The sequence below is a fragment of the Salvelinus namaycush genome, chromosome 26 (assembly GCF_016432855.1).
Source record: "Salvelinus namaycush isolate Seneca chromosome 26, SaNama_1.0, whole genome shotgun sequence".
Lineage (NCBI taxonomy): Eukaryota > Metazoa > Chordata > Actinopteri > Salmoniformes > Salmonidae > Salvelinus > Salvelinus namaycush.
The window spans coordinates 13,277,449-13,337,414 of NC_052332.1; the positions used below are offsets into that span (position 1 = coordinate 13,277,449).

At 41.8% G+C, this 59,966-nt stretch overlaps 1 protein-coding gene across 1 annotated transcript; it reads right to left on the minus strand.

The window, feature by feature from the left end:
* Positions 1-1,852: 1,852 nt before the first annotated feature.
* Positions 1,853-44,617, minus strand: LOC120020968 (microtubule-associated serine/threonine-protein kinase 4-like). The gene is made up of 3 exons (XM_038964639.1): positions 43,829-44,617; positions 10,479-10,632; positions 1,853-2,967 (listed from the first exon to the last, which is right to left on the minus strand). Exons 1-3 carry the CDS (start codon positions 44,081-44,083, stop codon positions 2,822-2,824), a joined length of 555 nt encoding a protein of 184 aa, XP_038820567.1. The 5' UTR covers positions 44,084-44,617; the 3' UTR covers positions 1,853-2,821.
* Between the last annotated feature and the right edge of the window lie 15,349 nt (positions 44,618-59,966).

Below are 59,966 nucleotides of genomic sequence, written 5' to 3' on the forward strand. Positions count from 1 at the left end.
ATGGGTGAGTTTGGGTGAAGCCCTAGCTGTCATTCAAGTCCCCAAAACTCAAGATGCCTTCCATCTGGGAACGCACATTCTAATCTACCTCGTACTGATCCAGGTAAATCCTTGAGCACATATTTTATATCCCAAAAATAACCTGGTTAACAACATTTCTTACTTTTCCAATTTTGTGATCTGGAATTCTGTAGCAATGATCCACAATCATCTGCCCCCCCCAAGAAATCCACCTCTGGTGCAGCAAGTTGTGCATGGTCCCTGACAAACAAAGACCAACCAAAGAAACAAAAACAAAGAAACCGTCCCTAGCAACAAACCAACAGTAGCGTATACAGAGCCTAGCAACTGTTATGTTTGTCTCTCTCAATATACTGTAGACTGTTTTCCCAAGGTCAAATATGTACCACAACTCTAGAAATGGTGTTCCCCTGAAAATGTTCAGATACACCACTATCCGCTCCAAAATATGCTATTAGGATGTGGTCATGCATCAGCGAGTCGACGTATGTCCACGCCCGACTGTGCGTAAGCGGTGGCGAGCAGCATTGAATTTCTTCAGGGAGGCTAGGTAGACATGGAGGCATTTCCAACAGACCGAAAAAGGATCAACGTTACCATCCATCGTGCCCTGGACTGATACCAAGCTACACACAAATCAGACAACACACACAAATACTCTCACACAAACATATAAAGATGCCCACGTAAACATGCGCATACAAACACATATACTCTCACATGCCTGCACAAACACACAGAAAATGTGCAACCCATGAGAGACAATAGATGAAAATGCTGTGCCTCTCTCGGCCCAGTGTAATGACTGTTTGTGCTGCATTGACCCTGGCCTCTGCAATAATTAATTTCAATCAGCCCTCGCTATATGGGGTCTAGGCTCCTGTTTACAGGGTCTGAGGAGAATCTAATAAGATGTGGCAGTCTCCAAAGAGGCTCTCCACCCACCTCTTCACACTCACCTTAGGGGATGAGGGCCTGACCTTATGGGGACTTTCTGAAGACCAGACGTTATGGGGACGTGACACTATGGGGACCTGATAATACAGGGTTCAGACTTTCTGGAGACTAGACTTTATATATTTTTTTTATTTAACCTTTATTTAACTAGGCAAGTCAGTTAAGAACAAATTCTTATTTTCAATGAAATAAAGGTGTAAAAAAATAAATAATAATAAATCGGCCAAATCGGTGTCCAAAAAAACATATTTCCAATTGTTATGAAAACTTGAAATCGTCCCTAATTAATCAGCCATTCCGATTAATCGGTCGACCTCTAGAACCAACACACCTGATCGACTGATGATTAAGCCGTTGGGGCCCCAGTAACCAGGATTGGGAAACTATATTAATGAGGGCCAAACATTCCGATCTGAAATGAAGACCTCACTCTGATCTTATGGATTCCATGTCTTTGGGTAAAGTCCTGTTGAACTTTTACTCAATATCATAATTTTTGTCATTGATTGGAGATTGTGTCTGGGGCAAGGTAAGGCATGTGCAAAGGTTTTTAGTATGTCCCTGTGTCAAATACATTATCTCATCATATGTTGACATAAACAGCAGTGGGAAGAAAGTTCATTCCTAAAGATGAGGTATCCTGTGAGTATGATCATGAATATAAATACAAATATAGGGACGTGTGAAAATCTCAAATACTCTATGAATACTCTTTCAATTCATATACATTGAGAATACTATATTTGTTTTTTTCCCCACAATACATTGTACATTGAAGAAGCCCATTGATTCTGATTCACAAATACTAATGTGTCCACCCCACCGTAAGACAATGTGGATCAAACTCAAAACAGCACAGTGGCTCCCTCCAGTGTAGAGAAATATTCAGCACGTTTAATATTGTCTCCGCTGTCTGTAATGCTGTACTGTAAATTGTTTTCGCTAACAGAAACATCCACACATATTAGATAGGATTTGCTCAATCAAGCCTTCTCTGAATCTCCACGTCCAGATGACAGCAAATCTGATTACATGATTTGGGATTTGTAAAAAAAAAACTATAAAAAATAACGACTGAAAACTGTATTCCAAATGTCTGGTTTTCTCCCTTGTTTATGCACTTTGATTGGAAAGTAAGGTAGAGACAGTACACACCTTTTCATTTGTCCAGGTAAATAAACAGAAAAATATAAAACCTCTGAACTGGAATGAGATCTCATAGATGGACATAATTGGCTTAGCTTCAACTTTCAATTACGTTTCACTCGTTTGAAATGGGATGGGACGATATCATTTCCCCATTAAAAGGAAATCTGGGCTTGCTATCGCTTTTGTTATCTGAAAGGATACAGGAGAGATGGGTGATGTCTGACTTAAAGGCTCTTTGATGCTCAAGGTCAAAGTGAGACTAGTCACTGGTGACTGACATCATTTCAGACTGAGGGATTAGACTATCTCTGCTCCAATCAAGATCTCAGACAGATCTCCATCACAGAATCATCTTATTTTTCTATTTTCCTGAAATCATCATAGATTGCGTATTGTTTGTTTATGATCAAGGACCTGAACATTACGGCTCTGACGAAATATTAATCAATTCTACATTGAGATAAAAGGTAAAATACATTTTGTTTACCATTTTTACTGGTTGACGTTTCTTTGCTGTGTATTCACTGTACTGTCATGAAAAATGTCTTGCTATGCAAAAAATATGGCTTAAAATATGGCAATAAATAGAAATGTCTGATTAATACGCCAATCAAATATCTGATTAACAATATCCTGGTCTCAACATCAAAGCAGGAGGGTACAAATAATGTGGCAGTGGAATCATGGGAGGTCATTAACAGGATGTACTTCTCACCAGACTAGAGGTGAGAGAGGGGGCTGACTTCCCCAAGGTGGTGGAGCGCATCCGCACCAGGTTGGAGTTCTCCGAGGGGGTCTGCCATGCTTGGTGGGGGGACACATAGGGCAGCAGGTACTTTCCTATAGGACAAGACACAATGGTAGTTACATTATAGAGAGCAGATCATTTCCTGTACAAGACAAACAGTAGTTTACCTGCTCCTGTACGCCTGTCTGTAGTTTCAGTAATATATGTATATTATGAGAAAAGTACAAAGAGAAAAAGAACGCTGTTGATATTGTGCTTTATCTTTATTTTAAATATTGACTGATTAATTGACTGATTTTATTTTGGGTGTTAAAAAGACCAGGGATACATTCACACCATGAGGATACCTATTGCCTACTCACACCATTTGCACAGATAAATGGATATCAATGCAAATTCATACCATAACAAATGACATCGAGTGCTTCACAGAATTGAACTAATCCTGTCCTCCTCCTCTGCTTAGAGAAACAGAGCTGAAGCCCCTAAGATGGCATGGGCTCACACGGGGTATAAGAGGCAAAAGTTAATACACTTATAAGACCAGAGACGCTACAGTACAGGGCATGTTGATGAGACGTTTCCTACGTTGAATCCTAAGATTAACAAGCTCTGAACAAATACATATTTTTCAGGGCAAATATTTCCCCAAGAGTTGTATCCCAGTAAAAGTTCGCTGCATGGTCATTCTGACCTCTGCATTGGGTGCATGCAGCATTTACGGTGATATGGCCTCCGCAGAAGTCAGGGCATTCATACTTCCTGCGCGTCGCCAAGCAGCGCAGAGCTGTTGTGAAGGAAGTTGTCAAGGAAGTCAGTTTGTGTTTATACAGGACCTCCCGCCCCCACCTACCGTCAACCAATCATATAAGTGCTGAGCTATAGGGAGTCCTCTGCATTTTTACAACATTTGAAAGGAGCACGGCGATGCGGTACGGAGCTCAATTCGGCCTCTGCGTACCTCCGGCGCCACCGACCACATTTTCGGATTAAGCATGAATTTGCTCCAACAGTCTCTAGATGGCAGTAGGTCCACAGGTGCTACGATTACAATCAACCACATTTTTTTCAGTTATGAAATCGGCTATGCAATTTAGAGTCCCAAAGTGGAGGTGTCATAATATCCATAAAACATAGAGGTCAAACAGGGAAATGGTTCCAATAGTTTTTCCACCATTCATTTTTGCCATAGGGAATTTTAGAAACATAAAATAAGGGCTGTGTTTCGTGTAGGATTACAATGGTGTGACGTTTTAATAACCATGTAAATCTCTCTCGGACAAGGTGACTTATCAATATAGTCGGCTATATTTACTTTCGAAAATGCTAATTAGCATCAAAGTAGACATCATGCAAGACTACAAATCCCTGCAAGCTGCTGCACGTCATCGCTAGCTGACACCTTTGCAAACAGTTTTAAATTGTCTTGTGCAAACTTGCACAAGACAGTTCACAGAAATGTCAATTTAAAGAAATGTTGCCCATGGGTATTATGACTCAATGTGGTACTCTATAGAGTCCAAATAATGTTGTGTGTGTGCGTGCAGTCTGGATTATCGTGTCACATTGTGGCATTGAGGCTCCTAGCAGTAATTTAAAATATATATAATTCTCCCTAAAATCGTGTCACCCTCTTCTCATCATCCCTCTTATCCCCTCTAGACTTTCATGTGTGTGTATATATTTCCATTTCCTGTTGAAGGAAGCACGGCAAGTCAGCAGTCAATATGAGAGAATTAACTGCCTTGGCGGAGACGATGAGTGAAAAGGAGGAGCGGAGGAAGAGAGACATTCCTCTCACCTCGATATGACCTAATGTGTTTAGTAGCAAAAGTCTGGTCCTGAGGGGCTGCCGTGTCAGCTGGTTTTGGTCCTTGATCTTTCCTTTTGATCAGAGACTGATTGAGACCTTGGTACTATGGTGTGTGGACTCTGGTAAAGCAATAACAGCTGATTAATCAAATGCCAGGGGGACAAGAATGTCAGCATGTCTCGCTGAACGGGAGTCTGTTGGATGACTGGTATGATGTAGTTGTTGAGCGGCTTCACTGCAAGTGTATTGTATGTTTCAGATATTCAATTTTAAAAAATGAAATAAGAATGTCAGCATGTGTTGCCTTCAAGGGACTGGAGTTCGATGAGACCTTGTGATTTGTAATGTACAGTGCCTTCAGAAAGTATTCACACCCCTTGACTTTTTCCACATTGTTGTGTTTCAGCCTGAATTTAAAATGGATTAAATTGAAATTTGTCGTCACTGGCTTGCACACAATACTCCATAATGTGGAATTATGTTTTTCTAAAGTTTTACAAATTAATTACAAATGAAAAGCTGAAATGTTTTGAGTCGATAGGTATTCACAACCCCTTTGTTATGGCAAGCCTAAACAAGTTCAGGATTATTTATTTTTTTGCATAAGTCACATAAGTTGCATGGACTCACTCTGGTTGCAATAATAGTGTTTAATGTGGTTTTTTTAATATGACTACCTCATCTCTGTACACCACACATACAGATAATTGTAAGGTCCCTCAGCCGAGCAGTGCATTTCTAACACAGATTCTACCACAAAGACCAGGGAGGTTTTGTGGTAGTTCCATTCCATGTTCCATACACACATAAAAATGTATTTCTCTCAAATTTTGAGTTCAAATCTGTTTACATCCCTATTAGTGAGCATTTCTCTTTTGCCAAGATAATCCATCCACCTGACAGGTGTGGCATATCAAGAAGCTAATCAGCATGATGATTACACAGGCGCACCTTATACTGAGGACAATAAAAGGCCACTAAGATGTGCAGTTTTGTCACAACACGTTGTGAACAGTGCCCCATGGTGGCACTTGAGTTATAGTATGGACAGGCATAAAATACATACAATGAACACAATTGCCTTTTATCGATGGCAATTTGAATGCACAGAGAGACACCGTGATGAGATCCTGAGGCCCATTGTCGTGCCATTCATCCACCTCCATCACCTCATGTTTCAGCATGATAATGCAAAGCCCCATGTCACAAGGACCTGTACACAATTCCAGGAAGCTGAAAATGTCCCAGTTCTTCCATGGCCTGCATACTCACTAGACGTGTACGATGAATGGCACGACAACGGGCCTCATGATCTCATCACGGTATTGCTGTGCATTCAAATTGCCATTGATAAAATGCAAATTGTGTTTGTTGTCCGTAGCTTATGCCTGCCCATACCATAATCCCACCGCCACCATGGGGCACTCAACGTTGACATCAGCAAACAGCTCGCCCACACGACGCCATACACGTGGTCTGCAGTTATGGGGCCGGTTGAACGTACTGCCAAATTCTTTAAAATGATGTTGGAGGTGACTTCCAGTTCCCGCCAACATCCAGCAACTTTGCACAGCCATTGAAGAGTGGGACAACATTCCACAGGTCACAATCAACAGCCTGATCAACTATATGTGACGGAGATGTGCTGCACTGCATGAGGCAAGAGGTCACACAAGATACTGACTGGTTTTCTGATCCATGCCCCTACTTTTTTTTTAAAGATTTGTGACCAACAGATGCATAGCTGTATTCCCAGTCATGTGAAATCCATAGATGAGGGCCTAATGAATATATTTAAATTGACTGATTTCCTTTTATGAACTGTAACTCAGTAAAATCAATAAAATTGTTGCATGTTGCATTTATATTTTTTGTATTTACACTTTGGATGGTGTATCAATACACCCAGTCACTACAAAGATATAGGCGTACTTTCTAACAGAGTTGCCGGAGAGGAAGGACACCACTCAGGGATTTCACCATGAGGTCAATGGTGACTTTAAAACAGTTAGAGTTTAAAGGCTGTGATAGAGAACACTGAAGATGGATCAACAACATTGTAGTTACTCCACAATACTAACGGAATTGAGTGTGAAAAGAAGGAAGCCTTTACAGAATAAAAATATTCCAAAAACATGCACCCTATTTGCAACAAGGCACTAAAGTAATGCTGCAAAACATGTGGCAAAGCAATTCACTTTTTGTCCTGAACACAAAGTGTTATGTTGTTTGGGGCAACTCTAAAGCAACACGTTACTGAGTACTACTCTCCATATTTTCAAGCATAGTGGTGGCTGCGTCATGTTATGGGTATGCTTGTAATCGTTAAGGACTGGTGAGTTTTTCAGGATGAAAAAAGAAACGCACAGGCCAAATCCTAGAGGTAAACCTGGTTCAGTCTGCTTTCCACTAGACACAGAGATTAATTCACCTTTCAGCAGGACATTAACCTAAAACACAAGGCCAAATCTACACTTGGAGTTGCTTACCAAGAAGATGGTGAATGTTGTAGAGTGGCCGAGTTACAGTTTTGACTTAAATCTGCTTGAAATCTATGGCAAGACTTGAAAATGGTTGTCTACTAATGATCAACTAATTTGACAGAACTTGAAGAATAATGGGCAAATATTGTACAATCCAGGTGTGCAAAGCTCTTAAAGACTTACCCAGAAAGACTCACAGCTGTAATTGCTGCCAAAAGGTGATTCTAACATGTATTGACTCAGGGATTTGAATACTTAAATTAAATATGTGTATTTCATTTAAAAGAAATTTGCTAACATTTCTAAAAACATGTTTTCACTTTGTCATTATGGAGTTTTGTGTGTAGATGGGTGAGAATACAAATACATTTTGAATTCAGGCTGCAACAACAAAATGTGGAATAAGTCAAGGGGTATGAATACTTTCTGAAGGCACTGTATATGGGTGGCTGCAAAATGTACATGAATGGCTGCAAAATGCACATGAATGGCTGCAAAATGCACATGAACGTCTGCAAAATGTAGCCTATATGGGTGGCTGCAAAATGCACATGAACGGCTGCAAAATGTAGCCTATATGGGTGGCTGCAAAAGACAAATCAAAACATGCTCAACAAAGTTCCATGTCGACCAACGTATAGTTCTGACCATTAGACCCAGACAGACAGCGAGAGAGCATAGTCTTCTTTCACACTCACTGCATTAAGATTTTCTTGGTAAACACCTCACCTGATCTGCTCTAGTCTACAGCACTAGGAAGACTTAGCCCAACATGAACACTGACAAATCGCGCAAAACTCAGACAGCTAACTAGCTATAAAGTCTGATTGTCCCTTTGAGTAGGATGCAAAATAAGACGGGTGAGACGATGAGTCTGATCACATTTGATATGCCTGGCAAACATGATGCACATGCTTTGACAAGTTAGAATTCAACAACTTACAGAAGCCCCTTTGTCTGATGTGGGATTTGCAATATGTGGCTGAGGAAGCAAATGTTCGGTTCTGTCTGCCACGCTGGCACTGCTGAAATTCTGCACTCAACAGCACTGTCAGGACAACTCTAAACTAATTGGGCGCGTGAAGTGGCGATGGAAAATGAGAGCAACAGACGAGTTCAAATGAAACGTCAAAAACAAGTACCAACACATCATGGAGAAGCTATTCAACACAAGTCAAGACCAACAAAGTAATACCATGGTGAGATGTAAAATGTTCTGTATGCCTATTGTATGTCTGCGTGCATGCGTTTGTGTGTGCGCACGTGACGTGGTTGTCCTATATTTCAGGCATCATCCTTTACACATTAACCAACCATTTAGCCTTTCCAATCTCTGGAAATATCCATATCTCCCATCTCCACCATCTCCCGATTTCTTCTCACATGTATGAGAGCCTGCCTGCCTGACTCATGGAAAGATGCTATTACACATGTATAATGCACAGGGACATTACACATGCATGAGCCTTGCATTACCAAAACGTCCTGCCTTTCGAATGGGCCTTTCCTCATGCATTTCAAAGAGGCTGACGGAAATGTGTTGTTGAAGAGGATTCTCACCCAACTCCGTGTATGGTGACCTCCCAGCACAAAAGCACTTAACTTCAGGTAGGGTTAGGGGGGGGGGTAATTTCTCTGTTATTAAACCTAGGGAACATCACTGTGTGTGTGTGTGTGTGTGTGTGTGTGTGTCTTATGGTCACCAATTATTTCAGGTGGAAATATTTTCCCTTCTCCATCGATGCCTTTTCCCTCTGCAACAGTTATCTACCTCGTCACTTAGAAATAGGGCACACCTCAGTAAAAGTCAACATCCTCTGCTTTTCTACTTGCATCCTGTTTAGTAGGGAAAAGTCGATTCACAACTTTTTGAAACGCAGAGGCACAACCTGAACTTGTCCAATGAGAACAAAGATTTTTGTTTCCCCTTTTATGCTACAGTGTGCCCTCCTGAACATGACCCCGGTGTTCTACAACACGTCTCCTCCCCGTGGCATCCGGTGCCTTGCTGTAAGGCCTGGAGGGTCGGACGGTAAAACAGGATGACACACAGAGACAGGAAGGAAAACGATGATCCGGAGATGGCTTCCTCATCAGCACTCATCACACACCAGCCAGGAGAGGAAATCCCTAATTAGTGCCCCGGCCGGAGCACAGCTCCAGGTCACCCCTCACCACATTATTAAACTGGGTAAATCAAGATGTAGCCTAGGCCTATTCACAATACAGGTGAATGCATATTCAATAGGAGTGTGTGCATACATTGAGTAATTGAGCTATTTCATGGGGCAACAGATGAAAAGCAATCTGTTTCCCTACCATTTGGGACTCATTTTATCATACTGATCAACATTTGCATAGAAGAAGCAATCTTTTCTTTTATACAAGTGTGCACTGTCTCTAAGATCCATCATTCACTAACAGTCAGTTCGACGCTAAAGCAAATATGAAAATGATTGAGAGAGACCGGAGGCTGGGAGACGAAGTGAATGAATTACGTTTTTGGTGACAAACAGCTTTGAAATCAGCAACATTTTGCATTAAGGTTTGCATATGATCACAAACAAGGTACTAGGGTAGTGAATTGATGTTAGCTTCAGCTGTAAGCTAGCAAGGAAAGTTAGCCTACAAAGCTGGAAGCGACCGGTATCTCCTTGCATTGTAAAGTGTTCTTGCCTGTAATGGACATTGTTTTGTGAACAGTAATTAACACTTTCAACATTTCATGTTGCATTATTCAAGTGTGTTAACTTCTGTGCAGCATGAGTGGCGATGCAGCCCTGACTCCCAGTGAGTGCAGTGGTTCCTCAGGACAGGCTAGAGCTAGGAATAAGTGGAGCAGGCACGACGCTCTCAAACTATAAGAGGTTAAATAACTATTTATTTAACCTTTATTTAACTAGGCAAGTCAATTAAGAACAAATTCTTATTCTACAATGTCCGCCTACCCCGGCCAAACCCTCCCCTAACCCGGACGACGCTGGCCCAATTGTGCGCCGTCCTATGGGACTCCCGATCACGGCCGGTTGTGATACAAGCAGGGTCTGTAGTGACGCCTCTAGCACTGAGATGCTGTGCCTTAGACCGCTGCGCCACTCTCAATCAGTAGACAACCTGAGACACATTTAACATTAGTACTGGAAGTAAGAAAAATTATTGTACCAAACCGTTCATGTTCTCGTATCGAAAAGTACAGAGGTTTTGGTATACTGTGGAACACTAGTGTGCGTGCATGCATATATATATATTATTGTGTTTGTGTGTACACTGTATGTGCACCTGCAGGGCCAGGCCCTGTGGTTATTACCTTTGAGAGCGCTCCCTAGGCTCCCCCTACGGAGGTTCTTGCCGTCCTCACAGAGCGGTCTCTTGAATTTGAGGGCGAGGCCCAAGCCGTGGATGACCTCCGGGTTAGTGGACTTCCGGAAGGGCATGGACGGAGGGTACAGGATGTTATCCAACTGCAGGAGAGGAGGAAAGATGGTGGTTAAGTTAGGTCAATGGCTCCCAAATTGTGGATCAAGAACCACACTGGTGGGTTATGGCCAATTCATATTGAAGAACTTGGTCGTTTGGAAGCCACAGGGGTTAGGTGAACGGTGGTGGGGCTGAAGGCAGACGTTGGTGATTTTTTTTAAACTTGGTTCTGTATCACTCAAGCCTGATTAGAGATCAATTGTGCGAGCAGAAAACAGTAGACCATACAGTACCTGTTAAGGTGCTGAATTATCATGCAAGCATACAATCCCACGACACAACGATGGTAGAGATTATGACTAACATCACAAATAGCCGCCCAGTGAGAGTACGACGTGAGTACAGTAGCTGCACTGTAAACAACTCTGTGCATGATCAAATCCTTGTGTACACAATGTAATATGTGTTGCATCATCCTTGTAAAAAAACAGAATATTATATTTTCAAAAAGTCCGGGATCTGACTGGGCCACTCAAGGACATTTTAGAGACTTGTCCCGAAGCCACTCCTGTGTTGTCTTGGCTGTGTGCTTAGGGTCGTTGTCCTGTTGGAAGGTGAACCTTCACCCCAGTCTGAGGTCCTGAGCAGGTTTCCATCAAGGATCTATCTGTACAATGTGCGTTCATCTTTCCCTCGATCCTGACTAGACTCCCAGTCCCTGCCGCTGAAAAACATCCTCACAGCATGATGCTGCCACCACCATGCTTCACCATAGGGATGATGCCAGGTTCCCTCCAGACATGACACTTGGCATTCAGGTCAAAGAGCTCAATCTTGGTTTCATCAGACCAGAGAATCTGGTTTCTCATGGTCAGAGTCCTTTAGGTACCTTTTAGCAAACTCCAAGCGAGCTGTCATGTGCCTTTTACTGAAGAGTAGGTTCCGTCTGGCCACTCTAACATAAAAGGCCTAATTGGTGGAGTGCTGCAGAGATGGTTGTCCTTGTGGAAGGTTCTCCCATCTCCAAAGAGGAACTCTGTCACCGGGTTCTTGGTCACCTCCCCGGTCAACGGCCTTCTCCCCAGATTGGCCGGGCGGCCAGCTCTAGGAAGGGTCTTGGTGGTTCCAAACTCCTATTTATGAACGATGGAAGCCACTGTGTTCTTGGGGAACTTCAATGCAGCAGTAATGTTTTGGTATCCTTCCCCAAATCTGTGCCTCGACACAATCCTGTCTCCGAGTTCGACGGACAATTCCTTCGACCTCATGGCTTGGTTTTTGCTCTGACATGCACTGTCAACTGTGGGACCTTATATTGACAGCTGTGTTCCTTTCCAAATCATGTCCAATCAATTGAATTTACCACAGGTGGACTCCAATCAAGTTGTAGAAACATCAAGGATGATCAAAGGAAACAGGATGCACCGGAGCTCAAATTTGAGTCTCATAGAAAAGGGTCTGAATACTTATTTAAATAAGGTATCTGCTTTTTATTTTACTAAACTCGCTTTGTCATTATGAGGTATTGTGTGTAGATTTATGAGGATTTAAAAAAATCAATTTTAGAATAAAACTAACGTAACGAAATGTGGGAAAAGGGGTCTGAATAGATTCCAAATGCACTGTAAGAGGGGAACGTAACTATATTCAAAAATCACAAGTTGATTTACAACCTGTTTAACACTTTCTCATGGTTGGTGTCTTGACAGATCTGTCCAAAATCATGTTACATAAAACATAACATTTCTGGCATTGCAGTTATGGCAGTGTAAGTTGTCGTTATATCATATATTAAGCATTAATCAGTTAAATTAGACATTAAATGTGAACCCTGTATGAATCCTGGATCTTGCTGTCAGAGTTTTTTGTATAGAGAAATTCAGTGTAACTACTTAACATTGTGTTTCCTTATGTTAGGTGGTGAAAACAGTTTAATGGGAACATATATCCCCAAAAATGTATGCAATTGCAAAACATGTTGGTATCTCATTCATTACGCCGGTGAATCAATCAATAAGGGCTGACCCCAATTAGTCGACTGGTCGATTGTCACCCAATAGCTTAAGTATTTTTTGTTATCGAGCAGTAGCAAATATATATACAGTATCAGTCAAAAGTTTGGACACAAGTACTCATTCAAGTTTTTTTTTTTTTTTTTACTATTTTATACATTGCAGAATAATAGTGAAGACATCAAAACCATGAAATAACACATATGGAATCATGTAGTAAGCCAAAAAAGTGTTGAACAAATCAAAATATATTTATATTTGAGATTCTTCAAAGTATCTACCCTTTGTCTTGATGATAGCTTTGCACACTCTTGGCATTCTCTCAACACACTTCATAATTAGTCACCTGGAATGCATTTCAATTAACAGGTGTGCCTTGTTAAAAGTTCATTTGTGAAATGTCTTTCCTTCTTAATGCATTTGAGCCAATCAGTTGTGTTGTGACAAGGCAATTTTTTAAACTTTTATTAGGATCCACATTAGCTAGCGTTATGGCGTTAGCTAATCTTCCTGGGGTCCAACACCAAACAACAAGACATTACAAACAACCACAATCAGGACTTCAAACATTCAACAAGTAGACAATACAGATAATTAAAATACCTGACAGGAAACACATTTAACATTCAGTTGATACTTTCTATTTCCTGTCCAGTCATATGGTCTACCACATTAGATTTTTTTTTCTTTTTTCTTGAAGGTGGATGTACTTTTTGCCTGAGAAATATGGATTGGTAAAAAGTTCCATTCAGCTATAGCTCTGTATAAGACTGTAGATTTAAGGCGATTTGTCCTTGGCTTGTTTTAGCTGACCTGAATTTGCCTGTCTGGTTTGGTGGTTATGCGTGTTGCTAGTATGTGCTAATTAGACTGAAAAATACTTTAAAAAAAAAAAAACATTTAATATAACATTCCTAAATAAAATCAGAAGACTAGATAGTAATTTGTTTTTAACGTGAAGCAATGAAAGATTGGTGCATTTTAATAATATTCATTCGGTTAGAGCAATTGAAGAGATAATCTGGCAGCCCTGTTGAGCCATTTGGAGCTTTTTAAAATCTTTCTTTGCTGCAGATGAACATATAACCGGACAGTACTCTAAGTGTGATTGAATCACCTGATTCAGAGTGCTAGATGTTACATGCGGTTGAAGTCGGAAGTTTACATACACTTAGGTTTGAGTCATTAAAACTCGTTTTAGAACAACTCCACAAATTTCTTGTTAACAAACTATAGTTTTGGCAAGTCGGTTAGGACATCTACTATGTGCATGACACATGTCCGATTTTTAAAATGTTTTACAGCGAAAACACAACATATATTTATGTTAGATCACCACCAAATCCAAAAAACACAGCCGTTTTTCCCAGCCAAAGATAGTCACAAAAGCAGAAATAGAGATAAAATTAATCACTAACCTTTGATAATCTTCATCAGATGACACTCATAGGACATCATGTTACACAATACATTTATGTTTTGTTCGATAATGTGTATATCTATATCCACAAATCTCGGTTTACGTTGGCGCCATGTTCAGAAATGCCTCCAAAATATCCGGAGTAATTACAGAGAGCCACGTCAAATAACAGAAATACTCATCATAAACTTTGATGAAAGATACATGTTTTACATATAATTAAAAGATACACTTGTTCTTAAGGCAACCGCTGTGTCAGATTTTTTTTTTTACTTTAGGAAAAAGCATACCACGCAATAATCTGAGACGGCGCTCAGAAATACACAACATTTCTCCGCCATGTTGGAGTCAACAGAAATACGAAATTACATCATAAATATTCCCTTACCTTTGATGATCTTTCATCAGAATGCAGTGCCAGGAATCCTAGTTCCACAATAAATCGTTGTTTTGTTCGATAATGTCCATTACTAGTGTCCAATTAGCTACTTTTGCTAGCACGTTTAGTTCACATGTCCAAACGCTGGCGCCGGTCCAGGCGAACTCGGACGAAAACTTCAAAAAGTTATATTACAAGTCGAATAAACTGGTCAAATTAAGTAGAAAATCAATCTTCAGGATGTTGTTATCATATATATATCCAATAACGTTCCAACCGGAGCATTCGTTTTTGTCTACAGAGTAATGGAACACATGGCCATATCATGACTAGCGTGCGTGACCAGGAACTAGCATTCTGCCAGACCACTGACTCAAATAGCTGCCATCTGGCCCCACATCACACTAGAGGCTTCATTCCACGTTCTACTGACTGTTGACATCTAGTGGAAGGCGTAGGAAGTGCGAACAGATCCATATCTTACTGAGATGTGAATAGACGATGAGTTTAACATCAACCAGCCCCAGAATTTCCACTTCCTGTTTGGAAGTTTGCCTGCCATATGAGTTCTGTTATACTCACAGACATAATTCAAACAGTTTTAGAAACATCAGAGTGTTTTCTATCCAATAGTAATAATAGCATCTGGGACAGAGTAGGAGGCAGTTCACTATGGGCACGCGATTCATCCAAAGTGAAAATGCTGCCCCCTATCCCCTATCCCTATTTTCCAGCTTGGAAAATTCCAGAAAATTATGTCATGGCTTTAGAAGCTTCTGATAGGCTAATTGACATGATTTGAGTCAATTGGAGATGTACCTGTGGATGTATTTCAAGGCCTACCTTCAACCTCAGTGCCTCTGCTTGACATCATGGGAAAATGTAAAGAAATCAGCCAAGACCTCAAAAAATAAAAACTGTAGACCTCCACAACTCTGGTTCATCATTGGGAGCAATTCCCAAGCCCCTGAAGGTACCACGCTCATCTGTACAAGCAAAACGTGCAAATCAATCCCAAAACAACAGCAAAGGACCTTGTGAAGATGCTGGAGGAAACAGGTACAAAATAATCTATATCCACAGTAAAATGAGTCCTATAACCTGAAAGGCCGCTCAGCAAGGAAGAAGCCACTTCTCCAAAACCGCCATAAAAAAGCCAGACTACGGATTGCAACTGCACATGGGGACAAAGATCGTACTTTTTGGAGAAATGTCCTCTGGTCTGATGGAAATAAAATAGAACTGTTTGGCCATAATGACCATCGTTATGTTTGGAGGAAAAAGGGGGAGGCTTACAAGCCGAAGAACACCATCCCAACCATGAAGCACGGGGGTGGCAGCATCATGTTGTGGGGGTGCTTTGCTGCAGGAGGGAATGGTGCACTTCACAAAATAGATGGCATCTTGAGGTAGGAAAATTATGTGGATATATTGAAGCAACATCTCAAGACATCAGTCAGGAAGTTAAAGCTTGGTCGCAAATGGGTTTTCCAAATGGACAATGACCCCAAGCATACTTCCAAAGTTGTGGCAAAATGGCTTAAGGACAACAAAGTCAAGGTATTGACGAATCCCTGACCTCAATCCTATAGAAAATGTGTGGGCAGAACTGAAAAAGATGAGAATTTTTACTTGGATTACATGTCAGGAATTGTAAAAAAATTAGTTTAAATGTATTTGGCTAAGGTGTATGTAAACTTCCGACTTCAACTGTATGTAATCACGGCGTGCTTGATACTCTGGTGAGATGAAAGTTGACATGAGTGACTAAAAATGGGGTTTGAACGGGAGGGTCTTTATTGCTTACAGTTTTGTTTGGCCACCTACAAGAATGTGGCTACAGTTGCTTATATCCTTGTCTTTACAAACATCTAGAAAAAAGCAGTATGATGTCATCATTATTTATAGGGCCCATACTGCATTTCTTATGGTTACATCTCACAATGAATACTGATACGGTTTTATTCAATCCTTTGGCAAAAGTTAATGCTGAGGCAGAATTACACATTTCTAGCACTGTTTTGATTACATGATCATGCCAGACTGCCTAGACAGAGAGATAGACAGGATCACTCCACCTGTGCCAACCTGTTCTGGCAGATTAAGCCATACTTAAAATTTCACAGTGGTGTTGACTTTGCTAGGGCACACACGATTTTTGACCAGGGTGCCAAAAGGAGAAAGTAGAGAGCAACAAAGGAAGGTAAATGAAAAGTAAGATATCAAATGTGCGGACTTCGGCTGTTGACAATGTTGTGTGGCTGTTTTCACACTCGTTAATTTGCTGAAGTTCCAACCAGTGTGTGACTATGTGTTACATTGTGGTTACCATGAAGAATGTAAAAGAATGAAATCAATATCAAAATGAATTAAATCAGATGCGTGTCACAAGCTTGAAATTTTCCCAAACGCACAAACACTGTCGAGTACAAGCGTATTAAGGTTGATTAATTAGATTAATTATTATTGTATTTGATTATAATAACATAGGGTAAAGAAGTTGACACATAGCACCCTCTTGAACTGAACCATATTTTTCAGCATTCTAGAACACCGACTTTGTCAATTTGTTTAATTAGGAGGAGGGTGAAATCTATTAAAAATGCATATTTTTAGAGTGTCTGCATTTTGAAAATGCAGACTTTTGAAAGCTAACACCACCCCAGTACTCAACACCACTATGCCATACTAAACAAGACTACTTAAATCAGCAGCAGGCAGGAATAGTGGGTTTTGAATTGAACGGATGGTGTATTTTCTGTGGCTTGGTTGACATTGGTCCTTCGCTGCTTTCAATGCGTTTAGTCTGACTAGGTGGAAAAGTTTTGAAAAAGTCACGCGATTCAATGAAAAGACCACTAAAAACGTTTCCGTCGACTTGTAGATTATCTCTGTATATTGTGATGTAGGCCTATGAAGTGCTTTGTTAATTTTCTGAAAGTGCATTCTTACTATTAACTTCTGCAGCAATGCTGTAAAAACACGAGGTATAGACCATTTGTTGTGTAGAAGACAAAAAATATGACTCCCATATTTGCGTGCGATCCCACCACTGTGAGAGTATTCAAATATCCCTTATTAATTTACTATTGATCATTAACCAAACTCGTGATAAAAAGGCAGATAAGACTTAACACAGATGGACTTTAAAACAACCATAGTCAAATCAAATGAGGTCATGATTGGGCTGGGGCCAGACATTTTCGAGAAGTGCTGCTCCAGAGTACAGCTAAGTTCAATAAAAACAAATTGGGTCATATAACAAACAGAACTCATTTGGGAGGTGTATCATTCATAGTCTGACTTGACTGGATGAACTCCTACTTACAAAATAATAAAAATAGGACTGACGATAGCCAGGAGTTCCATATGCATATCCCTTTAAATAATTCCCCCTCATACTCATGTCTATGAATAATTAATTTACCTCCTTATGAAGTCATATTACACATTATCCCAAAAATTATCTAGAGTGTGCGTTTGCAGGTTGCACTAACTAAGAAGACCCAAGAGAAAAGTCGAAACCCAATCAAGGATCAGCCAACCAATCTAATCTGTCAAACATGTACTACTCTGATATTCAGGTAGGGGCTTCAAAACGGTGTGGTTACAGTCAATTGCCTTCATGTCACTACTAGTCACCCTTTGGGTACAATTCTGACAAAACAACTCCAACAAACATTTTAAAGCCCACACTAAAAACAATGCATTAAAACCAAAGTGAAGCACAAAATAAAAAGGATTGTTGCTTATTGGGTAAGTCCAGGTTGTCCATCCGTTTCAGTCTGATTTCTTCCGTTTGGTGCATAATAAACACAACCCAGTTATTTTCTGTCCCAGCCTACCGAGAAGAATATCAGCAGGATTTGGGCCTATTTGTAGGGGCAGGTGCTCAAGGGAAATCAACAGAGATGAATGACAGTGATGTAACAGGGTGCTGTGTGGTGTAATTTAGAAGGAAAGACTGAGTTATAATCTGTCTCAGCACTGTAGTGACCTCTGTAAGCAGCTTAGAGACACACAAAAAAAATAAAAAATTAACCACTGGTAAACAGTCACCCTCCAGGTTGACAACTGTCAAAAGTCTGCCTGTCTGTCTTGGTCAGTAATATCAGACAAATTTGTTATTGAAGGACAGCCTGAATGACCCAATTTACTATAGGGAGTTGGTTCAAAGTAACCCTAAACTATGGTCTAGGGTGAAATATTTCCAAGCTCAGGATGACCTCAAAAACTACCGTTGGGTCTGTATATCAGCCTAAAAGAGGAACCAGGGCCAAACGGCTACAAATCTAGAAAGGAAAGCAGTCAGGGTAATGCTAACCATCTGCACGTCATAAAAATAATGTCATACAGCAGTTGTGTTAAGGTGACACCTAGAAGGTAGTTAGTTACATCTATACAAAGTATTGTAAAGTCAACGGGTAATGGAAGTGTATAGTATTGGATGACAATCAAATGGACGAGTAAACGTGTTATTTACAGGGGGTTTCATATTTAAAAGATACAAAACAGTGGTCAACTGCTGCTACAGGAAGTCAACATTGTTCATTTGTTGACTTCCTGTAGCAAAAACAAAACAATTATTATTTTATTTTTTAAATCGATGTTTCTGCTATCCCTTGTCAGTATTCCTAGAAGGATTTAGGTTAAAACTCCAAAAGCAAAATGGGATTTTGACACATCCCGAAGGATTGGCATCTGTACGACCCTTGACCTGCCAGCATCTGCACGACCCTTGATCTGCCATTGCTTTCCGTCAGCGCCCGGGTGCGATGTTGAAGAAATGTATCACCCAACATCCCTCAAGATTCTCATCCCCCATCCACACTCAGTGGACAGTACCAACATTCTTCTGTTACCACAGCAAAGAGCAGAAAGACACAGCTCCTTTCAATGATCAAGAGGTGTGACTAGAAGTTGGTGAACTGCTTGAGGAGGAGGCCAGCTCAGTTAACTAACTCTGTAGATGAGGTAGCCTATACGGCCAGATGGAACTTTGTAGCCTATATGGCCAGAAGGGAAATGTCTGCCTATATGACAGTGGGTGGATTGAATGAGGTCATTTCCATGTAAAAGGACTCATGAGCACCAACATGTGTAGTTCATTTGGGTGTCAAAGGAAAGCTAAGAGTTTATATTGTTGAGAAATTAAGGCATACATTTTTCCACCATTTTCCATCTCAAAAATGTAGAATAAGCAGTCTTTGATTTCCGGTCAAACAGACTGAAAAGGAGTCTTAGAAAACATCTACAAGAAACAGTCTTAACAGTAGAACCGCTGGACATTGATGGACCCCACTTCAAGCAATATTTTTTTTTTTTCTATTTCACCTTTATTTAACCAGGTAGGCTAGTTGAGAACAAGTTCTCATATACAACTGTGACATAGCCAAGATAAAGCAAAGCAGTGCAACACAAACACAGTTACACATGGAATAAACAAACATAGTCAATAACACAATAGAAAAGTCTATATACAGTGTGTGCAAATGAGGTAAGATAAGGGAGGTAAGGCAATAAATAGGCCATAGTGGCAAAATAATTACAATTTAGCAATTAAACACTGGAGTGATAGATGTGCAGAAGATGAATGTGCAAGGAGAGATACTGGGGTGCAAAGAAGCAAAAAAAAAGAATAACAGTATGGGGATGAGGTAGTTGGATGGGCTATTTACAGATGGGCTATGTACAGGTGCAGTGATCTGTGAGCTGCTCTGACAGCTGGAGCTTAAAGTTAGAGGAAGATATGAGTCTCCAGCTTCAGTGACTTTTTGCAATTCGTTCTTGTCATTGGCAGCAGAGAACAGAAAGGAAAGGTGGCCAAAGGAGGAATTGGCTTTGGGGATGACCAGTGAAATATACCTGCTGGAGCGCGTGCTACGGGTGGGTGCTGCTATGGTGACCAGTGAGCTGAGATAAGGTGGGGCTTTACCTAGCAAAGACTTAGATGACCTGGAGCCAGTGGGATTGGCGACGAAAATGAAGCGAGGGCCAGCCAACGAGAGCATACAGGTAGCAGTGGTGGGTAGTATATGGGGCTTTGGTGACAAAACAGATGGCACTGTGATAGACTGCATCCAATTTGCTGAGTAGAGTGTTGGAGGCTATTTTGTAAATGACATCGCCAAAGACAAGGATCGGTAGGATAGTCAGTTTTACGAGGGTATGTTTGGCAGCATGAGTGAAGGATGCTTTGTTGTGAAATATAAATGTTGGATTGGAGATGCTTAATGGGAGTCTGGAAGGAGAGTTTAGTCTAACCAGACACCTAAGTATTTGTAGTTGTCCACATATTCTAAGTCAGAACCGTCCAGAGTAGTGATGCTGGACGGGCGGGCAGGTGCGGGCAGCGATCAGTTGAAGAGCATGCATTTAGTTTTACTTGCATTCAAGAGCAGTTGGAGGCCACGGAAGGAGAGTTGTATGTCATTGAAGCTCATCTGGAGGTTAGTTAACACAGTGTCCAAAGGGCCAGAAGTATACAGAATGGTGTCGTCTGCGTAGAGGTGGATCAGAGAATCATCAGTAGCAAGAGCGACATCATTGATATATATACAGAGAAAAGAGCCGGCCCGAGAATTGAACCCTGTGGCACCCCCATAGAGCCTGCCAGAGGTCCGGACAACAGGCCCTCTGATTTGACACACTGAACTCTATCTGAGAAATAGTTGGTGAACCAGGCGAGGCAGTCATTTGATAAACCAAGGCTGTTGAGTCTGTCGATAAGAATGTGGTGATTGACAGAGTCGAAAGCCTTGGCCAGGTCGATGAATACAGCTTCACAGTATTGTCTCTCATCGATGGCAGTTATGATATCGTTTAGGACCTTGAGCGTGGCTGAGGTGCACCCAATGACCAGCTCGGAAGCCAGATTGCATAGCGGAGAAGGTACGGTGGGATTCGAAATGGTCGGTGATCTGTTTGTTAACTTGGCTTTCGAAGACCTTAGAAAAGGCAGGGTAGGATAGATATAGGTCTGTAGCAGTTTGGGTCTAGAGTGTCTCCCCCTTTGAAGAGGGGGATGACCACGGCAGCTTTCCAATCTTTGGGGATCTCAGACGATATGAAAGAGAGGTTGAACAGGCTAGTAATAGGGGTTGCAACAATTGCGGCGGATAATTTTAGAAAGAGAGGGTCCAGATTGTCGAGCTCGGCTGATTTGTAGGGATCCAGATTTTGCAGCTCTTTCAGAACATTGGCTATCTGGATTTGGGTGAAGGAGAAATGGGGGAGGCTTGGGCAAGTTGCTGAGGGGGGGGGGGGGGGGGGGTGCAGGACTGTTGACCGGGGTGAGGGTGGCCAGGTAAAAAGGATGGCCAGCCGTAGAAAAATGCTTATTGAAATTCTCAATTATCGTGGATTTATCGGTGGTGACAGTGTTTCCTAGCCTCAGTGCAGTGGGCAGCTGGGAGGAGGTGCTCTTATTCTCCATGGACTTTACAGTGTCCCAGAACTTTTGGAAATTTGTGCTACAGGATGCAAATTTCTGTTTGAAAAAGCTAGCCTTTGCTTTCCTAACTGCCTGTGTATATTGGTTCCTAACTTCCCTGAAAAGTTGCATATCGCGGGGGCTGTTCAATGCTAATGCAGTACGCCACAGGATGTTTTGTCCTGGTCAAGGGCAGTCAGGTCTGGAGTGAACCAATGGCTATATCTGTTCCTGGTTCTACATTTTTTGAATGGGGCATACTTATTTAAGATGGTGAGGAAAGCACTTTTAAATAATAAACAGGCATCCTCTACTGACAGAATGAGGTCAATATCCTAATGAGCAGTAATTCTGAATGCAACATTCTAACAGTGTTTTTAATATATTTCATATTTGCTATAGCAAAAATTATTTGCTTGCGTTTATGAAGGCTTTGGGTAACAGAATATGATTTGTATTTTTTTTCAAATAACACAATTGCATTTTCATTTGTTTATGTTACGACTATGAAACAAAGCATATGCATTGGAACATGGTAACAGCTTAGGTTTATTAAAAAAAATGTAAAATCCCGCAACCACCAAGAAGCATGGTCAGAAGACACGCTGTCAAAGTATGAAAACATCAGTATAAGCACACTATAAGCACCAAGTGGCCTTGATAGTGAAACTCGGCACAAAAGCAATAATGGCATAGTAATGAATATAAGTGTCGATATGACATCAGTCAAGAATAGTAAATTATTGCCAGCTCGTGCTCGTGCGTGACTTCAAGCAATGTCATCAGTTGGATTTCATTTAGTTGTCATCCCGTGCCGAACAGTCGACACCATTTTCGGAACTTTCACTTGCTTGAGACACTGACATACCTTCGTTTGGTTGCAGTGTGTAATAGTGTAGGGTACTCTTGATTGTGTCTAGTTGTCTTGTCATTCTTCAGCACAGTTGTGGAGTACAACGGCTGTGCAGGTGCCTTATTTTGAGCAGAGGAAGGGAGCTCCCGTCTCACTTTGTTCATGGTGCCGTCCAGACTTGTTTTCTTTGCAAGCAACTTGTTCGCCAATGACAGTGAAGTGAATAAATTGTCCATGGTGACATTTCACTCATTGCCTACGTAAGGGTCCACGAGCCTCATCACCTCATTCTCCGACACTCGCGCCTGCTGCCCGATGTGGATATTTTCCCAGAGATTGAAAGCCATTCAGGATGTACAATGAAGCACGCTCTTGCTGTCTAGGCTACTCCAAGTAGCCAGAGTAGACTGATACGACTCCTTTGACTCCGTGAACTGATAGGGTACATACCATTTTAATATTAGGCCTATAATTAGAACAGATCAATACAATAGAATGACCCACCCTGTTCTATAATCAGGCTTCTTTCGCTCCACCTCGCTCATCAACTCACCCATTCTTCCCATCATACCCTACTTAATGTAATATCAGATGGTCACTGCACTGTCAAATGTCGGAAGAAGGAGTGGAGAAGTCCCTACTGTTAGGAGAAGGGGCAATGTGGGAAACATTTTTTTTTTAATTACATGCCCTCCTAAAACGGGTTAGTTATGTTTGTGATAATACGATTCTAACAACGGCAGTGTGTTATGCAGACTTATTTCGTAAACGTCAAGGACGTAGGGGGGCAAGAGTAAAAAAAAAAAATAGCAGAGAAATAAAAAATCATGAGTCACAATTTCTGCTTTAGTGGTTCTAGTGTTAAAAGGTATTAGAAACACAAAAGTAAAGACCCCTGCCAACTAATATCAACACACACAGTTGAAGTCGGAAGTTTACATACACTTAGGTTGGAGTCATTAAAACAAATTTTTCAACCACTCCACAAATTTCTTGTTAACAAACTATAGTTTTGGCAAGTCGGTTAGGACACCTATTTTGTGCATGACACAAGGTATTTTTCCAACAATTGTTTACAGACAGATTATTTCACATATAATTAATTGTATCACAATTCCAGTGGTACAGAAGTTTACATACACTAAGTTGACTGGGCCTTTTGAACGGCTTGGAAATTACCCAAAAATGAAGTCATGGTTTAGAAGCTTCTGATAGGCTAAATGACATAATTTGAGTACACCTGTGGATGTATTTCAAGGCCAACCTTCAAACTCAGTGCCTCTTTGCTTGACATCATGGGAAAATCCAAAGAAATCAGCCAAGACCTCAGAAAAAAAAATTGTAGACCTCCACAAGTCTGGTTCATCCTTGGGAGCAATTTCCAAACACCTGAAGGTACCACGTTCATCTGTACAAACAATAGTACGCAAGTATAAACACCATGGGAACACGCAGCTGTCATACCGCTCAGGAAGGAGACGCGTTCTGTCTCCTAGAGATGAACTTACTTTGGTGCGAAAAGTGCAAATCAATCCCAAAACAACAGCAAAGGACCTTGTGAAGCTTGTGGAAGGCTACCTGAAACATTTGACCCAAGTTAAACAATTTAAAGGCAATGCTACCAAATGCATTCACATAGCAAGCCTACTCGTGTGTGTGTGTGTGTGTGTGTGTGTGTGTGTGTGTGTGTGTGTGTAAACGCGGGAGGGGAGAGGTGAGTGTGTGTGTGTGCAGTCACTGCTATTGGGTGATGATGATAGGGACTATGGGTTAGAAATAGCAATATTTTCCTACACCAAATCCTCTTAACTATTATGAATGGTATGATAATCTGTATTACAACTATGGGTTACTATTATTTATTATGATTGCTATAATTATTATTACTACTACTCATATTAATGTTAATATTACAATTTATATTATCGTTATTGGTATTTTTTTAAATGTTATTTAAGCCTTATTAAATAAGGCAAAAAAAGGTTTAACCAGATATTATTAATCCTAACAGGTTTTTCACATGGACGATACATTGGAGATAATATAACAAAATTACGTGAAACAATAGAACTATATGAAACCAGGCCTGGTCTTCATAGCAGATTTGGAAAAGGCCTTTGATAAAGTACGACGAGAATGTATATATAAATGCTGTACTGTGTTAATTTTGGTGAATCTCTTGTACAATGGGTTAAAGTTATGTATAGTAACCCGAGATGTAAAATCGCAGTGGCGGAAAAAGTACCCAATTGTCATATTGAGTTAAAGTAAAGATACCTTAAAATGAAAATGACTCAAGTAAAAGTCACCCAGTAAAATACTAGAGTAAAAGTTTAAATGTATTTTGTTTTAAATCTACTTAAGTATCAAAAGTAAATGTAATTGCTAAAATAGACTTAATCATTTCAAAATCTTTATACTTAAACCAGACAGCACAAATGTTTTTTTTGTTAGTTTACATTTACGGATAGTCAGGGGCACACGCCAATACTCACACATCATTTACAAACTAAGCATTTGTGTTTAGAGAGTCCGTCAGATCAGAGGCAGTAGATGACCAGGGATGTTCTCTTGATAAGTACGTGAATTGGAAAAAATTTCACTTCTACTCAGCATTCAAAATGTAACGAGTACTTTTGGGTGTCAGGGGAAATGCATGGAGTAAAAATAACATTTTCTTTAGGAATGTAGTGGAGAAAAAGTCAAAGTTGTCAAAAATATAAATAGTAAATTAAAGTACAGATACCCCAAAAAACGACTTAAGTAGTACTTTCAAGTATTTTTACTTAAAGGTCCTTACACCACTGTAAAATAGTAAATAAATGTCACAAGGAGGTAAACAAGGTTGTCCAATGTCTCCATATCTATTTATGCCAATCGAAATATTAGCTATTAAAATCCGATCCAACAATAATATCAAGGGGTTAGAAATCCAGAGCTTAAGAACAAGTGTCAATGTACGCCGATGTCTCTAGTTCTCTTAAGTCCGCAATCAGGATCCCTGCACAATCTCCTTAGTGAACTAGATGATTTCTGGCCGCTCTAGGAAGAGCCTTGGCCAGGGAGGTGACCAAGAACCCGATGGTAATTCTGACAGAGCTCCAGAGTTCCTCTGTGGAGACGGGAGAACCTTCCAGAATGACAACCATCTCTACCGCACTCCACCAATCAGGCCTTTATGGTAGAGTGGCCAGACAGAAGCCACTCCTCAGTAAAAGGCACATGATAGCCCGCTTGGAGTTTGCCAAAAGGCACCCAAGGACTCTCAACCATGAGAAACAAGTTTATCTGGTCTGATGAAACCAATATTGAGCTCTTTGACCTGAATGCCAAGCGTCACGTCTGGAGGAAACCTGGCACCATCCCTACGGTGAAGCATGGGTGGCAGCATCATGCTGTGGGGATGTTTTTCAGCGGCAGGGACTGGGAGACTAGTCAGGATTGAGGGAAAGATGAACTGACAAAGTACAGATAGATCCTCGATGAAGAGCGGTCTGGAGCAGGTTAAGACCTCAGACTGGGGTGAAGGTTGACCTTCCAACAGGACAACAACCCTAAGCACACAGCCAAGACAACGCAGGTGTGGCTTTGGTAAAAGTCTCAATGTCCTTGAGTGGCCCAGCCAGAGCCCCGACTTGAACCCGATCAAACATCCCTGGAGAGACCTGAAAATAGCAGTGCAGCGACGCAGACAGGGCTTGAAAGAACCTGCAGAGAGGAATGGGAGATTCTCCCCAAATACAGGTGTGCCAAGCTTGTAATGTCATACCCAAGAAGACTATTCTGTGCTTCCAACTTTGTGGCAAATGTTTGGGGACGGACCTTTCCAGTTTCAGCATGACAATGCTCCCGAGCACAAAACGAGGTCTATACAGAACTGGTTTGTCAAGATCAGTGTGAAAGAACTTGACTGGCCTGCACAGAGCCCTGACCTCAACACCATTGAACACCTTTGGGATGAATTGGAACGGGTTTGCAAGGGGGGGGGGGGGTATAGAAAGGAAAGTAGAGTAGAGAATCATAGTAGTCACAAACCACAGTTGGGTTCACAAGTTTGGACAGTACAGTAAAGAAAAGTAGAGTACAGTTCACAGTAGAGCACACTAGAGTTGAGTACACTATAATGTACAGAACTCTGCTGTACTCTACTGTGCTGTACTTTGATTTCCAAACGTGTGAAAGAGACATTTAATGATTTGGATCATATTTAGTCCAGTCCAGCCAACTTTGCATCAGTAAATTTATTTTTGTAAAATGTTGTGTAAATTGTTAAAAGTAATCCTTGTGCATAGAGCTGCATGGTTTGTTAAATTTTGAAATCAAATGTCCTCCCGAGTTGCGCAGCGTTCTAAGATCCTGGTTCGGACTCAAGGCTGCATCGCAGCCGGGCGTGACTGGGAGACCCATGAGGCGGCACACAATTAACCCAGACGACGCTGGGCCTGGGGAGGGTTTGGCTGTCCAGGTTGTCCTTGTCCCATTGCACTCTAGCGACTACTGTGGCGGACCAGGCGCAATGCACGCTGACACGGTCACCAGGTGTACGGTGTTAAGCGGGCATCGTGTCGAGAAGCAGTGCGGCTTGGCGCAGTCGTGTTTCGGAGTACGCACGGCTCTCGACCTTCGTCTCTTGAGTCCGTCCGGGAGTTGCAGCGATGGGACAATTGGATATCATGACATTGGGGAGAAAAAGGGGTACATATTATTATTATTTTTTTACATTTCATAAATAAAAACCTTAAAATCAATATTTTTTTATTCGCATACATTATAAGTGAAATATCTGAGTCTTCGTTTCCGTGCATTTGCCCATGACACATTCAGTCGACTACCTCTCAGATGTAGGTAAAGGGTCACGAGGTAAAGGGTCACGAAAAAGCCAATATAGCATATTGGTGGGTTGCTGAAGAAAGAAGCACCATCTGATAGAGGACATATTCATCCACTAACACGCAAAGCAGAGAGACAAATATAAACAAACATTAAACACCTGCAAAACAAATGGAAGTTCAGGTGTAACAAAACACTAAGTCAACTGCTGCTGCATTTGTATAAAACATTACGGACCTCGCAGTTGTCAAATCAAGACTTCAAGAGTGAGTGTGCTGATAAACTAGACTGTTGAAAGACCTCGCATAAAATGACTTGTCTCAAACTGAGAAAGTTATCAAGAGCAGAGAAAGAGAGAAGGAGAGAGAAAGGGGGAGAGAGTGAGAAAGAAAAACAGGGAGACAGATAGTTCATTTTTTTAAACACCAAGGAGAATGATTTGAACAACTTGGATGGCATGACAAGACATACAGGCAGAAATGAAGTCTCGAAAAGGGTTGTCTGAGAGCGGTGTTAAGTCATCTTTCCCTGGCATGAGAGGAAAGAGTTCAACTTTAAAAGGGGATCAGAGAGCAGCAGTGCAATACACAGCAGAACAAGCACAGTGGAGCCAGCCGGCCCGGTACTTCCAACACTGACCTCGACCTGACCACCTGAGCCTACAGAGAGACGGCATGCACAGCACTCCGAGGCAACTTAACTCCTCAGACGGGTGTCCTTGTGTTTGCCGTTCAGATATGTATTATAACCCCCCCCCCCTCTCTCTAACAACAGATCTAGGAGCAGAGACTGAACACACAGATGAGAGAGATCTAAATGGGCAAAAACCGAGACAGAAGTAAAAGCAGAGATGAGGAATATTTAAACAGGCAAAAGCAGGGAGTCTGTGCATCTACCTTACCCTCAAAGTCCCACTCATCAGCTGTGACTGTCTGCATTAAACATTTGCTCAGCTTGGATGTGCAAATTCTAAGCTTTTTAAACTACTGTACTTTCTTGCCTTTCTCGAAGAGTGCCTTGACCCTCCGGTTAAGAAAAGCCTGTTGGAATACAGTACTTTACTCATGCTATCTGTTCTCAGTCTAATGGCCCGTCCACAGCACTGACCACTGAACGAAATGAGAGACTTGCTATAGCCCATCTAGGAGATAGAGCCAATGCCGTTCAGCTCAAAACACATCACTGACAAGCAGATCAACACAATATCTGAACAAGTCACCCACCATTATTGATGGAGGCCCTTTTTTCACAATGAGTGTTGGCGAGGTGACTTCAGAATTCATCAGGCAATCAGATGAGGCTGACAAAGCTCAGCCCTCAGAAGTCATCTGTCTAGGCTACTGTAGGTTCTACACGGCACAACCAATCTGACTGCGAGATACGCCACCATTCATTTTCACATACAAGACGGAAAGATTTATTGGTTAGAGAGTGGACAAGGAAAGATCACCGTCATGGCCATAGCAGCAAACCCACAACAGTGGGTTGTTATGGTAACGCTCATTCAAAACAAGTGGACATACAACAAAACTCCTTTGAATTATAACCTAGTGTACATAACAATATGGTAATTTTTAGCAAGGCACATTTATCCAAGCGACTAACAGTAACCACATTCAATAGGCCTACAGTATATGTGGCCTATGCAGGAATCAAACCAACCAAGACTCTGGTGTTACCAGCATGCTCAAACCCACTGAGCCATTGAAACCACATACTATAGCCTTTCATACAATCCTATCAGACTAACATTTTACTAGTGATCAAAAAGAAGCGGTCTTCCTCATGTGCATAATAACACATTGAATTATGAACAACGGCAGAGAACAAAGCTGCCTATGACATTTCATTGCTGTCCAGCAGAATCTGTACTAAAGTTCACGACAGCCAGCGAATAGTTTCAGCCACTGGGTGTATTTCACTCTCTCAAACACATGGCCCTCGTCTAATCAATTGGTTTAAACCAAGAGGACATATTTTCTATAGCCAAGGCATCCTCCCAGTAAACCACCTCAGAAATAGCCTTGTAAATGTGGATTCATTCCATAACGATCATTAAAAACAAAAAGGTACTGGGGTCTCTTCAATCCAAATTAATAAGACAAAACTTAACTTATTCTGTACTTGGGCACTTTATTGTCTTGACTTTGCCTTGGTTACCTGTTTTGATTGAGCCTTGGGACTCTTTTAGCACTTCAGCCACTCAACATCCCATACATCCCAAGAGTATGCCAGTGATGAAAGACTAGCAGATTAGGTGCCCCTTGCAACCCCAGAGTGGCCAGATCATAAACAAATCATCAGGGCCATTGAGTGCATGGGCCCTGGTCAAAGGTAGTGCACTATATTAGGTTGCTATTTGGTACACCGTTACTGACATCTCCCTGTAACCTGAGTCCTCCATTAGAGCTGTGATTTATTTCTATGACTAGGAGGGTGCCAACTTAAGCAACACTGTCCCGTTCTCACATTCCCTTGGCCGGACCATGCTTCAACTGATACACACACACACAGAGATATTCACAGGTGTGCCTAGAATAGAAAGAGGAGTGGGAGGCCCCTGTGCACAACTGAGCAAGAGGACAAGTACATTAGTGTCTAGTTTGAGAAACGGACGCCTCCCAGGTCCTCAGCTGGCAGCTTCATTAAATAGTACCCGCAAAACACCAGTCTCAACGTCAACGGTGAAGAAGCGACTCCGGGATGCTGGCCTTCTTTCTATTCGGGTTAGAGACAGTTGGTGATGTTCTGTGACGGGAGTAGTACACAGCGTTGTACGAGATCTTCAGTTTCTTGGCAATTTCTCACAAGGAATATCCTTCATTTCTCAGAACAAGACTGACTAGTTTCAGAAGAAAGGGCTTTGTTTCTGGCCATTTTAAGCCTGTAATTGAACCCACAAATGTTGATGCTCCAGATACTCAACTAGTCTAAAGGACAGTTTTATTGCTTCTTTAAAATCAGGACAACAGTTTTCAGCTGTGCTAACACAATTGCAAAAGGCTTTTTCTGATGATCAATTAACCCTTTAAAATAATAAACTTGAATTAGCTAACACAACGTGCCATTGGAACACAGGAGTGATGGTTGCTGATAATGGGCCTCTACGCCTATGCAGATATTCCATAAAACATGTTTTTTTTTTGTTGTTTTTTTAAATCAGCCGTTTCCAGCTACAATAGTCATTTACAACATTAACCTCTAATTCCTCCCAATCCCGGATCCGGGAGCACCCCCATCAGTAAAAAAGCTGCCTAGCATAGCGTCACAAGTAAATAGTAGCATCTAAATATCATTAAATCACAAGTCCAAGACACCAGATGAAAGATACACATCTTGTGAATCCAGCCATCATTTCTGATTTTTAAAATGTTTTACAGGGAAGACACAATATGTAAATCTATTAGCTAACCACGATAGCAAAAGACACAACTTTTTTTTCCCACCATTTTTTTCCTGCATAGGTAGCTATCACAATTTCGACCAAATAAAGATATAAATAGCCACTAACCAAGAAACAACTTCATCAGATGACAGTCTGATAACATATTTATTGTATAGCATATGTTTTGTTAGAAAAATGTGCATATTTCAGGTATAAATCATAGTTTTACATTGCAGCCACCATCACAACTCTCACCAAAGCAACTAGAATAACTACAGAGACCATCGTGTATTACCTAAATACTCGTCATAAAACATTTATGAAAAATACACAGCGTACAGCAAATGAAAGACACAGATCTTGTGAATCCAGCCAATATTTCAGATTTTCTAAGTGTTTTACAGCGAAAACACAATATAGCGTTATATTAGCTTACCACAATAGCAAACCACACAACAGCATTGATTCAAGCCAAAAATAGCGATAACGTATAAACCACCAAAATATATTCATTTTTTCACTGACCTGCTCAGAATTCTTCAGATGACAGTCCTATAACATCATATTACACAATGCATATAGAGTTTGTTCGAAAATGTGCATATTTAGCGGCACAAATCGTGGTTATACAATGAGAAAAGTAGCCAAGCTGCCAAGAAAATGTCGGGAGAAATCTTGGGAGAGGCACCTATTCTAATCGATAAATAATCATAAACTTGACTAAAAAATACAGGTTGGACAGCAAATGAAAGATACATTAGTTCTTAATGCAATCGCTGTGTTACATTTTTAAAATTAACGTTACTACAACATACAGCGTGCGTTAAAGCGAGGCTGCACTGAAATTAATGGCGGCTTATGCATTTTACATTTTTCAACAGAACAACGAATTAACAACATAAATAGTTCTTACTTTTTGATGAACTCCCATCAGAATCTTGGGAAAGGTGTCCTTTGTCCAAAAGAATCGTTGCTCGGTTGTAGAATGTCGTCTTCAACGTTGCAATTAGCAGTAAACATTAGCATGTGAGCCAGAGATACCCAACTCCCTAGAACGCCACAAAAATAAATACCCGAAAATCGCAATATACTGACAAACTGATATAATTCGGTTTAAAATAACAACATTATGATGTCTTTAACGCCTATATCGAATAAAAACACAGCCGGATATTTCTAAGAGCTATAACCGAAGGTTCTAGTACGATATGCCAAGGTCCAGTTCTGTTTCACTCAGATATAATTCAAACGGTTTTAGAAACTAGAGAGTGTTTTCTATCCAATAGTAATAATAATATGCATATTGTACGAGTAAGAATTGAGTACGAGGCAGTTTAATTTGGGAACGAAATTATTACAGTGCTAACAGCACCCCCTATTGACAAGTTAAGTGTCGTCACTGTATTTCTGATCAATTTGATGTTATTTTAAAATGGACAAAAAAATGTGCTTCTCCTTCCTAAACAAGGTCTTTCTAAGTGACCCCAAACTTTTGAACGGTAGTGTGTGATATATATATATATATATATGCATTTGGAAAGTGAGGCAGGTTGGACATCCTGCCAAATTCTCTAAAACAACGTGAGGCGGCTTACGATAGAGAAATGAACATTAAATGATCTGCCAACAGCTCTGGTGGACATTCCTGCAGTCAGCATACCAATTGCACCCTCACTCACAACTCAATACCACAGATGTCTCAAGTTTTGTGACGACAACTGCACATTTTAGTGTGGCCTTTTATTGTCCCCAGCACAAGGTGCACCTGTGTAACGATCATGCTGTTTAATCAGCTTCTTGATATGTCACACGTGTCAGGTGGATGGATTATCTTGGCAAAGTAGAAATGCTCACTAATAGGGATGTAAACAAATTTGTGCACAACATTTTAGAGAAATATGCTTTTTGTGCACATAGAACATTTTATTTCAGCTCATGAAACATGGGACCAACACTTTACATGTTGCATTCATATTGTTGTTCAGTGTAGTATTTCTGATTGGCTTAACGCACCACCACTAATGAGCTGTTGGGCCTCTCAAAGTAAATGTTTTCACCTCAAACAGCAAGCAAACAAAGACTGTTTTTACATCCATTGAGATGACAATTCCTCAATGTATTTGAAAAATCTTTCCAGCCCTCTCCTTTTCGATAACCACTCGGCGTGAAAGGGAAAATGTCATGCTCTGATCCAGTGGAAACGTCATAAAATAGGATTACCTGATTACTTGTTATCCCTTGCACAAATAGCCTACAGCTGTGTCTGTCCTGAGGTCACTGGGTGGAAAACTCTGAGGGCCCAGAATATTTTATACGATGTTGCACGGCGCTTCAGGCCAGACCCAAGTTAATAGCTGATACAATGTTTCAAGTTCATTACAGACAGGCCATGCGTAGCCAATGTGATTGATAGGATATACATTTATTTTTTTTTATTTTTTTTTATCAGGATATTTTCTACCTGCAGGCTGCAATGTTTTTATTTGTTGGCTTAATGTAGGCTATTTTTACATAGTTGGAAATGGCAATAGAAGTACCTTTTTCGTTTTGTATTATTTTCATTTAGATTTGGATAGAATTTTGATTAACTACATGACAATGATTGAGATAAAAAGACGTTATTATAAATGAAACTGATCCACGAAAATGTGCATATGAACTGGCACGCAGATCGGTAGAAAGTGAGATAAATTGGCATTCAACATGAAAGTTTGCTGACTCCTCCTGTAGCCTATTACCAGCAACTTCAGATAGCACTTTTGTTTTCCCAAATTCTGCCTCAGGAGCATCATTAACTTTCTTTGGTATGAAACAATACTTCCGTTGTGATAATTTACAATTATGGACTGTTAATGAAACCATAGGATGTGGTGAAAACAAGTCCATCCAAGTTATCTTGGCTTTAAAATCTTGATTTTATACATCATATTCTTCCATCCAACACCACCCCCCAACATGAAGAGAAAGAGAACAGATTTTTCAAAAGCTGATATTCTCTTTACCCAGCCACGGTGAAAGAATTAGAGCAGATATTTTCCATAGTCCCATATAGAAGGTGGATAACAAGCTGTGGTTACATAACAAGGCATTACTCATTCAAAAGCACCAAAATCCAGGTAGACTCCAGCAGCAGATTAAAATTCCACTGCTGTATTATACTGTAGTAGACGGTGAAAACACAACTAGAGGCCACAGCCCACACAAAACAAGGACTTTAGAAACACCACTAACCACCAACTGCAATCCAGAGTCAACTGCTCCAATGTGTCTTACCGCAATAACACTGTATTACTGTATTATATTTCATCGCGTAGTCTTACCTGAAGTGATTTGAATTCTTCAGAGCATTCTATGGTCCAACTCTCTGATAATGCACTGATCAAAAATAAAAAAACGCAACATGAAACAATTTCAAAGATTTTACTGAGTTACGTATAGGTCTCCAGAGCCTAATGGATTTCACATGACTGGGAATACAGATATGTATCTGTTAATCACGGATACCTTTAAATAAATAAAAGTAGGGGCGTGGATCAGAAAACCAGTCAGTATCTGGTGTGACCACCATTTGCCTCATGCAGCGCGACACATCTCCTTCGCAGAGTTGATCAGGCTGTTGATTGTGGCCTGTGGAATGTGAACCCAATCCTCTTTAATGGCAGTGCAAGTTGCTGGATATTTTTTTTTATTTAACTAGGCAAGTCAGTTAAGAACAAATTCTTATTTACAATGACGGCCTAGGAACAGTGGGAACTGCCTTGTTCAGTGGAAGAATGACAGATGTTTACCTTGTCAGCTCCAGGATTCGATCTAGCAACCTTTCAGGTTATTGGCCCAATGCTCTAACCACTAGGCTACCTGCCACCCCATAGGAGGAGAACTGGAACACACTGTCGTACATATCGATCCAGAGCATCCCAAACTTGCTCTATGGGTGACATGTCTGGTGAGTATGCAGGCCATGGAAGAACTGGGACATGTTCATCTTCCAGGAATTGTGTACAGATCCTTGCGACATGGGGCCGTGCAATATCGTGCTGAAACAGAGGTGATGGCGACGGATGAATGGCACGACAATGGGCCTGAGGATCTCATCATGGCAATGTTCCCTCAAAATTGTTTTTGTTCATCACTGAACAAATTTCATGTCGGCTGAGCGCATACGAAATTGTTTGACTACAGAGGTAGCAAAACTGTACTTCAAATCTATGATACTCCCCCACTTAACATACTGCTTGACTAGTTGGGCCCAAGCTTGCTGTACAACATTAAAATCTATTCAGTCTGTCTACAAACAGGCTCTCAAAGTGCTTGATAGGAAGCCCAATAGCCATCATCACTGTTACATCCTCAGAAAGCATGAGCTCTTGAGTTGGGAAAATCTTGTGCAATACACCGACGCATGTCTTGTATTCAAGATCCTAAATGGCCTGGCTCCCCCTCCACTCAGTATTTTTGTTAAACAGAAAACCCAAACATATGGCAGCAGATCCACAAGGTCTGCCATGAGAGGTGACTGTATAGTTCCCTTAAGGAAAAGCACCGTTAGTTACTCCGCTTTCTCTGCGAGAGCTTCCCATGTCTGGAATACACTGCCATCAGACACACATAACTGCACCACATATCACACTTTCACAAAATGCATGAAGACATGGCTAAAGGTCAATCAGATTTGTGAACATAATCCCTAGCGGTGTATTTCCGCTTTCCATGTTGTCTGTTGCTTGTGAGGTGTGGAAACACTTTGTTGCTTTAATGAATTTTGTCTTACTGCTTTTTGTCCTATGTTGCTTTGTCTGTATGCTACGTCTTGCTTGTCCTATGTGTCTCTGTGTGCTCACTGCTCAATGATTGTCTATATTGTAATTGTTTTTAATAACCTGCCCAGGGACTGAGGTTGAAAATTAGCCGGCTGGCTAAAACCTGCACTTTTACTGAAATGTTAAATATTGTGATCTGTCCCTGTAAAAATAAAATAAACTCAAACGTTGTGAAAATTCTGTGCAACTTCCAGTGCGCGTTAAAGTTACAGTTTTAACAGTGGCCAAGTAGGCTACTGTGGCTATTTGATCATAATGTAGTGCTACCAGAGTGGCCTACCATCAAAAACAATGGAGAACATACATCCCATAACATTTTTAACATGGAAATAGCTGTTCTATCATTCAGCCTACAGTAGCAGCCAACGTGGGGTGTTCAATGTAGGCCTACATTCCATGAGACTTTTGAAAAATAACATGCAGGTCAGTACAGGTGCATCAAAGCTGGGATCGAGAGACTAAAAAACAACTTCTATCTCAAGGTCATCAGACTGTTAAATAGCCATCACTAGCCGGCTACCACCCAGCTACTCAACCCTGCACATTAGAAGCTGCTGCTCTATATACATAGACATGGAATCACTGGCCACTTTAACTTCTTGTGAATAGGGGGGCGCTGTGGCGCTGTTTTCACTTTGTAAAAAATCGTGCCCAAATTAAACAGCCTCGTACTCTGTTCTAGATCATACAATATGCATATTATTATTACTATTGGATAGAAAACACTCTGAAGTTTCTAAAACTGTTTGAATTATATCTGTGAGTAAAACAGAACTCATTTGGCAGCAAACTTCCATACAGGAAGTGAAAATTCTGAAAATGAGGCTCTGTGTCAGGGCCTGCCTATTCAACTGGCTTTTATTTATGGATCTGTATGCACTTCATACGCCTTCCACTAGATGTCAACAGGCAGTGGAAGGTTGAATGGGGTGTCTAGCTTGATGTGAGGCCGAATAAGGGGTTTACATGCACTAAGTTGACGGTGCCTTTAAACAGCTTGGAAAATTCCAGAAAATTATGTCATGGCTTTAGAAGCTTCTGATAGGCTAATTGACATCATTTGAGTCAATTGGAGGTGTACCTGTGGATGCATTTCTAGGCCTACCTTCAAACTCAGTGCCTCTTTTCTTGACATCATGGCTGATTTCTTTAGATTTTCCCAAGACCTCAGAAAACAAATTGTAGACCTCCACAAGTCTGGTTCATCCTTGGGAGCAATTTCCAAACGCCTGAAGGTACCACGTTCATCTGTACAAACAATAGCAGACAAGAATAAAGACCATGGGACCACGCAGCCGTCATACCGCTCAGGAAGGAGACGTGTTCTGTCTCCTAGAGATGAACGTACTTTGGTGCGAAAAGTGCAAATCAATCCCAGAACAGCAGCAAAGGACCTTGTGAAGATGCTGGAAGAAACAGGTACAAAATAATCTATATCCACAGTAAAACTAGTCCTATAGACATAACCTGAAAGTCCGCTCAGCAAGGAAGAAGCCACTGCTCCAAAACCACCATAAAAAAGCCAGACTACGGTTTGCAACTGCACATGGGGACAAAGATCATACTTTTTGGAGAAATGTCCTCTGGTCTGTTGAAACTAAAATAGAACTGTTTGGCCATAAAGACCATCGTTATGTTTGGAGGAAAAAGGGGGAGGCTTGCAAGCCGAAGAAGACCATCCCAACCGTGAAGCACGTGGTGGCAGCATCATGTTGTGGGGGTGCTTTGCTGCAGGAGGGACTGGTGCAATTCACAAAATAGATGGCATCATGAGGTAGGAAAATTATGTTGATATATTTATCAGCATATCGAATGCGCAACCCGGGCTGGCTAAACCCTGGACCATTGTTATTCTAACTTCCGCGACGCATACAAAGCCCTCCCCCGCCCTCCTTTCGGGAAACTTTGACCACGACTCCATTTTGTTGCTCCAAGCCTATAGACAGAAACTAAAAACAGGAAACGCCCGTGCTCAGGTCTGTTCAACGCTGGTCCAACCACTCGGATTCCACGCTTCAAGATTGCTTCGATCACATGGACTGGGATATGTTCCGCATAGCGTCGGACAATAACATTGAAGAATACGCTGATTCGGTGAGCGAGTTTATTAGCAAGTGCATCGGTGATGTTGTACCCACAGCGACAATTAAAACCTTCCCCAACCAGAAACCGTGGATTAATGGCAGCATTCGTGCAAAACTGAAAGCGCAAACCACTGCTTTTAATCAGGGCAAGACGACTGGAAACATGACCGAATACAAACAGTGTAGGTATTCCCTCCGCAATCAAACAAGTTAAGCGTCAGTATAGAGACAAAGTAGAGTCGCAATTCAACGGCTCAGACACGAGAGGTATGTGGCAGGGTCTACAGTCAATCACAGACTACAAAAAGAAAACCAGCACCGTCACGGACCACGATGTCTTGCTCCCAGACAAACTAAACTTCTTTGCTCGCTTTGAGGACAATACTGTGCCACCGACACAGCCCGCTACCAAAACCTGCAGGATGTCCTTCACTGCAGCCAACGTGAGTAAAACATTTAAACATGTTAACCCTCGCAAGGCTGCCGGCCCAGACGGCATCCCTAGCCGCGTTCTCAGAGCATGCGCAGACCAGCTTGCTGATGTGTTTACGGACATATTCAATCAATCCTTATTCCAGTCTGCTGTTCCCACATGCTTCAAGAGGGCCATCATTGTTCCTGTTCCCAAGAAAGCTAACTGAGCTAAACGACTATCGCCCCGTAGCACTGACTTCCGTCATCATGAAGGGCTTTGAGACTAGTCAAGGACCATATCACCTTCACCATACCTGACACCCTAGACCCACAATTTGCTTACCGCCCCAATAAGTCCACAGACGACGCAATCGCAATCACACTGCCCTAACCCATCTGGACAAAAGGAATACCTATGCAAGAATGCTGTTCATCGACTACAGCTCAGCATTTAACACCATAGTACCCTCCAAACTCGTCATTAAGCTCGAGACCCTGGGTCTTGACCCCGTCCTGTGCAACTGGGTCCTGGACATCCTGACGGGTGCCCCCAGGTGGTGAGGGTAGAAACAACATATCCACCCCACTGATCTGCAACACTGGGGCCCCACAAGGGTGCATTCTCAGCCCTCTCCTGTACTCCCTGTTCACCCATGACTGCGTGGCCATGCACGCCTCCAACTCAAATCATTAAGTTTGCAGATGACACTACAGTGGTAGGCTTGATTACCAACAACGACAAGATGGCCTACAGGGAGGAGGGGAGGGCCCTCGGAGTGTGGTGTCAGGTAAATAACCTCAAACTCAATGTCAACAAAACAAAGGAGATGATCGTGGACTTCAGGAAACAGCAAAGGGAGCAGGCCCCTACCCACATCGACGGGACAGTAGTGGAGAAGGTGGAAAGTTTTAAGATCCTCGGCGTACACATCACGGACAAACTGAATTGGTCCACCCACACAGACAGCGTTGTGAAGAAGGCGCAGCAGCAACCTCAGGAGGCTGAAGAAATTCGGCTTGTCACCAAAAGCACTCACAAACTTCTACAGATGCACAATCGAGAGCATCCTGTAGGGCTGTATCACAGCCTGGTACGGCAACTGCTCCGCCCACAACCGTAAGGCTCTCCAGAGGGTAGTGAGGTCTGCACAACGCATCACCGGGGGCAAACTACCTGCCCTCCATGACACCTACAGCACCCAATGTCACGGGAAGGCCAAAAAGATCATCAAGGACAGCAACCACCCGAGCCACTGCCTGTTCACCCCACTATCATCCAGAAGGCGAGGTCAGTACAGGTGCATCAAAGCTGGGACCGAGAGACTGAAAAACAGCTTCTATCTCAACGCCATCAGACTGTTAAACAGCCATCACTAACATTGAGTGGCTGCTGCCAACATACTGACTCATCTCTAGCCAATTCAATAATTAAAAATTGGATGTAATAAATGTATCACTAGCCACTTTAAACAATGCCACTTTATGTTTACATACCCTACATTACTCATCTCATATGTATCTACTGCACTCTATACGACCTACTGCATTTTGCCTATGCCGTTCGGCCATCGCGCATCCATATATTTGTATGTACATATTCTTAAATCATTCCTTTAAACTTGTGTGTATTAGGTAGTTGTTGTGAAATTGTTCGATTACTTGTTAGATATTACTGCATGGTCGGAACTAGAAGCACAAGCATTTCACTACACTCGCATTAACATCTGCTAACCATGTGTATGTGACAAATTAGATTTGATGTCAGTCAGGAAGTTAAAGCTTGGTCGCAAATGGGTTTTCCAAATGGACAATGACCCAAAGCATACTTCCAAAGTTGTGGCAAAATGGCTTAAGGACAACAAAGTCAAGGTATTGGAGTGGCCATCACAAAGCCCCGACCTCAATCCTATAGAAAATGTGTGGGCAGAACAGAAAAGGCGTGTGCGAGCAAGGAGCCCTACAAACCTGACTCAGTTACACCAGCTCTGTCAGGAGGAATGGGCCAAAATTCACCCAACTTATTGTGGGAAGCTTGTGGAAGGCTACCCAAAACGTTTGACCCAAGTTAAACAATTTAAAGCAATGCTACCAAATACTAATTGAGTGCATGTAAACTTCTGACCCACTGGGAATGTGATGAAAGAAACAAAAGCTGAAATAAATCACTACTATTATTCTGACATTTCACACTCTTAAAATAAAGTGGTGATCCTAACTGACCTAAAACAGGGAATTTTTACTAGGATTAACTGTCAGGAATTGTGAAAAACTGAATTTAAATGTATTTGGCTAAGGTGTATGTAAACCTCTGACTTCAACTGTATACCTTAATATCTCCAAAATATAGACTTATCTTTCATTTGACACCCAATTTTAAATGCTCTTATGAATTTCACATGTTGGTGCTCATGGATCCTTTTACATGGAAATGACCTATTATCAATTCATTGCTTGAAAATTACCATCACTTGGAAGCACTATAGATTGGAGAAGAGATGTGTGTTGGAGGGAAAGTTTGTGTGTAGGCCTGCACAGCTCATTAGAATCACAAAAAGAAAATCCACAACAAAGTGATTGGTGTGAAAATAAGAATGAACATATAAGCCCATTTCTCTAACGCAAGGGAAATCATGCATACATACAGGGATATTGAGGAGCAGCAAACAAGCTGATCTGATCTAGAAGGAACCCAGAATTCCTGATCAGCCCACAGACATGAAAAAACATGACTGTATAAACACCTGGAAAATGTTTTAGTTCTAGTGTTCAAAGGAGGACATTTTCACATGGCACAGTGGTAGAGTAAGTAACATTCCAGGGACCTGGGCTTGTGGCGGGACCACAAGTTGACAAAAACTGTTCTAGTCTGGTATTGAAATCCAAAAGGGTTGTTCCACCTCAAAAAGCACAAGAAAGACCCACCATCTCAGACAGTTCTGAAATCGTTTCTGTAGCTAGCAACAGATACGATTAGCATTCCTGAAACATTATATTGTTTAAATATAATCCGATCTCAGAAAAACAGAGAACTGATACTGTATACTGGATGTTGGGTGGGATTGGCAAGGGTGTGAGGAGTCCATGGGTGTCTTTTTTGGTGTGGGGATTCCTCATGTCTCACACCTTGGTAGGAAAATCGGATGTTGGGTACTATATTTATTGAATATTATCTGAATCTTACACATTAAAATGACAATTTTGGGCACAATCAATAATCGTAATTTCCCAGAGATAAAATTACCCGTTTCTAACCACAGAAACAATCTGATGTGGGTGTCACGGCTTGCTGAAATGACATGGAACAACTCAAAAGGTAAAACCACATCCTTTTCTCAATCATCCCACCCGGATGTTTGAAATGTATTGCTACGTTTGAGGACACTGAAATAATCTGCTGTATAAATTGCAGAGGGGCACAGGATCATCCGTTTTATTACTCTGCACAAAACTCTGAGTTGTGTGTGAGCAACTGCAACAATGTTTGCCAAGTTCGCCGATATTTCATAGAATCAAAACATCCGTCTCCAAATAAGAACTGTTTAAGTTACCAGGACTCTTTCCAACACAGTAGCCTCCAGGACCTGTCCTTACATGCCAAACATACATAACTGTAGCCATATCTGGCAGGACCACCAGTTCGCAGCTTTCATGAGGTAAGTATAGACAGACAGTACTGCTAAGATGCAGCTGGATTGATAAACACAGGGTTCAATTCAAATTTGCAGCGTTTCATTTTTCATGCAGTAGACCTTTTTTCCCCCCCAATGGCCAAAAAACTCAGGATGATTTTGTGGTACTGTAAAAACATGCAACTACCAGTTAAGACTCCACTCACAGATAGATGGTACCCATTTTTAGAATAAAAAGCATGTACGTACGTGGGCGGGCAGTTGTTCATAAACAAAGATGTGCATAAATTCAGCTATGGCGTGTGTTCTGTTTGAAATACAAGCACAGCCTGAGGAGGAGATGTCACAGACAAGCCACTCATCCCAGAAGCCTTTCCATATTTAACGCCCTTAATGGCATGACATAGCTAAAGTTACAGGTCAGAGATTAGAGGTTAGGGGTCAGGCCGTGTCACTGGCTCATGTCCCCAATGGTGGTAACCTGACATGGCTTTAAAGGCGGCACTGACGTGTTGAATTAGCTCTGCCTAGGAGTCGCCTTTAAATACAGATTGGAAATTTCCCCCAAGGATCAACCAGACTTGTGGAGGTCTACAATTTGTTTTCTGAGGTCTTGGCTGATTTCTTTTGATTTTCCCATGATGTCAAGCAAAGACGCACTGAGTTTGAAGGTAGGCCTAGAAATACATCCACAGGTACTCCTACAATTGACTCAAATGTCAATTAGCCTATCAGAAGCTTCTAAACCATGACATCATTTTCAGGAATTTTCCAAGCGTTTAAAAGGCACAGTCAACTTAGTGTAAAACTTCTGACCCACTGGAATTGTGATACAGTGAATTATAAGTGAAATAATCTGCCTGTAAACAATTGTTGGAAAAATTACTTGTGTCATGCACAAAGTAGATGTCCTAACCGACTTGCCAAAACTATAGTTTGTTAACAAGAAATTTGTGTAGTCGTTGAAAAACGAGTTTTAATAACTCCAACCTAAGTGTATGTAAACTTCCCGACTTCAACTGTATTGTAGCGACCCGCACAGACAGCTGTGTGTTATGTGTTAGGCTAGTAGGTGGTTGTGTTGTACTGACCAGTACCCAGTGTTCGCGGGGTCCGACATGTCAATCAACCTGCTATCTGCCAATCACGGGAATGCCTGGAATGTTCTGATGCCGGGCATCCTGGCGGTTGGCGGAGTGGCGTGGAGGGGGGTTGGGCAGGGGGATGGAGCATTGGAAGTTAAGACCAGGTTTCGCCTTTGTTCTCTCTCTTACGTCTGGGCTTCACAAGAGAAGGTCACGATTGGCTTGTGGGTAATCTGTCATTTATTTGGCGTGTGCTACGGCCCAAACAGTAGCCTGTGTAAAGTTGGTTTAATAAACCGTCAATTCGCAAACTCAAGCCTCTGTCTGGACAATTGTTCATTTATGATCTAGTCAGGTCATTACAGTATGTTCAAATCTTTCCAAAGCTGAGCCAAGTCAAAAACACATGTACATCGATCAAGTCAATAGGCATGCTTCGTAGTATGCTAAGAAAAAATACATACATGAAGCCAATGTTATCACATAGGACTCGAGCAACAGGCTAGAGACTTGCCCTCACAAATTGACTTGGGGAATTCCCATATCCCCCTGACAGCTAACCATATGAATCGGTCAGTTTACTGTGTCACTATTACTGCTGGGGATTCTCTAATCAAGAAATTATTTAAACTGACGAAACTGTAAAACTCGGGGGGTGGGGGGGATAAAAGCTAATATAACAGTTTTTATTCAGCTAAAATATTATACTCTGAATAATACTTTAGCTGAATAAAGTAACAATTTCTTATTTCTCACAAGCAGTGCACACACGCAACAAGGCATGATGGTTGTCACTTTTGCGAGGGCGCACACACCTGCCATTCAAGCCACTCAACCCAAAGACATTGACATTACTACTAACGTTTAATGGGTAAATTACACTTTTGCACTCTTTACCATTTTGTCGCCTCCTTCCCCATGTTCTTTATTCTCCGGTTCCAACGCCTCGTCGTCTGCCACACTCTTTTCTTCCTTCCCTTCTGTTTTTAGAGTGACGAAGTCTGAAGTGTGTTGGTTGTTGAAATACTCGTAATATTGGTGCACTTCTTCTAAACAGATGTCTATACCTTCTCCCTCTGACAAGGTTTCGGAGCCTGAAGATGACTGGCTCCCGCTGTCGCTTCCAAAAGTCTCGAAGTGTTGTGCCTCCATAATGTTAGAGTCCACTAACACCCATCACGCCAGTTTCGGTCTATCAAGATAAGTCACCGCGTATTATTGGTTAAAATGTTTACCCAGAGTAACGTCTACCTGTACACCGTTTAAGTCATATTGAGGGTTGAATGCACCGTGTTGCACGAACACCGTTGAAAAGTTCCATTCAGTAGAAGTTCCAAGGCTACAACACGGACACAGCCGTCTCATCCTTGGCTGCGTGCAATGCTGTTCGTAGCAAAAAGCGCCTGGAGTTGGTTTCATTTCATAACTCTGCCGACCAAAAGATCCGCTGTGCGCCGACAATCTTGTAATATGAATTCTAACAGACAGACTGACATCCACCAGTGGCGTGTATTCATGGTTTCCCCCAAAAAATTACTAATAAAAAAAACGAAATAATGCATCTCTCTGTTTCATAATTTCCCTTCAATTCGCAAGAGGCAGACTGTATCTCACATGAGAAAACATCCGAGCGAGCTAAACAACGCCCCTCTGTCTCTGGACGTGTAGGCCATCTATCTGATGCTGTCTGGTCCAAACGAGTATGACATTGTTGCTGCCCATAGCATTGAAAGCAAGGGAAGCCAGCGAGCATTTGGCCTCCCTTGATAAAAAAGTATACAAAATTAGCCAATCAGCGTTGAGCTAAACTGAGCCAGCTCAACTGTGAATGGTCCTGGCCCTCCCCCAAATTAGGCATGGATGGAGACGGGGATTTGGACTTGTGGTTTTACTTAATTCTCCATACTGGCCAATGATTATAAAGGCGATTCATTAATTAACCATTCATTCATACATTGTTGTGCCACTGGCTTGAGAGGTAGCTAGCTGTAGAAGGCTAATGTTAACTAGCTAACGTTGCCCATAAATGGAAGTTTGATTAGCAAGCAAGCATTTTAGCCAGATAGCCTAGGACAACAAAAAATTGAAGCGTGTACTATATGATGGAATGATAGACGTTTCGTCAACATGAAAGAGAGGATGGCGGCATTGGCGTTTCTCTGCAAGTAGGCTGAGTCAACATGTTTTTCTACTTGCACAAACGCACACACTGAAATCAGAACCATAAACAGCCACATCATATTTAGCTTACATTGATTGGACTAAATTGTTTTTGGTATCTTTTAGTTGTCACTATTAGACTAAGCAGAGGTGATTTGATGATGTTGAAGTTGAAATGGTGCTGGAATAGTGGAGGCAGCTCATGTTTTCTTTGCAACTTGGGGTAACTCTCTGTGGTTCTAAATCAATAGTTGTTTAGTGGTCCGTAAATGTCAGAAACATTAACTTGCTTGACCATGCTGTAGGTCATTGTTTATAACATGCAATATTAAGGACTTCACTGGACGGAGGTTGCTATACGGTTTTGTGATAAAACAAAGGTGTGGGTGAATTTATTCTGCCACTGTGTCTTCTTATTGTCTCGGCCTTTAGGCCTATAGGCTATATCACGGTCGCAAGGCATCTGAATTAACAGGTTATTGAGCAAACAACGCAATTATCACAACGTGGTTGTAATATGGCTTTTTTTTGCGAGGGGGGGGGGGCTTGGCTTCCCCAGTGATCTCTTTTTTACACATGCACCGCTACTGACATCCACACTCATCATATTACATTGGTACCATGTGTGTAACACTCAATACGATGAGAGAGAATTGTGTGAGCTTTGCTCCTGTTGACACCCAGATCATTTTGATCTGGATTTCTAGACACATTTTAGCATGGAAACTTTTTTGCATAGTGGTGCTTTTCCATCTAGATCCCTGCACCAGGGTGTCGCCAGTGTCTTATGTTAAAGTAAGCTCTAGTGTTATTGTGTTTACATCATAAGTTTGACACTAAAACTGCGTTTTCAAAACTGGGGGTCGCGGCCTGATTTGGAAATGGGGTTGCGAGAGAAACTCTGAAAGAAATGTGTGGTTAAAGTAGTCCTATCTAGCTAGCTAGCTAGCTTACAAATGTTGCTCAAATTCTATTCACACTATCTATCCAGCATATAGTTTATAATATGACTGCCTTCATATATTTGATTTAAATAATCAACTTTGCTTACATTATTAATAAATTGATAAAGAACCCCTTTGTTAATCCAAGAGTGTATGCTTTTATTAAAGACATAATTTCCTCTTGCATCTAGCTAGCATTTAGTTTGCAACAGCAAAGGTTTTTATGAACCTTGCTGTTTGCCACTCTGACCTCGGCAACAATGTTGCAAAATACGAATTCGATCTCCCCTTGCTATAGAGAGTTAGCGGTGTCAACGGTCAGCTAGTCATTTTTCTGATCAGGCAAAATCATGCAGCAGCATCATTAATATGGATATAAATGTCAATGCAAAACAGCTAAAACAAATGAAAAGGGAGCTAGATAGTCATCTCAGAGTTTGATTTGGCTGGGTTAAGTTTTGCTAGCTGTTGTTTGCTCAAATCCACATAACACAGGTTCTTTGCTTTCACAGGGAATATACAGTACCGGTCAAAAGTTTGGACACACATACTCATTCAAGGGTTTTACTTTATTTTTACTATTTTCTACATTGTAGAATAACAGTGAAGACATCACAACTATGAAATAAAAAATATGGAATCATGTAGTAACCAAAAATGTGTTGAACAAATCAAAATATATTACATTTTTTGATTCTTCAAAGTAGCCACCCTTTGCCTTGTCAGCTTTGCACACTCTTGGTATTCTCTCAACCAGCTTCACCTGGAATGATTTTCCAACAGTCTTGAAGGAGTTCCCACATGTGCTGAGCACTTGTTGGGTGCTTTTCCTTCACTCTACAGTCCAACTCATTCCTGTCACGTATACTCCCTCTCCGGCCTCTAGGTCATCAGGCTGCTGATCATCCCGCACACCTGTCACCATTGTCAAGCACACCAGCACCTTATGACACTCACCTGGACTCCATCACCTCCTTGATTATCTTCCCTATATCTATCACTACCCTTGGTTCTTTCCTCAGGTGTTATTGACTCTGTTTCATGTCGGTGCGTTGTTTGTGTTTCGTGTTTATTGTTTTGTTTATTTATTAAAACACTCACTCCCTGTACTTGCTTCCCGACTCTCAGCGCACTCGTTACAATCCCAAACCATCTCAATTGGGTTGAGGTCAGGTGATTGTGGAGGCCAGGTCATCTGATGCAGCACTCCATCACTCTCCTTCTTGGTCAAATAGCACAGCCTGGAGGTGTGTTGGGTCATTGTCCTGTTGAAAAACAAATGATAGTCCCACTAAGCGCAAACCAAATGGGATGGTGTATCACTGCAGAATGCTGTGGTAGCCATGCTGGTTAAGTGTGCCTTAAATTCTAAATAAATCACTGACAGTGTCACCAGCAAAGCACCATCACACCTCCTCCTCCATGCTTCACGTGGCAACCACACATGCAGAGATCATCCGTTCACCTACTCTGCGTCTCACAAAGACACGGCGGTTGGAAACAAAAATAAAAAATGTGGACTCATCAAACCAAAGGACAGATTTCCACCAGTCTAATGTCCATTGCTCGTGTTTCTTGGCCCAAGCAAGTCTCTCCTTATTATTGGTGTCCTTTAGTAGTGGTTTCTTTGCAGCAATTCAACCTTTAAGGCCTGATTCACGCAGTCTCCTCTGAACAGTTGATGTTGAGATATGTCTGTTACTTATTTGGGCTGCAATTTCTGAGGCTGGTAACACTAATGAACTTATCCTCTGCAGCAGAGGTAACTCTGGGTCTTCCTTTCCTGTGGCGGTCCTCATGAGAGCAAGTTTCATCATATCGTCTCACCTTTATGCTAAGGGTCAAAATGCACTTTCAATGGGTTGCTACTTCCAACTCCACCCCAGCTATTCCTACTGAATCACTACATTGGTGGCAGGCAGTAGTGGGATAACCCCCCAGTCTCTCAGGCCTGTGTTGGACGTGATTTTCGTGTAGCTTGTTCATAATCAGATATCTATCAATGCTGAGCTCTTTTATCACATTGTTGTTTGCTGATGTGTTTTCTTTCCCTAATGCACTGTATCATCTGTAGATGTTGACTCACATACTGTAATGAATTACATGCCTCTTAACTACTACTACACAAACACACATAGAGGTTAGGAGAATAGGGCACTGGAATCATTTGAAATAGTGATAAACAACTGAAAAACGGGTCTGTTTCATTTGAGGAAGTGAGTAATATGCGATGTCCCGGTACTTGTTTCCGCAATAATGATTTGCAATCGTTACAGAAGATGGATGCAACCAGCTCCAAAGCCTTTAGAATTGGGTAAACATACTGTAAAATATACATGGAATTTTTTTAAGAAGGTTATACCAAGGATGATTTTGCTATTTGATTTGGAATTGTAAGACCCCTTGAAGTATAAAAATAAAATATAAAAAAATAATTTGATGAACATTTTTATTTGGCCTTACTGCTACAGTATTAGCCTATACAAGTGCATTGATTGACAGATTCACTAAATGGACCAACAGATAGTCCCTCCAAAAAATCTGAAGGAAGTTTGTTCTGAAATGTCGGTCCCAAATCAGAGATATTAGAAAGATCAGGAAATTGTACAATTTTTTAGAAATATGTATTTAACCCATTATTCTTGTCACTAAACAGGCTCTGTATATACAGTAAATTACAATCAAATCTTATTTGTCACATTCCCTGTATACAACAGGTGTAGTAGACCTTGCAGTGAAATGCTTACTTACAAGCCCTTTACCAACAATGCAGTTTTAAGAAAAATAAGTGTTAAGAAAGTATTTAATAAAATAAACTGAAGTAAAAAAGAGAAATTGAAAAATAACAAATAATTAAGGAGCAACAATAAACAGTAGCGAGGCTATATACAGGGGCTACCGGTACAGAGTCAATGTGCGGGGGCACAGGTTAGTCGAGGCAATTGAGGTAATATGTACATGTAGGTAGAGGTAAAGTGACTATGCATGGATAATAAACAGAGAGTAGCAGCAGCGTAAATATGGGGGTGGGGGGAAGGGGATAATGCAAATAGTCCAGGTAGCCATTTGATTAGCTGTTCAGGAGTCTTATGGCTTGGGGGTAGAAGCTGTTAAGAAGCCTTTTGGACCTAGACTTGGTGCTCCGGGTATCGCTTACCATGCGGTAGCAGAGAGAACAGTCTATGACTAGAGTGACTGGAGTTTCTGGCATGCTCGGTCCTCATTTTCCTGTAGTCCTCAATCATCTTCTTTTTCTTGATCACGTTGAGGGAGAGGTTGATATTCTGGCACCACACTGCCAGGTCTCTGACCTCTTCCCTATAGGTTGTCTCATTGTTGTCGGTGATCAGGCCTACCACTGTTGTGTCGTCGGCAAACTTAATGATGGTGTTGGAGTCGTGCGTGGCCTTGCAGTCATGGGTGAACAGGGAGTACAGGAGGGGACTGAGCACGCACCCCTGGGGGGCCCCCGTGTTGAGGATCAGCATGGCAGATTTTTAAAATCCATTTTAGAATAGGGCTGTCATGTAACAAAATGTGGAAAAAGGGAAGGGGTCTGAATACTTTCCGAATGCACTGTATTTACCCCGGTGATCAGAATTGGTTTAAAGACATATTTTCGTTGCTTTTTGTGTCTTTTCAACCAAAAAGTATTCAACCAAAAAGTATTTAGAATTTTTTTTGGCGTTGACTGCTCAGATCAAATGACATAAAGAGCCGTTGTGTTGAAACACCGTGCGATGTTTAACGGTGAGAATCGTAGAATGGTGAACTTACTAAATGACTGAAGAGTTTGACTGTGTGATATTAGGTTGCTTCTTGTGTAAATATTTTCCGTCTGGATTTTAATGATTTGTATGTTTTTTGTTATTTCCTGTCAATTCGTCTCCAATTAAGATCCTGCAATGGCTTGTTGTAATGTACCCCTTTTGGTGCTTAGTAATGATCATAACAACTCAATGATATCGTTTAGATTTGGGTTTTATTTAATCCATGTAGTTGTATTTATTTAATCCATAGTATCATTCACAGCATGTACTATGATCATGTTATTTTTCCATTTACCTGTGATTCCCCACTTTCTGAGGAAGTGAAGGGATATATGTATTTGTGCTATCATGTTGTCCACTAGGGTGTAGTGTCAACCAAGAGAATAATGCAAAATACAGCATGAGTGATAGGGACCAGTTCTGACAGGGGTGTCAAACTCAATTCCTGGAGGACCCAGTGTCAGTGGATTTTCTACTGTATTTCTACTTGTACTGTATTGATCAATTAAGGTAATTGATTAGTTGGGATTAGGAACTCCCCTCACCTTGTTGATAGGTCTTAATTGGACATGAATTGAAAGGAAATAACAAACACCCTATGAGCACAATACTTTTTGGTTGAAAAGACAGTCAGAAAACGATGAAAATATGTCTTCCAACCAATTTTGATCACTGGGGTAAATACAGTGCATTTGGAAAGTATTCAGACCCCGTCCCTTTTTCCACATTTTGTTACGTTACAGCCCTATTTTAAAATGGATTTTTTAAAAACCTCAATCTACACGCAATACCCCATAATGACAAAGCAAAAACAGCGTTTTTGACATTTGCAAATGTATTTAAATAGAAAACAGAAATACCTTATTTACATAAGCATTCAGACCCTTTGCTATGAGACTTGAAATTGAGCTCAGGTGCATCCTGTTTCCATTGATCATCCTTTAGATGTTTCTGCAACTTTATTGGAGTCCACCAGTGGTAATTTCATTGACTGGACATGATTTGGAAAGGCACACACCTGTCTATATAACGTCCCACAGTTGTCAGAGCAAAAACCAAGCCATGAGATCGAAGGAATTGTTCGTAGAACTCCGAGACAGGATTGTGTCGAGGCTCAGATCTGGGGAAGGGTACCAAAACATTTCTGCAGCATTGAAGGTCCCCAAGAACAGTGGGCTCCATCATTCTTAAATGGAAGTTTGGAACCACCGCCCGGTCAAACTGAGCAATCAGGGGAGAAGGGCCTTGATTGGGGAGGTGACCAAGAACCCAATGGTCACTGACAGAGCTCCAGAGTTCCTCTGTGGAGATGAGAGAACCTTCCAGAAGGACAACCATCTCTACAGCACTCTACCAATCAGGCCTTTATGGTAGAGTGGCCAGACGGAAGCCACTCTTCAGTAAAATGCACATGACAGCCCGCTTGGAGTTTGCCAAAAGCCACCTAAAGGACTCTCCGACCATGATAAACAAGATTCTCTAGTCTGATGAAACCTAGATTGAACTCTTTGGCCTGTGCCAAGCGTCACGTCTGGAGGAAATCTGGCACCATCCCTACAGTGAAACATGGTGGTGGCAGCATCATGCTATGGGGATGTTTTTCAACAGCAGGGACTGGGAGACTAGTCAGGTCCTCAGACTGCGACGAAGGTTCACCTTGCAATAGGACAACAACTCTAAGCACCCATCCAAGACAAAAGCAGGAGTGGCTTCGGGACAAGTTTCTGAATGTCCTTGACAGACCCCAGACTTTAACTCAATCAAACATCTCTGGAGAGATCTGAAAACAGCTGTGCAGCTCAAGAGAATCTGCAGAGAAAAATGGGAGAAACTCCCCAGATACAGGTATGCCAAGCTTGTAGCATCATACCCGAGAAGACTCAAGGCTATAATCGCTGCCAAAGGTTCTTCAACAAAGTACTGAGTAAAGGGTCTGAATGCTTATGTAAATGTGATTTCATTTTTATTATTTTTTAAATATGGAAACATTTCTAAAAACCTGTTTTTGCTTTGTCATTATGGGGTAATGTGTGTAGATTGAGGGGGAAAAACGATTTAATCAATTTTAGAATAAAGCTGTAACGTAACAAAATGTGAAAAAGGGGTTGGAATACTTTCCAAATGCACTGTGTTAACTTCTTTCACAGTTTTGTCTTAGTTCTCTTCTATGTAGACCCATATATGAACAACTTATTTTTGCTTTCTAATTTTATGTACAAAATCCGACAATAATTAGAGTTTAGTACATTTGCTAAATAAACTGTAAGATTGAAAAATATTGTATACTATTCAGGCCTCTTTTTAGTTGTATTAATAGTCTGAGTTATGAGTGTTGATTTTACAGTAATCTCCTATAGATGATCAGTAAATCCTCATATGCATAACATAAGACCTCACATTTTATTCATTTTTTTCTCTTTCCTCATTAGCCAGAGAAGCAAATGTATTTTGGAATCTTATTGTCTTACCATGTTCCCTCCATTTTGAATCACACATTGGGTTTACAGTTTAATTATACTCTCTCCACAATTGGAAAAAAATATGCAATTACTAACTAACTACAGTCATTAGGAAGATTTCATAAGTTCCATCACAGGTTCCATCATCAATAAGATATGTGAAGATGACTATGCTCTCTTAAAAGCATTGGCATTATGGTGTACACTTCAAAGTGAGCTGTTATAACTCTTCAGAAGGTTACGATATCCTGTTCTCAAGAAAGACAAGCAGTTTCTAACAACAACCCACTTATCTTCCTACTGGATCTTTTAATCACCCACACATGACACTGATTTCCAGGTTGATAAGTACAGTATTTGGGTGGGGAATTTCACAAACACACACACTTTTGCTAATCTAGCACAAATCCGTTTAGAAATGAGTTTGGTTTCAATGAGTAACTCAGCAAGGGTCCTCTCTTCTGGCATGCTGTTCAGGGACCACCATTTTTAGACAGGGGTTCAAAATTAAGAGGTGTTCAAAATTAACCCTAGACATTTTCATATGCCACTCAGTGATGTAGTAGTAAAAACAAATAGGTGGGTAAACTCCGATCCGGTCATAGTGAAAAAGTAACTCTTCCTACACTTCAATGCATTTTTCTGCAAAAGCTGAGTAAACTGTTTGGCAAAGAAAAAGCTGGGAAAACTGTGTTTAATTGCGTTAACCCGCAACTACAACACTGTGAGACGTGCCTCTAAATGCAACAATCCAGATCCAACCCAAAATGAGTATATTTACATTATTCAAAAAAGGTGCTTTCGGGGCAATTTCTGCCACCAATCGACAATTAACATCAGATAGCAAATGCAGCAGTTTTGAGTTTACAATGAAGAGAGTAAAGCACACTAAACAGGGACATTTCTGTGTTAAGGTTTCGGTTTTCTCAGAACCTTATCAGAGTATGTGATCTCCTCTTATATGAAACCACAGTTTAGTTAGATTACTTACTATTGGAAAGTATATGAAAGTGATAATACACTGCTCAAAAAAATAAAGGGAACACTTAAACAACACAATGTAACTCCAAGTCAATCACACTTCTGTGAAATCAAACTCATTTCACTTCTGTGAAATCAAGCAACACTGATTGACAATAAATTTCACATGCTGTTGTGCAAATAGAATAGACAACAGGTGGAAATTATAGGCAATTAGCAAGACACCCCCAATAAAGGAGTGGTTCTGCAGGTGGTGACCACAGACCACTTCTCAGTTCCTATGCTTCCTGGCTGATGTTTTGGTCACTTTTGAATGCTGGCGGTGCTTTCACTCTAGTGGTAGCATGAGACGGAGTCTACAACCCACACAAGTGGCTCAGGTAGTGCAGCTCATCCAGGATGGCACATCAATGCGAGCTGTGGCAAGAAGATTTGCTGTGTCTGTCAGCGTAGTGTCCAGAGCATGGAGGCGCTACCAGGAGACAGGCCAGTACATCAGCAGACGTGGAGGAGGCCGTAGGAGGGCAACAACCCAGCAGCAGGACCGCTACCTCCGCCTTTGTGCAAGGAGGTGCACTGCCAGAGCCCTGCAAAATGACCTCCAGCAGGCCACACATGTGCATGTGTCTGCTCAAACGGTCAGAAACAGACTCCATGAGGGTGGTATGAGGGCCCGACGTCCACAGGTGGGGGTTGTGCTTACAGCCCAACACCGTGCAGGACGTTTGGCATTTGCCAGAGAACACCAAGATTGGCAAATTCGCCACTGGCGCCCTGTGCTCTTCACAGATGAAAGCAGGTTCACACTGAGCACATGTGACAGACGTGACAGAGTCTGGAGACGCCGTGGAGAACGTTCTGCTGCCTGCAACATCCTCCAGCATGACCGGTTTGGCGGTGGGTCAGTCATGGTGTGGGGTGGCATTTCTTTCGGGTGCCGCACAGCCCTCCATGTGCTTGCCAGAGGTAGCCTGACTGCCATTAGGTACCGAGATGAGATCCTCAGACCCCTTGTGAGACCATATGCTGGTGCGGTTGGCCCTGGGTTCCTCCTAATGCAAGACAATGCTAGACCTCATGTGGCTGGAGTGTATCAGCAGTTCCTGCAAGAGGAAGGCATTGATGCTATGGACTGGCCCGCCCGTTCCCCAGACCTGAATCCAATTAAGCACATCTGGGAAATCATGTCTCGCTCCATCCACCAACGCCACGTTGCACCACAGACTGTCCAGGAGTTGGCGGATGCTTTAGTCCAGGTCTGGGAGGAGATCCCTCAGGAGACCATCCGCCACCTCATCAGTAGCATGCCCAGGCGTTGTAGGGAGGTCATACAGGCACGTGGAGGCCACACACACTACTGAACCTCATTTTGACTTGTTTTAAGGACATTACATCAAAGTTGGATCAGCCTGTAGTGTGGTTTTCCACTTTAATTTTGAGTGTGACTCCAAATCCAGACCTCCATGGGTTGATGAATTTGATTTCCATTGATAATTTTTGTGTGATTATGTTGTCAGCACATTCAACTATGTAAAGAAAAAAGTATTTAATAAGAATATTTCATTCATTCAGATCTAGGATGTGTTATTTTAGTGTTCCCTTTATTTTTTTGAGCAGTGTATATCGGCCCTTCTCAACTGACTGGAATCAAGTTACTAGCTCGTCCTATTACTAGCTTGTTCAACCTCTCTTTTGTATCATCTGAGATCCCTAAAGATTGGAAAGCTGCCGCGGTCATCCCCCTCTTCAAAGGGGAGACACTCTAGACCCAAACTGATACAGACCTATATCCATCCTGCCCTGCCTTTCTAAAGTCTTCGAAAGCCAAGTTAACAAACAGATCACCGACCATTTCGAAACCCACCGTACCTTCTCCACTATGCAATCTGGTTTCCGAGCTGGTCATGGGTGCACCTCAGCCACGCTCAAGGTCCTAAACGATATCATAACCGCCACAGTCATCTTCATCGACCTGGCCAAGGCTTTCGACTCTGTCAATCACCGCATTCTTATCTGCAGACTCAATAGCCTTGGTTTCTCAAATGACTGTCTCACCTGGTTCACCAACTACTTCTCAGATAGAGTTCAGTGTGTCAAATCAGAGGGCCTGTTGTCCGGACCTCTGGCAGTCTCTATGGAGGTGCCACAGGGTTCAATTCTCGAGCCGACTCTCTTCTCTGTATACATCAATGATGTCACTCTTGCTACTGATGATTCTCTGATCCACCTCTACGCTGACGACACCATTCTGTATACATCTGGCCTTTCTTTGGACACTGTGTTAACAAACCTCCAAACGAGCTTTAATGCCATACAACACTTCTTCCATGGCCTCCAACTGCTCTTAAATGCTAATAAAACTAAATGCATACTCTTCAATCGATCGCTGCCCGCACCCACCCAGCATCACTACTCTGGACGGTTCTGACTTAGAATATGTAGACAACTACAAATACCTAGGTGTCTGGTTAGACTGTAAACATTAATTCCAGACTCGCATTAAGCATCTCCAATCCAAAATGTTATCTAGAATCGGCTTCCTATTTCACAACAAAGCCTCCTTCACTCACGGTGCCAAACATGTGCTCGTAAAACTGACTATCCTACTGATTCTTGACTTTGGCGATGTCATTTACAAAATAGCTTCCAACACTCTACTCAGCAAATTGGATGCAGTCTATCACAGTGCCATCCGTTTTGTCACCAAAGCCCCATATACTACCCACCACTGCGACCTGTATGCTCTTGTTGGCAGGCCCTCGCTACATATTTGTCGCCAAACCCACTGGCTTCAGGTCATCAATAAGTCTTTGCTAGGTAAAGCCCCGCCTTATCTCAGCTCACTGGTCACCATAGCAATACCCACCCGTAGCACGCACTCCAGCAGGTATATTTCACTGGTCATTCCCAAAGTCAACACCTCTTTTGGCCGCCTCTCCTTCCAGTTCTCTGCTGCCAATGACTGGAACGAATTGCAATAATTACTGAAGCTGGAGTCTTATATCTCCCTCACTAACTTTAAGCACCAGCTGTCAGAGCAGCTTACCGATCACTGCACCTGTACACAGCCCATCTGTAAATAGCCCACCCAACTACCTCATCCCCATATTGTTATGTTTTTTGCTCTTTAGCACCCCAGTATCTCTACTTGCACATCATCATCTGCACATCTATCCCTCCAGTGTTAATGCTAAATTGTAATTATTTTGCCACTATGGCCTACTTATTGCCTTACCTCCCTAATCTTATTACATTTGCACACACTGTATATAGATTTTTCTATTGTGTTATTGACTGTACGTTTGTTTATCCCATGTGTAACTTTGTGGTGTTTTTGTCGCAGTGCTTCACTTCATCTTGGCCAGGTCACAGTTGTAAATGAGAACTTTACTCAACTGGCCTACCTGGTTAAATAAAGGTGAAATAGAATAAAAATAAAAGGCTTGGGACTAATAGCTAATCCGACCAAGCAACGACCTTCGGTAGGGCATTCTCATGTTTTAGCTTCAAAATACCAGACAAATCAGCCAAAGAATGGCCACACAGAAAAACCTGTTCAACCAAATCAAACATGCATTCTCACAGCACAAGAAACAGATAGTAACAAGACCTTAAAGGGAAACAAAAAAGAACCCCCATGAATTACAGTGAGTGTGTACATAGAACAGGTCAGATCTATTAACCTCGTCCCCTGTCTCAATTGCTGAGAGAGAACCGGCTGGATGACATTAGGTCTGTATGGGTAGGTATTGTAAGTAAGTGAACAATATATAACAGTTGAAAAGGTCAACTTCCCTTTTTTGGCCTATTTGTGTGTATACCCTTCATGTTGCGGTAGATTACTTGCTGACTGAGGTCATGAGTTCCAGTAGAGGCCTCTTCATGCTAACTAAAGCCTGTGAAGTGTGAATATGCCTCTTCCTGTGTGTGCTCACTGTAAGGACAGTTCAGCCCAGAAGAACACACAGTAGCCTACAGTAGGCCAGTGGAGGCTGGTGGGAGGAGCTATAGGAAGACGGGCCCATTGTAATGGCTCGAAGGGTATAAATGGAACAGAGTCAAACATGTGGTTTCCATATGTTTGATACCATTTTATTCCATTCCAGCCATTACAATGACCCCTTCCTCCTATAGCTCCTCCCACCAGCCACCACTGCTGTGTGTGTGTGTGTGTGTGTGTGTGTGTGTGTGTGTGTGTGTGTGTGTGTGTGTGTGTGTGTGTGTGTGTGTGTGTGTGTGTGTGTGTGTGTGTGTGTGTGTGTGTGTGTGTGTTTCAAGTTTTATTAGTCCTATGTAAGGGATGCACATGGTATACACATTCCAATGAGGGAACAATATTGCTCAGCCCTCTGTTTCCTGTAGTCCACAATCAACTCCTTTGTCTTGCTGACATTGAAGTAGAGGTTGTTGTCTTGGCACCACACTGCCAGGTCACTGACCTCCTCCCTATAGGCTGTCTCATTGTCTTCGGTGATCAGGCCAACCACCATCGTGTCGTCAGCAAACTTAATGATGGTGTTGGAGTCGTGCGCGGCCACGCAGTCGTGGGTGAACAGGGAGTTCAGGAGGGGACTAAGCATGTACCCCTGAGGGACCCCGTGTTGAGGGTCAGCGTGGCGTATGTGTTGTTACCTACCCTCACCAAAGTGTGTGCCCTCAGGCCTGGAGGGAAGCTAAAGCTACCCAATAATAGTAAAGCCCCCTTTAATGGCTCAAATAGCCGACCAATCAGCCTGTTGCCAACCTTAGTAAATCTCTGGGGGAAAAATAGTGTTTGACATGCCAGTGGCTTTGAATAAAGCCAGTGTGTCTATGTATGCGGATGACTCAACACTATACATGTCAGCTACTTAAGCAACTGAAATGACTGCAACAGTTTCGGAGTGGATGGCAAGGAATAAGTAAGTCCTAAATATTTCCAAAACTAAAAGCATTGTATTTTGGACAAATCATTCACTAAACCTCAACTACATCTAGTAATGAATAATGTGGAAATTGAGCAAGTTGAGGTGACTAAACTGCTTGGAGTAACCCTGGGTTGTAAACTGTCATGGTCAAAACCTATTGATACAACAGTAGCTAAGATGGGGAGAAGTCTGTCCATAATAAATCGCTGCTCTGCCTTCTTAACAACACTATCAACAAGGCAGGTCCTACAGGCCCTAGTTTTGTCACATCTGGACTACTGTTCAGTAGTGTGGTCAGGTGCCACAAAAAGGGACTTAGGAAAATTGCAATTGGCTCAGAACAGGGCAGCACGGCTGGCCCTTAAAAGTACACATTAATAAAAGTAACATTAATGACATGCATGTCAATCTCTCATGGCTCAAAGTGGAAGAGAGATTGACTTCATCACTACTTGTTTTTGTAAGAGGTGTTGACAAGCTGAATGTACAGAAATATCTGTTTAAAATACTTGCACACAGCTCGGGCACCCATGCCTACCCCACAAGACATGCCACCAGAGGTCTCTTCACAGTCCCCAAGTCCAGAACAGACTATGGGAGGCGCACAGTACTACATAGAGCCATGACTACGTGGAACTCTGTTCCACATCAGGTAACTGATGCAAGCAGTTGAATCAGATTTTTTTTTAACTGGTAAAAATACACCTTATGGAACAACGGGGATTGTGAAGAGACACAAACAAAGGTACAGACACATGTATACGCATACATTGTGATATTGTTGTATGGTGGTTTTAAATATTTTGTGTTGTAGATATGCGGTGGTGTAACATTGTTAATGTTATATGATGCACGGTTTTATCTTTTGTTTTATATGTAATGTAAGTGCTTTAATATGTTTGAACCCCTTGGCAGCAGCTAATGGGGATCCCTAATAAATACAAATATTGTACCTGGGGGCGGCCCGTCAGGAACTCAAGGATCCAGTTGCAGATGGAAGTGTCCAGGGCTCTGAGCTTGTTGTCGAGCTTGGAGGGAACAATAGTGTTGAATGCTGAACTGTAGTCAAAGAACAGTACTCTCACATAGGTGTTCCTCTTGTCCCGATGTGTTATGTCAGCCTCGGAGAGCAAAAGCACCTGGTCGTCTGGGGAAGCGCGAGTCTTCCTGGATGGCTCGGTATCGTCTGCCTCGAAGCAAGAATAAAATGTGTTAATCTCGTCTGGGAGGGAGTCTTCGGTGGGCACCCCACAGCTGGATTTGCCTTTGTAGTCCGAGATAGTCTTTTGCCACATGCGCGTCGCAAGACTGAGTTTTCAAACATCAATTCAAGTTTGAGTATGTATTGTCTTTTTGCATCCCGAATTGATTTCCGCAGCTCGTACCTGCTTGCCTTGTATGTGTTGCGCGCCACAGAGTCATCTTGGTTTGTTCTGCTGCAGTACGGGTTCTAAGCATGGTACGGATATCTCCATTCATCCAGGAATTTTGGTTGGGTTATGTCCGGATTGTTATTGGGGTACAACATCATCAACACATTTCCTAATGAGCAGAAAAACAAGGAACATTTGGCCAAGTGGGGACATTACACCGGTCCCCACAAGGATAAAGTCAATTTTAGGCTTAGGGGTTAGGGTTACGGTTAGGGTTAGACTTAGTGTTAGGGTTAGGGGTTTGGGGTTAAGGTTGGTTACGGTTAGGTTAAGCGTTAGGGTTAGGCTTAGGGATAGGGAAAATAGGATTTTGAATGGGAATCAATTGTTTGGTCCCCACAAGGATAGTAAAACAAACGTGTGTGTGTGTGTGTAAATATA

Excerpts from the sequence above, each read along its gene's own strand:
- LOC120020968 (XM_038964639.1), bottom strand. The coding sequence starts at position 44,083 with ATGGAGGCACAACACTTCGAGACTTTTGGAAGCGACAGCGGGAGCCAG. Across the intron at positions 10,633-43,828 it reads GGGAAGGAGGCGACAAAATG|TTGGATAACATCCTGTACCC; the intron begins GTAAAGAGTGCA and ends CCTCTCCTGCAG. Across the intron at positions 2,968-10,478 it reads CCTAGGGAGCGCTCTCAAAG|GAAAGTACCTGCTGCCCTAT; the intron begins GTAATAACCACA and ends CTTGTCCTATAG.